Source organism: Pongo pygmaeus, chromosome 19 (assembly GCF_028885625.2).
Source record: "Pongo pygmaeus isolate AG05252 chromosome 19, NHGRI_mPonPyg2-v2.0_pri, whole genome shotgun sequence".
Taxonomy (NCBI): domain Eukaryota; kingdom Metazoa; phylum Chordata; class Mammalia; order Primates; family Hominidae; genus Pongo; species Pongo pygmaeus.
This window is the reverse complement of record NC_072392.2, coordinates 22,454,490-22,517,792: the sequence shown is the minus strand read 5'-3', so window position 1 is coordinate 22,517,792 and position 63,303 is coordinate 22,454,490. Positions and strand designations below refer to the sequence as shown.

Sequence of the window (63,303 nt, the reverse complement as noted above, 5' to 3'; positions counted from 1 at the left end):
CATGAGTCCAGAGAAGCAGGTGATGCAACCTCCCACACCTGACTCTTTTACAAAGCAGCAGGCCACTGGGAGGCTGCTCTCCTTGCCTCTGGGGCGGCAGCAGGGGAAGCAGGAGAATGAACAGCCTCCAAAACATTCCTCAGACGGAGCTGCCATGGGGGAACAAAGAGCCACCATCAACAAAGCCCATTTAGCCCAATAAGCCTCCTGCCCAGCAAACCAGGAAGGCATGCTCTTCCCTCAGCCAGTGTCCCAGGGCCCTGGCTCAGCTTGCAGGGAGCTGCTCTCCAGGTGAGGCTCAGGTTTGGGGGCTCTCTTTGTGCCCCATCTGCTCCCACATGCTCTCCTCAGATGGGCCTCCTCTGTTCTTTGCTCTGCACTCCCTGCAAGGAGTCCAGTCCTCGAAGGTGGGAGGGTCCGGAGAAGAAAAGAGCCAAATAGAAGAGGACCCTGGGAACTCTTGGGTGCCACAGAGCTGGGGAGGTGACGCATCCAGCCTAGCTCTGCTCCTCTCTGCCAGTTCCCAAAGCCAGAAGGAGGCAGCCCACTTTTCCCATCTTTTCAGAGGAAGTGTTGAGTCCAACAGGCTGGTGTTCGAATCCCAGCCTCATTACTTTCCTGTAACCCTGGACAACTTTATTCTCCTTTCTTAGCCTCTGTTTTCTCATCTGGAAAGTGGGGCTGTCTGAGAACTAAACCTGAGAAGGCACAGGAAGGGCATCCCATGGCTTCTGCAAAGAGCTCCACGAACACTTGCTCTCCTTCATCCGAGCAGCAATCCTCGCTGGGCCTCAGGTCCAGGGGGTAGCAGGAACAAAACTCTGTCCTTGCATTTTTGCAGCTTACAATCTAGTGATTCTCATCATCAGTACATGTGGCCAAAGGCCCCTTGCTGACTTGTAGGCTGTGGCGTCGAAAATGAGCCTCTGGGTGGTGTGGAAAATTTGGGAAACAGGTGGAAAGGGCAGCTATTTGGGCCCTGTGAGGGTGCCGAGGCCATCAGGTTACAAGTGGCAGCGCAGGTGAACTCAGGTCTTCTGATCTGGGGCTTGTCAGATAGTCGGGACAGGAGGCACCCAGATTCCTCCGAGGAGCCACAGGGCTGGCCAGGCCTCAAGGAGAACAGAGTATCAAAGTTCAGGGGACCCTGTCTCTTGCCCCTTTGGGAGCTGATGTCCCTGCAGGGCCCCCACAAAGCACAGCTGTGTTTCTCCCACTTTCTCTGCATCTCCTTCTACCTTCAGCTTCCTCTGTGGTGGCCTTTGTTTTTCCTGCCCATCTTTGGTGGCTCTCAAATGTCATCCCTGCCCCACAGAGAAAAGGGTGCCAAGTGGCTGGCCATCCAGCATGAGGGTCCCCTGCAGCAGCTCTCTCAGGCCAGGGCCCTCCCAGGATGCTGGTCCCATGAATGGACAGAGGCTCTTGCCTGCCTGGTCACCATGGCCCTGGTGGGGAGGGATGGTCAAGGAGCACAGGCAGGATTTGTGCAAAAGATCTGGCCCATGTCTTCTTCCACAATAGGGGCTGTGGGCTTCCAACTTTCCCAAGGTTCCCCATGTAGAGCCAGGGCCTAAGCCTTGGACCCCTTGGTCATCCAGGCCCCTCCAAGGCCCTGGGCCGGCCAAGACCTCTAGCCTTGAAGCACATGGTCCCCAGCTTATGTAAAACTTGGCATGAGTGAGAAACTCAACCACAGCGGGTGAAGACTGCCGCCTCTTTCTGGCCTGTCTTTCCTTCACCACACTTCGGGGAGGTGAGGGGGCTCAGGCTTGATCATCAGGGTGTGCTCGGGTACCTCCTTGCACAGGAAAGTTGTTTCTTGCCACCCCAGCATGGACTTGGCTTCCGGGAGCCCTTCCTCCTCCTGGGCTGGCTCACCTGCTTGGTGCCAGGACACAGGAGATTCAGGGCCAGGGGCAGGATCCTATGGTTGGGAGCTGCATGTAGATGGTGAAGGTGAATCGGAGTTGAAATGTATAGAGGCTCTCTAGGACACAGTGCAAATGTACCAGCAATCCACCCACCAATTCCAACACCTGACCAAGATCCCCGGATGCAGAGCAGGCAGGCTTTGCCCGTAGCCGTGGAGAAACCAAAACCAGTGGGAGGGTCCCTTCCCATCTCTGCAAACGTGCTGTTCCCAGGAGCTCTGCCTATCTTAAATGCCCCATTTCTAGCTCTAGGATTTGCATCTGACAGTGGGATGTGTGTTTATGAAGGGAAGACCACAGAATAGAATATTTAGGGAAAATAAATGATCTTCCCTGCTTGGCCTGCTTTGACAATGCAGATTTTCCTCGCACTTGGAGCTTTCCTTCTCTAGGCTATTTGCTTTTTTTTTTTTTTTTTTTTTTGAGATGGAGTCTCACTCTATCACCCAGGCTGGAGTGCAGTGGCATGATCTCAGCTCACTGCAAACTCTGCCTCCCAGGTTCACACCATTCTCCTGCCTCAGCCTCCCAAGTAGCTGAGACTACAGGCACCTGCCACCGCGCCTGGCTAATTTTTTGTGTTTTTGGTAGACACGGGGTTTCACCTTGTTAGCCAGATGGTCTTGATCTCCTGACCTCATGTTCTGCCCACCTCAGCCTTCCAAAGTGCTGGGATTACAGGCGTGAGCCACCGTGCCCAGCTGGCTATTTTCAATATAACAGTGGATGTGAGTTTGGCCTTGGAGCCAGACTACCTGGCTTCAAAGTCACTTGCCACTTCCTACCTGGGACCTAAGGGGAGCTGTGGAGCTCTACGTCCCTCACCTGTGAAATGGGAAGAACCACAGTGCCCATGTTGCATCATACACTTGCATACGCAGGCACACCCCACCTGCAAAAAGCAAGGAGCAGGGTAAGGGAGCAGCTATCTTGGTCATGTTCCCCAGAAGTAGATCCTGATTTGTATGGCAGTGACTGATGAAGGACAGGCACCCAATGAGAGCAGTAAGGGAATGGGGGTAGCAGACAGACAGGGGAGAAGCCATGCAAGGCTGTGGCCCCAGGCAAAATCCTACAGAAACAGGTCCCTCTGGGGACTGTGGAGTGGAGTCACATCTCCATTTCCCAGCCTGAGCTAAGGGTACACGTCAGTCATTAGCGAAGGGCCATCCTGCAGCAGGGGGACACTTCCAGCTCTCTGCAGAAAGGACCAAGGGGCTCCAATAGCCTGATGACAGTCTTGCTGCAAAGAGTCATAGGTGTGGACAGTTGGAAACCAAGGCCATTGAGGCCAGGAAAGGGACGCATGGGAAGGTGCGAGGGGTCACGCTTCTGTGACCACTGGTGGAGAGTGGACCATAGCCACACAAGACAAAGGTGAGCGTTCTGAATTCAGAGACCAGAAATGGAGGCTTTCACAAATATGCATGCACCATGCTTTTTCATGGGACAGTCTATCTGGAAGATCATTCCAGGCTGCAGTACGTAAAGCTACCTCATTCTTCTTTTTCACAGTTGCAGAGTTCACTGAGTGGCTACATTATTATGGAGCTCACCAACCTCTGCTGATGAATATTTAGATTGTTTCCAATCTTGCCATTACAAGAAAAACATACCCCAATAAATATCCTTGTACTTGGGCCATCAGCACATTTGCAAGTGTCCCTGTAAATTTGTAGGATTAAGTTTTCAGGCATGTGCATTAAAAAAAATGTTGATAGTGGCCTTACCAGTTTATACTCCCACCAGTAATGTAGGAGAGAGCTTGTCTCCCACACCCACGGTGACACAGTGTTATCACAGTTTTGGATAATTGCCAATGTGATAAGTGAAAAATGGTCTTGAACTATGGTTTCCATTTGCACTTCTCTGGTTATAAATAAGACTTAACATTGTTTATAAGCTCAAGGGCCATTTCTACTTCCTGTTCTGTGAACTATCTGTTCGTGTCTATGCTCGTGGACATTTTTTCCATTTCACTTTTTCTATTGCAGTTTCATTTGTTTTATTGACTGATAGCAACTCTTTATATATTAAGGAAATGTGGATCTTGAGTAGAGTGATAAGGATGGAAGCAGAGGGAATTCATTCATGCAAGGGCTTCCCATTAGTTTGGCTACCTAAATTTCATATCCAAACCAGTCCTTTCCAGTATGTGGGTTTTTTTTACTTCTTCTTTTGGTTCTGTGAACTAACCTATAACCTCCCGGCACATTCCTTGCTTGCTTTGCCTGGGCTGGACTTAGCCAGAGTTGATTTTGGTGGTGTAAGAAATCTTGATGTATCCACTCTCCCTCACCAGGTTGAGTTTCCAAAGAGGAGGGTCTGAGTTGATGTCATCCCCATCTTCCAGCTGAGATTCCCTGCTTTTCTCTGTGGGTTCCTCAACTTCCAGGTGCAGGCAACTAGTGACTCTTCCTAACCAGCTCGCTCAGGGGCATTTGCAGCCTCCTCTGCCCTGTCCTTGTGTCTAGGCCAGAGGTCATGCTTTCTTCACTTGGAAGGTGATGCTGCTGATTGATTTAAGAGCTTGTTGGCCAGGTGCGGTGGCTTACGCCTGTAATCTCAGCACTTTGGGAGACTGAGGTGGGCGGATCATGAGGTGAGGAGATCGAGACCATCCTGGCTAACGTGGTGAAACCCTGTCTCTACTAAAAATACAAAAGAATTAGCCAGGTGTGGTGGTGGGAGCCTGTAGTCCCAGCTACTTGGGAGGCTGAGGCAGGAGAATGGCCTGAACCTGGGAGGCAGAGCTTGCAGTGAGCTGAGATCACGCCACTGCACTCCAGCCAGGGTGACAGAGCGAGGCTCCTTCTCAAAAAATAAAAAGACCTTGTTTGGTCTCTCAGCTCTGGGAGTGTAGGCAGCGGGTCTCCCTTGATAATTGTGTCCCAGAGCTTCAAAGGTGAGGGCCAACAGGGCCCTTGGGAGTCTTGGGGACCAACCACCACAGTGGACAGAGAAGATGTGGTGCAGAGAGGGAGCTGGCCCAGGTCATACACTGTGTTGGGGGACACAGGTGGGCCCAGGACCATTTCTGAATCACAGTGCTTGTTCATTCTTTTGGCAAGCACTCCTCAATGGCTGGATTCCCCAGCTTACAGGCAGGGCCATGCCGTAGTGAGCACCAACTCCATATGCAAAGCAACCATAACTGCCCTGCAGGCCAAGGACAGAGGAGCCTGTTTGGGGAAGTGGGGAGGTGGCTCGGAGGGGGTGGCCTGGAAAGACTAGCTTGGGTTGGGTCATGGCAAGTGCAAAGGCCTTGAGGCAGGTGAGAATGAGCATTCTGAGCATGGAGGCCACAGGGAGAGGGTCTCACTGGCAGGGGTGTCGGTCAGAGAGACTGTCCTCCAACCAAGACCACATAACCAAGACCTGGCAGAAATGGAAACAATGGGCAAAGAACCTTCTAGGCAGGGGAAGTGGCCCAGGGAAGGCCATGCAGTTGGAAGAAGCCACAGCACTGCAAGGAAGCGTGGCTCCAGACTGGCTGGGACAGAGACAGTGAGCCAAAGCAGTGAGGCAGGATGGGGTGGACACAGGTAGGGTCCATCACAGGATGGAGGGGTCAGCCTTCCTCAGGCCCCTCACTCGGCTGCCCTTGTCGGTCTGGACAGATCCCCCCTGGGTGTGGCCATTGGGAAGGAATCCTGCCCCATCGCTGACAATGAGCTGCGTTCTTTGGAGAGGCGGCCCCAGTCCCCACAGCTGGTGCAAGCCCAGGGTGTAGCAGGTGCACTCAGGAGGCAGGGCTGCCGGCCCAGTGATGGGTGGAGCCACATGCCTGCCCAAGTCTGGGTCTACCCAGTGTGGCCCGGCTGAGGCCACCATATGCACGGTTTTCAGCTATGCCTCATTCACTTGCTGTGTGAATCTGGGCTGCAGGGCCCGCTGCTGTGTGCCATAGGCCAGTGCCCTGCAGTGCAATCGTACCTGAGGACCTAGGGTGGCCAGGGAAGCCCCAGATGGGACTTGGCAGGGGAAGCAGGGCCTGTGGATGGATGGAGAGCTGTCATGTGGAAAGGCAGTGTGTCCACAGGCCCTGGCCCAGCCTCCAACCTTCCCAAGTCCCCTCCAGGCCTCTCCAGACCAGGGCCACCACATACTGGCTGTGCTATTTGGGTGAGTGACCTCACCTCTCCAAGCCTCAAAGTCCTGATCCCCATTGGGAGGGTGCAGTGAGAGGGTGAGTCTGAGCCCACTGGTGCCTGGCATGCTCTGTATGCATGGCATCCACCTGCCCACACTCACCTGAGACATCTGCTCATTCCAGAAACCTCCTGGGAACATCCACCATGTGCCAGACACAGTGTCAGACAGGAGAGAACAGAGAGAAACAAGATCAACAACCGCCCTGCGCTTGTGGAGGTGACATTCTAGTACAGGAGACAGACAAGGTGCTTCCGAGGAGGGAGCCGTGCTCATCAGGCAATCCGCATCACCGCTCAGGAGGAGACTTTGGAGCGAGATGGAGGAGCCACCTGGGGTCTTGGCAGAGGGAACTGCAGCTTCAAAGGTTCTGAGGGGGAATGAGTGCCCAGCGTTTGAGGAGCAGAGCTGGCCTCTCAGTGTCCACCCTAGGGAGCAGGTTTTCCACCTTATTCTTAGGGCCCTAGGAAATCCCCTCCACTGCGAATGCATGAGGATGGCATTGGCCCTTTTATAGAGGGGAAGTTCTTCCTAAGAGAAAACCAAAGTCCCTCCGGTTGCAACTGAAGCTGAGCCTTCTCTTTTAGTCACCCCCAACCCCCGGACCCAGAGCCAGCTGGTTCCTCCTGCCTCCTGCTCACAGCTCCAGGAAAGCATCCTGGTGGGGAAAGTCAGTGAAACACCAGGTGGCCTAAGGTATCTTCCCAGGACTCCAAGGTGACTAGACAGGGCTATCTTATCAGCCCTGGGATGTGGTCAGAGGGGCAAAGTTCTGCAAAAGAAACTGGACCCAGGGCACTGAGGGAAGCCTAGGTCCCATCTGAGTGCTCTGCACAGGGACAGGAGGAGAGACAGTCAGGTGTTTTGTGAGGGAGGGGATAGGTGGATGGTAGTAATGAGGAGTGTTCAAGTTGGTGCCCAGTAACCAAGAGGAGAAAGGAGGGAGAGGGGGGATCAACTTCAGGCACAGCTGGATCCAGAACCCTGAGGCTTGGGCTATGGTTGTTCCCCATCCCCCGTATCACCCAGGTCTCAGTCACCTTCCTCTCTGTGACACAATAGCCACCTCCCTAGGGCTCCTTCCTTCCACTCTTGCCACAAATCTATTCTCCATATATTGTTAAAACTGTGCCACTCCCCTGCTTAACCTGTTTCCCCATGGCTTCCTGACGCTCTCCACATAAAGCAGAAACTCCTTATCCATGCCCCAGAGACCCCCCACTGACCTCCCCAACCCCACCTCACTCTCTTCTCCCCTTGCTCCCTCTGTCCTTTGAACACACCAAGCACATCCCCGTCTGGCCAACATTGCACCTGCTGTCCCCTCCTCCTGGTGTGTCACCATGTGGCCACCCCTTCTCAGTAGGACAGCCCAGATGTTGCTGTCCTCGGCCATCGAGCCCCCAGCCGTCTGTCCACTCCCCACACCAGCCCTGTCTGGTAGTTCCTTCTGTGATGGAAATGCTCCCCGTTCGCTATGAAACACAGCAGCCACCCCGGGTGGCTAACGAGTCCCTGAAATGTGGCTATTGTGATGGAAGAACTGAACTCTTAATTGTCTTCTTTTTTATTTTTTTGAAAAACAATTTTTTTTTCTGTAAACTGTTCGAGTGCAGAGATGTTCTTCGCAATCCCAATACAGTACAGATTTCTTCTCCAAAATGAAATGAGCAAGGAAAAAAAGAAAAAGAGCTATTATAAAATGTTCTCATGAAGAACCAGGACAATCTCATCTTTCTTTAAAAACGAAACAGGCCAGGCACGGTGGCTCACGCCTATAATCCCAGCACTTTGGGAGGCTGAGGTGGGTGGATCACAAGGTCAGGAGTTTGAGACTAGCCTGACCAACATGGAGAAACCTTGTTGCTACTAAAAATACAAAAATTAGCTGGGCATGGTGGCGCATGCCTGCAACTCGGGAGGCTGAGGCAGAAGAATGGCTTGAACCCAGGAGGCGGAGGTTGCAGTGAGCTGAGATAGCACCATTGCACTCCAGCCTGGGCAACAAGAGCAAAACTCTGTCTCAAAAAACAAAAACAAAAACAAACAACAAAAACCAAAACGATCCTTTTGAATGTGTGGTGCAGGTGTAGGATTGAAGCCATGGGCTTTAGCGGGGCTGTGATCTCAGGGATTTGCTCACAGCTAGCACCACAGGTGGAGTAGCCCTCTGGCTCGAGCCATCCTTGCTGCTTGTGCAGAAGCTTCCTGAACCTAAGTGATCAGTTCCCAGCTCTCCTTAAATTCCCAGTCCCCACCCTGGGCCTCTCTCCCTAACCCTCATTGCTTTGGGAGCCCCTGAAGTGAACCGTGAAATACTCCCTCTGTCAACTCTGGGCTCAGACCTTTGCCCTTCTCTGTGTCACACTAGGAAATTTCAGTCAAGAGGGTGGGAATGGGTGGTTTCAGACCCTGCAGCAAAGCCACTGCCAGGCAAGTTTTTTTTTTTTTTCAGACGGAGTCTCTCCCTGTCCCCCAGGCTGGAGTGCAATGGCACAATCTCAGCTCACTACAACATCTGCATCCTGGGTTCTAGCAATTCTCCTGCCTCAGCCTCCCGAGTAGCTGGGATTACAGGCACCCACCACCACGTCCAGCTAATTTTTGTATTTTTAGTAGAGACGGGGTTTCACCATGTTGGTCAGGCTGGTCTTGAACTCCTGACCTCAGGTGATCCACCCGGCCAGGCAAGTTTTAAGGCAAATTTTATGTCTTATTCCATCAGAGCCAGACCTAACCTCACCACTGAGCAATCCTGCATTTGCTGGAGATGCAACTTAGGCAACTCTGGATGAAGGTGGGAAGAGGGAGCCCGGGGCAGATTCCAGGAGGTCTCTGCCTGACTACAGGAATGGACTTGTGTGCTTATGAAGGCTGCAGTCACCGGGCGCCGCTCCTGCCCCAGCTGCCCCTCAGTGGTAAACAGGAAGGGGAGCCCAAGAAAACTGAGATGGCAAAACAAACCCAGGCTTCGGAAGCAACATGAGGTCATGCAGATCCCACTAGGCAGCCTCATCACATGTAAGAGAAATGCTAGGAAAAAGGGTTACCGCAGGAGGCACCTCGGATCTGATGACAGGCAGGACCTTGCATCAAAATGATTTTTCTTTAGAACAAAAGAGATGGGGAGAAAAGAAAAAGATCAAAGAAAGAAGTTCCATGAGCTTCATGAGATAGGACACAGCAGTGTTCTAAGGGAAGCAGGAAGGTGGAAGCTGTGGACACAGGGTGGCGGATGCTGCCTCTCATGGCTTCTTTTCTCCCTGGTGGGCTGGTGGGTTGGTAGCTAAGGCCAGAGGTCCCCTCCACCAGGGAGCAGACAGATGACTTTGACAAGGGGCGGTGGGGAAGCTGAGGTTACTCCGCCTGGGCATCGCAATTGGCTCCTCCAGTCTTCTTCAGTTCACTCTCCATTAAATCTCCCTTCAGCTCCTTCTGATCACTGATCACAAACTCCTTAGCAAAATCCTGTACGACCTCCTTCACCGGGGTCTTGACATTCTCACCAACCCACCTGATGAGGGCGAACTTGGACCTCCTGCTCATGGCATCCCCCGTGGTGACGCACACAAAGGCAAGCCACCGGACCTCGTCTGCGCACTGTGGGATGAAGTGCCGGTATTCCACTCCTTGCCCGACAGGGACGATGATGGAGCCATCATATTTAAAAGCCACCCAGATGACGGCCAAGCCGTCATCTCACGCCAGGTTGTAGGCCTCCTGGCAAGCCTCTTTGTCAGTCTTGGTGGCCACTGCCATGGCACCACAGCGGGGACACAGCCCAGGGTGACCAAGCACCCCCCTGGCTGTGGCAGGGATGGGAGCAAGGTAGTGGTGACAGTGATGCGGCATCTGCAAGTTGCAAGCATGGCTGCAGCTCTGCTAAACTCTTAATTTTCGACTACTCCAATTGCTTGAAACTCAAATAGCTACATAGGGCTAGTGGCCACCATTTGGACACAGTGACTCCAACCTTCCATGTAGTGTAATTTTATTTGCTAGCCTTTAGCGTCATGTGATGTGATCTTCTTCACTTGTTTTCTGCCTCTGTGACTGCAGCATCAGCTCCTTGAGGTGGGAATTGGTTTGTCTTGTCCACTGCTGTATGCTGGGGCTAGAAGTGGGCCTGGCATACAGTAGATGCTCAATATGTAATTGCTGAATGAATGCATGAGTAAATGAGTGATTCCTGGGACCATGAACTCTGAATTTCTCCAAAAGGAATGCTAGTTCTGCCAGGGATTGCTGCTCTGTGACCTCAAGTCAGGATCTTGCCCTCTCTGGGCTCAGCATCCTGACCAAGAGGTACCGGAGTCCCTCTAGTCCTAAGGCTCTGAGACCTCCTGCTGCTTACTCTGCCCTGTTGGAAGAAAAGCTGAGTGTGGGGAGAAAAGCTGAGGCAGGGCTTGCATGTCTGCTAGACTTGCTGGCTTCTTGCTTCTGGCACTCCCATTATCTCAAGTAGCCATATATTTCAAAGAAAATGCTACACCATCACAGTTGCAGCTCATTCACTTGATACATTGCTTCCTTTAAATCCCCACATCCTCACCATGTGTTTCTTTGTTTGAGCACCAATAAATAACCTGGGTTCCCAGAGCTCAGGGCCTTCACAGCCTCCATAGTAGCGTTGGCCCCCGGTCCCACTTTCTTGTCTTTTCTCATTCCTTTGACTCCGCTAGACTTCGTAGCCCCCACAGCCTGGTGTTGAGCCTGATCACCCCAACATGCCCAAACTGCGCCGATCTATCCTTCATCCCCAATGCCCACCACCAGTCTCCCCAGCCACCTCATGGGAAGAGGGCCAGATGGGCTTCCTGTCCCCAGAGACTGTCTAGGAAGCCATCAGAGCAGGCTGCCTGTGCCTCTCTCCTAGCAACAAATGGCCTTAGGAAGTATTTGGGGGTGGGATAACATGGTGATCGCTGTGGGGCTGTGTCCCAAATCAACACCTCTCCAGCTGGCCAAGGGCAAGTGTTTCCCAGGAGCCAGGCCAGGGCAGGCTGGTGGTTGTGCCACGTGCACCAGGAGTCGGCTCCAGGGTCCTCCAAGCCTGGGCCCTGCAGTCGGCAACCCTCACCCTCTCGTGCCTGTGCTTGGGGTTCAGAGGTGGCAAGAGGTGTTTGGGCCCTACATGCTTCTTGAGGGGAACTGTAGGAACCAGGCATGAGGAAGTGAGGAGTGGGTGCTGACTGTGAGTGATTCAAACCCTGACTGCCCCAGCATCCAACACTCACATGCATGCACATGTGCCTACTCAGCCAGACACAACACACAACTATGCATGCTGACATGCACTTGCTCGGAGGCATGGGCACAGACATGCATTTATTTGTTTTTGTTTTTATTTTTTTGAGACAGAGTCTTGCCCTGTTGCCAGGCTGGAGTGCAGTGGTGTGATCTCAGCTCACTGCAACCTCTGCCTCCTGGGTTCAAGCCATTCTCCTACCTGAGCCTCCTTGAGTAACTAGGACTACAGGTGTGAGCCACCACACCCAGCTAATTTTTGTATTTTTAGTAGAGACAGAGTTTCAGCATGTTGGCCAGGATGGTCTCGATCTATTGGCCTCGTCATCCACCCGCCTCGGCCTCCCAAAGTGCTGGGATTAAAGGTGTGAGCCACTGTGCCCAGCCATTTTAAGTGTTCTTTTTATAATTTTTATGTTTAGAGAGGGATCTTTCTCTCTTCCCCATGTTGGATTGCAGTGGTGGTATCCTAGCTCACTGCTGCCTCAACCTCCTGAGCCCAAGCGAGACTCCCTCCACAGCCCTGCCAGTAGCTGAGAATACAGGCCCACATCACCATGCCCAGCATTTAAACAATTTTTTTGTACAGATGGGGTCTTGCTATGTTGCCCAGGCTGATCTCAAACTGCTGGGCTCAAGTGATCCTCCTACCTCAGCCTCCCAAAGTCCTGGCATTACAGGCATGAGCCACGATGCTCAGCCCTGTTTATTCATTAGATTTGAGTTGCAAATCTTCAAAGTTCATCCATATTTGTAGGCTGTATAAATATTCCATTCATTTTAATAACTGAATAGTATCCCCCCATGCACATATAATACATGTTGCTCATTTATTCATCTGTTGATGAACAATTGGGCTGTTTCTAGCTTTTGGCTATTGTGAATATGCTGCTCTGAATGTTAGGACACTAGTATCTGGTTTTTTAAAAATTGTATTTTATTTTTTGATAAGTTATTGGGGTACAGGTGGTATTTGGTTACATGAGTAGGTTCTTTAGTGGTGATTTCTGAGATTTTGGTCCACCCATCACCCAAGCAGTATACACCACACCATATTTGTTGTCTTTTATCCCTCGCCCTCCTCCCACTCTTCCCCCCAAGTCCCCAACATCCATTGTATGATTCTTATGCCTTTGCATCCTCATAGTTTAGCTCCCACATATCAGTGAGAACATATGATGTTTGGTTTTCCATTCCTGAGTTCAAGTATCTGTTTGCAACCCTGCTGCCAGGGTTGCACATCTACTTAGAAGTGGAATTACTGGGTCATATGGTAGTTTTATGTTTGACTTTTTGAGGAACTGCCAAACTTATCCACATTATACATTATATATTCCCTTGAGCAATGTGTGAGAGTTCCAATTCCTTCACGTCTCCAACACTGGCTATTTTCCATTTGTTTTATAATAGCATCCTAATGAGTGTAAAATGATGTCTCATTGTGGTTTTGATTTGCATTTCCCTAATGACTATGAAGTTGAGCATCTTTTCATGTGTGGATGCTGGAAGTGGGGACACCGTGACAGGACGGTAGCCTTGGCATTACCTTAGCAGCAGCCTAGGATGGGGGCCAGGGAGCATGAACGAGGGTGAGGAGGGAGAGGAAGGGGGAGAGAGAAAGAGATAGATGGGGAGAGGGAAGAGAGAGAGGTGGAAAGCGAAAGATGGGTACAGAGAGATGGGGGAGAGACAGAGGAGGCTGAGAAGGAGAAGAGGATGGAGAGAGCAGAGAAAGAGAGATGGGGAAAGGGCAAGAGATGAGAAGAGAGACAGAGAAGCCAGAGAGGCAGAGGGGGAGAAAGGGAGAGAGGGAGAGAGAGACAGAGCAGGAGGTTGCCCTGTGCTCAGGTCCTCAGGAAGGAGCCCACCCCAGGTGGAATGCAAGGACTCCAGAGACTGGGGAAGGGGTGGGGTCACTGGGTCTGGCCCCTGTCACTTGGAAGGGGTGGTAGAATGGGGCTCCTCGGGCCGGAGGGCATCTTGGGGTGTGGCAGGACTGGTTTGGGTGTTTTCTGGAGCACTCAGGTACAGCAGAACCATTGGATGACTTTGTCTTGTGGGATGGTGGTGGATGAGGTCATGGATACCCTGCATGTGCATGGGTGAGGGGATATTATTGACAAGTATGAGCAGGTACAGGTGGGGCTGCTCCCTCAAGGGAGGTGGGGGGCCCCACCTCCTTCACTGTGCCTGGTCAAAGGCCCCTGGGCTCCCTAAGATCACAGGACCGGGACAGGCTGTCCATGCCCTTGGGACCCCAAGTGCCTCAACTTGCCCCACTCTCCCTGGCCCCCTCTGGGTCACAGGGACGCCAAGCTGGGGCAGCAGTGGACACGGAGCATGAGCATGTTGACATGTGGAAATTCATTGATCGCCTCGGGATTGTGTGGTGAGTCCTCAGTCCCCTGACACATCAGTCTCCCCTCAGGGACAGGTTTTATTTTTAGAAAGATCTCTCTGAGGCAGGACATGTCTCTCCAGCTCGGGCCAACCTCCTCTCCAGGGTTGGAACTCCTCCCTGCGTCTCCTGCAGGTCCAGCCCATGGTCAGGATTAGGGCAGAGCCCAGAGGCTCTGCAGATGCTGAAGCCAGCATGATCAAGTGTTCCACCGATGCCTCTGGAATCTACAGTCAAGAGACCAAACCAGCTGTGCAACTTGGAGCAAGTATCTCATCTATAAAAAGAGGGGGTTTTGGCCTGGAGAGGTGGCTCACACCTATAATCCCAGCACTTTGAGGAGCCAAGGCAGGAGGATTGCTTGAGCCCAGGAGTTCGAGACCAGCCTGGGGAGTACAGCAATACCCCCATCTCTACAAAAAATTTCAAAAATTAGCCAGGTGTTGTGGTGTGTGCCCATAGTCCCAGCTACTTGGGAGGCTGAGGAGGGAAGATTCACTTGGGCCCAGGAGGTAAAGGCTGCAGTGAGTTGTAATCACGCCACTGGACTCCAGCCTGGACCCTGTCTCAAAAAAAAAAAAAAAAAAAGAAAGAAAAAAAAAAAAAAGGAAAGAAATCCTATCACATGCTATTAATACAACAGGGATGAGCCTGAGAACATTATGCTAAGTGAAACAAACCAGTCACCAAAAGACAAGCACTGTATGATTCAACTTTTATGAGGTCCCTAAAGTAGTCAAGTTTAGGCCGGGCATGGTGGCTCACACCTGTAATCCCAGCACTTTGGGAGGCCGAGGTGGGAGGATCATCTGAGGTCAAGAGTTCCAGACCAGCCTGGCCAATATGGTGAAGCCCTGTCTCTACTAAAAATACAAAAATTAGCCAGGAGTGGTGGCGGGCGACTGTAATCTCAGCTGCTCAGGAGGCTGAGGCAGGAGAATCGCTTGAACCAGGAGGTGGAGGTTGCAGTGAGCCGAGATCGCCCCACTGCACTCCAGCCTGGGCATCCCAGCAAGACTCAGTCTCAAAAAAAATTTTAAAGTAACTACATGCAGTGGCTCATGTCTGTAATCTCAGAGATTTGGAAGGCTGAGGTGGGAGAACTGCTTGAGGCCAGGAGTTCAAGACCAGCTAGGCAACATAGTGAGATCTCAGCTCTACAAAAAATTTTAAAAATGATCTAAGTATAGTGGCTTGCACCTATAGTCCTAGCTACTTGGAAGGCTGAGGTGGGAGGATCACTTGAACTCAGGAGTTGGAGATTGCAGTGAGCTTTGATTGTACCACTGCACTTCAGCTGGAGCAATAGAGTGAGACCCTATCTCTAAAAAAAAATAAATAGGCCAGGCCCGGCGTGGTGGCTCACATTTGTAATCTCAGCACTTTGGGAGGCCGAGGTGGGCGGATCACCTGAGGTCAGGAGTTCGAGACCAGCCTGACCAACATGGAAAAACCCCATCTCTACTAAAAATACAAAATTAGCCAGGCATGGTGGTGCATGCCTGTATTCCCAGCTATTGAGGAGGCTGAGGCAGGAGAACTGCTTGAACCTGGGAGGCGGAGGTTGCGGTGAGCTGAGATTGCACCATTGCACTCCACCCTGGGCAACAAGAGCAAAACTCATTCTCAAAAAAATAAAAATAAATAAAAAATAAATAGGCCAGATGTGGTGGCTCACACCTGTAAGCCTAGTAATATGGAAGGCTAAGGTGGGAAGACTGCTTGAGGCCAGGAGTTTGAAACCAGCCTCGGCAACATAGCAAGATCTCGTGTCTATTAAAAATTAGCCTGGTGTGGTGGTACGCACCTGTAGTCCTAGCTACACAGAGGCTGAGGCAGGAGGATTACTTGAGCCCAGGAGTTTGAGGCTGCAATGAGTTGAGATTGCACCACTGCACTCCAGCCTGGGCAAGACGAGACCTTGTCATTCATTTATTCATACATACATAACATTTTGTTTTAAACCCAGAACTTTGTTTTTAGGTTTGCATCAAGCAAAGTCGTTAATGTTAGGTCAACATTGTTTTCTTTTTTTTTCTGAGATGGAGTCTTGCTGGAGTGCAGTGGTGTGATCTCAGCTCACTGCAACCTCTGCCTCCCAAGTTCAAGCGATTCTTCTACCTCAGCCTCCACAGTAGCTGGGATTACAGGCATGCACCTCCACACCCAGCTAATTTTTGTATTTTTAGTACAGACGGGGTTTCGACATGTTGGCCAGGCTGGTCTTGAATTCCTGACCTCAGGTGATCCACCTGCCTCAGCCTTCTGAAGTGCTGGGATTACAGGTGTGAACCACCATGCCTTGCCTATTGTTTTCAAATATTGCCTTTGATTATAAATAATGTTCCAAAGATAGATTAATATTAAATTATATTAGCAAAATGTGATAATGAAAACGTGTAATAATTACCTTTTATTTTTATTATTTTTTTTGAGATGGATTCTCGCTCTGTCACCCAGGCTGGAGTGCAGTGGCGCGATCTCAGCTCACTGCAAACTCCACCTCCCAGCTTCACACCATTCTGCTGCCTCAGCCTCCCGAGTAGCTGGGACTACAGGCACCAGCCACCAGGCCCAGCTAATTTTTTTGTATTTCTTTTTAGTAGAAACGGGGTTTCACCATGTTAGCCAGGATGGTCTCCATCTCCTGACCTTGTGATCCACCCAACTGGGCCTCCCAAAGTGCTGGGATTACAGGCATGAGCCACTGCACCCGGCCAATAATTACCTTTTAAAAGAGCCCTTTAACTGGCTGGGCACAGTGGCTCACACCTGTAATCCCAACACTTCAGGAGACCAAGGCGGGTGGATCATGAGGTCAGGAGATCGAGATCAGCCTGGCTAATGTGGTGAAACCCCATCTCTACTAAACAAAAAACAAACAAACAAACAAAAAAGTTAGTCAGGCATGGTAGCGCACGCCTATAGTCCCAGCTACTTGGGAGGCTGAGGCAGGAGAATTGCCTGAACCTGGGAGGCGGAGGTTGCTGTGAGCTGAGATTGTGCCACTGCACTCCAGCCTCGTGACAGAGCGATACTCCGTGTAATTGAAAAAAGAAAAAAAAAAAAAAGTCCTTTAACATGAATAAACGATGTAATTACACTTCTATTTAAGTTGTGGTTTTTTGGTTTTTTTTAAATTTAGAAACAGGGTCTCATTCTGTCACCCCAGCTGGAGTGCACTGGCAAAATCATAGCTCACTGCAGCCTTTGATTTCCTGGGTTCATGCAATACTCCACCTCAGTCTCTTGAGTAGCTGAGACTACAGACGCATGCCACCATACCTGGCTAATTTTTAAATTTTGTTTTGGAGACAGCATCTCACTATATTGCCCAGGCTGGTCTCAAATTCCTAGCCTCAAATGATCCTCTGCCCTGGCCTCTTAAAGCACCGGGATTAAAGGGGTGAGCCACCACACTCAGTCCCCTTCTTAAAAATGTAGAAAACATCACCCCTTGCTCGATACATTGCTGTGAGAATTGAATGAAATATTAGTTTTGAAAACACCTGGTGTGGACCGGGTGCAGTGGCTCACAGCTCTAATCCTAGCACTCTGGGAGGCCAAGGCAGGTGGATTGCTTGAGCTCAGGAGATGGAGATCAGCCTGGCCAACATGGTGAAACTCTGTCTCTACAAAAAATTAGCTGGGTGCGGTGGTGTGTGCCTGTAGTCCCAGTGACTCAGAAGGCTGAGGTGGGAGGATGGCTTGGGTCCAGGAGGCCAAGGCTGCAGTGAACCTTGATCACACCACTGCACTTCAGCCTGGGTGAGAGACAGACCATGTCTCAAAAAGGAAAAAAAAAAAAAAAAGAAAACACCTGATGTTAACAAAATACCTTAGCCTGAAAGAAGAAAGAAAGGAAGGAAAAAGAAAAAGAAAGGAGAGAGAGAAAGAAAGAAAACAGCTGGTGAATTCTTCAAGGCACAGTGCAAAAGTTAGTTATTCACAATAGGAGAAAGACAATGCCTTCAACTTGATTCTCAGTCTGCCACATAGAGCTTCAGGGCCATCTCAGGACAGAATGGCAATTCCTTCTCCAAGGGTGACCTTTCTTTCTGTTTCCTTTGGGACAAAAATGCACACATTTGCAAAAGCCATGTCGAATTCTGTAATTTATTTTCTTTGCCTGATGATGACTGTAAAAAACAAAAATGAACATAACACTGTAATTCTGAGGGTGAAAGAGTCAACTGATAGCCACTGCATGTGTAAATCCAACATTTATAATGCAGAAACGGTTTTTGGTAATCCAGATTCAGCCTCTACTTCCACACCATTTCCAATACAGACTCGATGACTCACATGGCAACGGCCACCTTCTGCAGCATCCCTCAGATGACACTGACCTTTTCTAGACAGAGGCCACACACCAGTCCAGTGGCTCAATACTCCTTGCAAACCAGCCTATTTTTTAGAAAGCCCCCAAAGAACTGTGAAATGTGCCCCTGAGTACACCTGTGCTGAGCTCTTCAGTGTGATCACATGCTGGGAGTAAAAGAGTTCTGTCAGAGAGCAGGTGTGGAACAGAAATCCTACAGTTGGGAAGCTTGTTGTTTTCTGAAATTTCCAAATTGTTTAGGTCCTAGGCTGATTGAGTACTCCCTATGACTGTGTCAGAACCAGGCCTTTGAAGAGATTCACATACCTCTGGCCCGGGTACCCCTCAGAGTATTTGTTATTTAAGCAAGAGCCTAGGGCCTCCAAAACTGCTTGGCTGGCAAAATTCTCCATGGCAATCAGCTCCAATCCAACCCTCTGCCGGTTACTCTCCTCCTTAATGATTTTGTAAACCTTATGAGAAGAACACAGATGCTTGATATTCGGAAATTTTAGTTTAAAATAGACACTCTTTCACATTAATATTGATTGTGCCTTCAGAAGCTGACCTTAACCCAAATAACATCAAGGACTCTCATAACACTTAAGGAATAGAATGAATCCTTCTCAAAGGTTTTAGTATCTGAGAAAGCACTAATCAATGAATTAAGAAAAACAAAATGATGGCCAGGCACGGTGGCTCACGACTGTAATCCCAGCACTTTGGGAGGCAGAGGCTGGTGGATCACCCGAGGTCAGGAGTTCTCTACCAGCCAACATGGTAAAACCCCATCTCTACTAAAAATACAAAACTTGGCTGGGCACAGTGGCTCATGCCTGTAATCCCAGCACTTTGGGAGGCCAAGGTGGGAGGATCACCTGAGGTCGGGAGTTCGAGACCAGCCTGACCAACATGGAGAAACCCTGTCTCTACTAAAAAATACAAAATTAGCTGGGTGTGGTGGCACATGTCTGTAATCTCACCTATTCGGGAGGCTGAGGCAGGAGAATCGCTTGAACTCAGGAGGCAGAGGTGGTGGTGAGCCGAGATCGCGCCATTGCACTCCAGCCTGGGCGACAAGAATGAAACCCTGTCTCAAAAAAAAAAAACCTTAGACGGGTGTGGTAGCAGGCACCTATAATCTCAGCTACTCGGGGGGCCGAGGCAGGAGAATCCATTGAACCTGGGAGGTGGAGGATGCAGTGAGCCGAGATTGCACCACAGCACTCCAGCCTGGGAAACAAGAGCGAGACTTCATCTCAAAAAAGAAAAACAAAATGATTGAAGAGAAAGTTATTTTTAAGTGTCCCACCTAATTTTTAACACCACCATCCTGTTATTTTTATCCCTACATTTCACCAAGTTTCTCCCTCCCTGAAACTTATTCCTCGTTCCTCTTCCTTAAAAGAAAAGATGCTTTAGGCCAGGCGCAGTGGCTCACACCTGTACTCCCAGCACTTTGGGAGGCCGAGGTGGATGGATCACGAGGTTAGGAGATCGAGACCATCCTGACTAACACGGTGAAACCCCGTCTCTACTAAAAAATACAAAAAATTAGCCGGGTGTGGTGGCAGGCACCTGTAGTCCCAGCTACTCGGGGTGCTGAGGCAGGAGAATGGCATGAACCCGGGAGGTGGAGCTTGCAGTGAGCCGAGATCACGCCACTGCACTCCAGCCTGGGCAACAGAGCGAGACTCCGTCTCAAAAAAAAAAAAAAAAAAATTAGCTGGCTATGGTGGTGGGTGCCTGTAATCCCAGCTACTCAGGAGGCTGAGGCTGGAGAATCCCTTGAACCCAGGAGGTAGAGGTTACAGTGAGCCAAGATCACGCCATTGCATTCCAGCCTGGGCAACAAGAGTGAAACTCTGTCTCAAAAAATAAACAAACAAGTAAAATAAAATAAAATAAAGGTGCTTCCAGATGTCTACATAGATCTATATTCCCTGTGAACTGTCAGGAAAGGGTCAACTGTCAGTGACCTCTCCCCCTTCTCTGCTTTCCTCCAGAGCACCCTGCACAGTGGTCCACACTTTGAAGAAACCCAGCAATCTTTAAATTTACCCTCAAAGGATTTGTAGCCATTTTGTCTGCCACCACCTCTAAATCCAGCAGGATAATACTCATTTCAAGGCTATCCCTAATTAATCTGTAATTAGAACTAGAGATTTAAATGAAGGCCTCCAACATAAAAACATCTGTGAAGACCCCACAAATCTCACCTCAACATCACTGTCTTTGAGGGGTTGTGCCAGCATCTTGTCATGTGAGGACCACAGGTCAGCCTCCTTGTGGGCCCCGTTGACTGGCATCGTCATTGCACTGGTTCGAAGCTGACTAAAAAAATGGGAAAAACATGTGTAGCTTCCAGAATTAAATTTATTTTTTTATTTTATTTATTTTTTATTTATTTTTGAGATGTAGTCTTTGTTGCCCAGGCTGGAGTGCAGTGGCGTGATCTCGGCTCACTGCAACCTCTGCCTCCCAGGTTCAAGAGATTCTCCTGCCTCTGTCTTCCAACTACAGGCGCATGCCACCACGCCCGGCTAAGTTTCTGTATTTTTAGTTGAGATGAGGTTTCACTGTGTTAGCCAGGATGGTCTCAATCTCCTGACCTTGTCATCCTCCCACGTCAGCTTCCCAAAGTGCTGGGATTACAGGCGTCAGCCACCGTGCCCCACCTATTTATTTTTATTTTTTTGAGACAAGAGTCTCACTCTGTCACCCAGGCTGGAGTGCAATGCCGTGATCTTGGCTCACTGCAACCTCCGCCTCCTGGGTTCAAGTGATTCTCCTGCCTCAGCCTCCCGAGTAGCTGGGACTATAGGCGTGCACCACTGTGCCTGGCTAATTTGTGTATTTTTCATAGAGATGGAGTTTTACCATGCTGGTCAGGCTGGTCTTGAACTCCTCTCAAGAGATCCACCTGCCTCGGCCTCCCAAAGGGCTGGGATTACAGGCGTGAGCCACCATGCCCAGCCCAAGCATTACACTGAATGAAAGCTCATCACAACCTGTTAGTTCTATCAAGTTGCTAAACTAACACTTTTTTTAGCCTTTCCCTCAGAATTGCTTGGTAAACACGAGCATGTTCTACTGCAAAACCACTGTGTGGAACTTCGGGTTCCTTTCTGAACTGCAGACATCAGTTCATCTCCCTCAGAAATGAGAACTGACCCTCCTCCCCACCTGCAGGGAGCCCAACTCCGCCTCCTCTCAGCCAAACTTCTCATGGGTATAGCTTATGTCTCACAACTAAACTAAGTTCCTTGAAGGTAAGGACTGAGTGTTACTTTTTAAAAAAATCTCCTGTGGTACCCAACACTGCTATACATGAAGAATATTTTCTGGTCAGGCACGGTGGCTCATACCTGTAATCCCAGCACTTTGGGAGGCTGAGGTGGGCAGATCACAAGGTCTGGAGTTCGAGACCATCCTGGCCAATCTGGTGAAACCCTGTCTCTACTAAAAATACAAAAAATGAGCTGGACGTTGTGGCACGCGCCTGTAGTCCCAGCTACTCGGGAGGCTGAGGCAGGAGAATCGCTTGAATCTGGGAGGCAGAGCTTGCAGTGAGCCGAGATCACACCACTGCACTCCAGCCTGGCCACAGAGCAAGACTCCACCTCAAAAAAAAAAAAAAAGAGTATTTTCCAAATGACTGAACAGATGAATCATTGACTTCAAACAATTCCACTGGCAGGGAACTGGCAGGCTCTCATAAAATAGTAAGTATTCACTATTTAGCAACTTTTCAAAAGATTTTTTGGGACACACAAGTTAATGATGAACAGGACATAGGCAGTTGGGATCATCTTTCCAGGATGACCACCAGTAATATTTTATAAATGATAATGTAAGTACAGCAAATAGCACGTATTCACTCAGTCTGGACACACTTCTGCAGGCTCCAGAAAAATGTAAATGGGAGTTTTGCTATAAGAAGGGCCTCAAAAATCTTTATATGATTTTTGAATATATAAGGGCCTCATTTTAATCCTAGCAACACTTTGATGTGTTAATTTATTTCATACTTCAAGTAATGAAATTGAGGCTCAGGGCCAGGCATGGCAACTCACACCTGTAATCCCAGCACTTTGGGAGGCCAGGAGTTCCAGACCAGCCTGGGCATTGCTACAAAAAAAAAATTAGCTGGGCATGGTGGGATGGGCCTATAGTCCTAGCTACTGGGCTAGGACTCTTTTTTTTTTTTTTGAGACGGAGTCTCACTCTGTCACCCGGGCTGGAGTACAGCGGCGCAATCTCGGCTCACTGCAAGCTCCGCCTCCTGAGTTCACGCCATTCTCCTGCCTCAGCCTCCTGAGTAGCCAGGATTACAGGCGCCCACCACCATGCCCGGCTAATTTTTTTTTTTATCTTTTCAGTAGAGACAGGGTTTCACCGGTCAGCCAGGATGGTCTCGATCTCCTGACCTCATGATCCACATGTCTCGGCCTCCCAAAGTGCTGGGATTACAGGCATGAGCCACCGTGCCCGGCCTAGGCTAGGACTCAAAACAAACAAACAAACAAACAAACAAAACTAAAGAAAGAAAAATAAATGACGTTAGAAAAGTGAAATACCATGGCCGGGCGCGGTGGGTCATGCCTGTAATCCCAGCACTTTGGGAGGCCGAGGTGGGCAGATCATGAGGTCAGGCAATCCAGACCATCCTGGCCTACACGGTGAAACCCCATCTCTACTAAAAATACAAAAATTAGCCGGGTGTAATGACTCACACCTGTAATCCCAGCTACTCGGGAGGCTGAGGCAGGAGAATCGCTTGAACCTGGGAGTCGGAGGTTGCAGTGAGCCAAGATCACCACTGCACTCCAGGCTGGCAACAGAGCAAGACTCTGTCTCAAAGAAAAGTAAAATATCTTAGCCCAGGGCTGCACAGAAAGTTAGCCACAGAGGTAGGACTCGAAACCCCAAAGCACATGTTCTAAGTACTCCACAGAGTTCCTGTGAAGCTGTTAGTTCAAATATGTACTTGGGCTGGGTGTGGTGGCTCATGCCTGTAATTCCAGCACTTTGGGAGGCTGAGGCAGGAGGATCACTTGAGCCCAGGAGTTCAAGACCAGCCTGACCAACATGGCAAAACCCCGTCTCTACTAAAAATACAAATATTAGCCAGGTGTGGTGGCATATGCCTGTAATCCCAGCTACTCTGGAGGCTGAGGCATGAGAATCACTTGAACCCAGGAGGCAGAGGTTGCAGTGAGCCCAGATCATGCCACTGCACTCCAGCCTGGGTGACTAAGTGAGACTCTGTCAAAAAAAAAAAGTATATATATATATATATATATAAATATTCACTCACGGTTCAGGAGGCTCAAAGTCAGGAATCAAACTGTTGGCAAGGTCATTTGAAGCCTCGAAGGGGGATCCTTCCTTGACTCCTCCAGCGTCTGGAGGCTACTGGCCATCCTGGTGTTACTAAAACACCAGGGGTTCCGTCTAGGGCCTGCCACTCACCTCACAGAAAGCCAATCAGTGAGACAACGATTATTGCCGAGAAAGAAGGCTTTAATAAGGTGCTGCAGCTGAGGGGATGGGAGGGATTTATCCCAGGAATGCAGGGGGTGGTTCAACATAAGAAAATCAATTAATGTAATATACCACATTAGTAGAACAAAGGGAAAAAAACAGTCACTCCAGCTGACACAGAAAAAGCATCTAATAAATTCTAACATTTCATCATTAAAACATACATAAAACTATGAAACGAGAGGAATTGCCTCAACATTATAAAAGATATTTGTGAAAAACCCACAGTTATCATCATACTTAATGGCAAAAGACTAAAAGCTTTCCCCCTAAGATCAGGAACAAGACACAGAGGTTCACTTTTACCACTGCTAGTCAACATTTTACTAGAAGTTGTAGCCAAAGCCTTTAGGTAAGAAAAAGCAATAAGAGGCACCAAACTGGGAAAGAAAAAATAAAACTATCTCTCTAAATATAGAAAATGCCAAGGAATACTCACACAAAAATTACTAGAGCTAATAAGCAAATTCAGCAAAGTTTCAGAACACAAGATCAACTCACGAAAACCAGTTGTATTTTTTTGTTGTTGACTTTTTTTTTTTTTTAGGAGTTTTTCTTTTGTTGCCCAGGCTAGACTGCAATGGCTGGATCTTGGCTCACTGCAACCTCGGCCTCCCGGGTTCAAGTGATTCTCCAGCCTCAGCCTCCCAAGTAGCTGGGATTACAGGTGCCCACCACCACGCTTAGCTAATTTTTGTATTTTTAGTAGAGATGAAGTTTCACCATGTTGGCCAGGCTGGTCTCAAATTCCTGACCTCAGGTGTTCCGCCCGCCTCGGCCTCCCAAAATGCTGATGATAGACATGAGTCACCGCTCCCGGTCCAGTTGTGTTTTTATACACTAGCAAGGAACAGTTCAAAAATGTAATTAAGAAATCCGTGGCTGGGCGCAGTGGCTCACGCCTATAATCCCAGCAATTTGGGAGGCTGAGGCGGGCGGATCATGAGATCAGGAGATCGAGACCATCCTGGCTAACATGGTGAAACCCCGTCTCTACTAAAAAATACAAAAAAAAAAAAAAATTAGCTGGGCATGGTGGTGAGCGCCTGTAATCCCAGCTACTCGGGAGGCTGAGGCAGGAGAATGGCATGAACCCAGGAGGCGGAGCTTGCAGTGAGCTGAGATGGCACCACTGCACTCCAGCCTGGGTGACTGAGTGAGACTCCATCTCAAAAAAAAAAAAAAAAAAAAGAAAAAAGAAAACCGCTGGGTGTGGTGGCTCACGCCTGTAGTCCCACTACTTTGAGAGACTTAGGCGGGTGGATCCCTTGAGCCCAGGAGTTCAAGATCAGCCTGGGCAATGTGGTGAAACCCCTTCCCTACAAAAAAACATAAAAAATTAGCCGGGTGTGATGGCATGTGCCTGTGGTCCCAGCTATTCAGGAAGCTGACGTGGGAGGATCACCTGAGCCCTGGAGGTCAAGGCTGCAGTGAGCCGTCATGCATCATTGCACTCCAGCCTAAAAAAGGAGTGAAATTCTGCAATATGTTACAACATGAATGAACCTTGAAAACAAATATAAGTGAAATAAGCCAGATACTAAAAGACAATATTGCAAGTTTCCACTTATAGAGGTACCTACAAGAATCAAATTCATAGAGACAGAAAGTAGAATAGTGGTTAAAGGCTCTGGGCAGAGGGAGGAAAGGGAAGTTTGTTTTCTGGGTACAGAGTTTCAGTTTGGGATATCGAAAGAGTTCTGGAGATAAATAATGGTGATGGTTACATACCAATGGCTACATGAATGTACTTAATGCCACTGAATTGTATATGTGAAAAATGGTTAAGATGGTACATTTTATGTCTATTGTATACCATCTCCCCTAAAAAAATTGTTTTTAAGAGTCAAGATCTCACTGTCTCCCACGCTGGGGTGCAGTGGGGCGATCAAAGCTCACTGCAGCTTCGGACTCAGCCAGCTTCCCTGGCTCAAGCGATCATCCTGTTCACCCTCCCCAGTAGCTGGGACTACAGGCTGTGCCCCCACGCCCAGCTCATTTTTTATTTTTTATTTTTCCCCCCTTGGTAGAGACGGGATTCTGCTATATTGCCTAGGCTAGTCTTGAACTCATAGAACAAAGTATCCTCTTGCCTGGACCGCGGCGTGGGGTCTCAAAACACCGGGATCACCGGATTACAGGCGGCGCAACACACCAGGAGAAACGCTTCCCGTTTTAAAAATTCAGGTTGTGATTGGCTGTCATTCCGTATTATGCTAATTTAGCATGCCTGCTTTTAAACTTTTTAAATTAAAACAATTTTTTAAAATTACGTTTCCACTTAAAACGTTAAAATGTGTTGTTAAGTGATAGTAGTCGAAAAGATGTTATTGCTAATATATTTTCCTATTTATTTCCCAATGGAATCAGAAATAGTGAAACTGTCTCGCCATCACTTAAAAGTGTACGGCGGATGTGGACCTAGCATAGGCTAGGGCAATTGTGTTAAGACTATACTTTCAGGGATCATTTCTATAGTTCGTTACTAGAGAAGTTTCTCTGAATGTGTGGAGTACCGAAAACCACGAGGAAGAACTACCGCGTCCTGTCCTGAGCGTGAAACCGGCTTTCAGTGTTGCTTTTCTGCAACTACTATTTGCCTCTGATGATCGTTCTTACTGTTCCTTTCGGAGAGTAAGAGGGAGAGAACGCAGTCTGAGTGGGTTTCGTATTTTCCAATGGTTTAAGGAGAGAAAGTGGTTTGATTGTTTTGGTTTCGCTTTCTTGTATCCATCCCACGATGGAGTGCAGTGGCGCGATCTCGGCTCAGTGCAGGCTCCGCCTCCCGGGTTCATGCCGTTTTCCTACCTCAGCCTCCCAAGTAGTACGAGGCACTATAGGCGCGTTCCACCACGGCCGGCTAATGTTTGTTTTGTTCGTATTTTTAGTAGAAACGGGGTTTCACCGTGTTAGCCAGGATGGTCTCCATCTCCTGACCTCGTGATCCGCCAGCCTCGGCCTTGCTAAATGCTGGGATTACAGGCGAGAGTCACCTCGCCCGGCCTCGATTCAATCTTTATCTTTACAGACGGGATGCTATGATGTGTTCTACCTTTTTTTTTCCGTATTTTTCTCTTTTCCCCTCCTTACTATCTCCTCCTGCCCCCGCTTTTTCTTACCTTAACCATTTTTGGATACGGTAGCTGTCTGAGTTTCCCCAATTCGAAATGTTTTCTGTTCCTGCGTTTTGAGCCATGGGAGACAGCCAGCGGTGTAGGTGGCTCTCTTTAAAGAGAGTTACAAAGGAAAGCAATTTAGTATTCACCTAACTACTCTTGGGTGCTATGCTTATTTCTATGTTTCTTTAGTAAAGTAAAATCTTACATCAGCTTTTTTCTTTTCTTTTTGAGACAGAGTCTCGCTCGGTCACCCAGGCTGGAGTGCAATGGCGCGATCTCGGCTCATTGTAACCTCTGCCTCCCTGGTTCAAGCAATTCTCATGCCTCAGCCTCCCTGGTAGCTGGGACCACAGGCACCCTGCCACCACGCCCGGCTAATTTTTTTGTATTTTTAGTAGAGATGGGGTTTCACCATGTTGGCCAGGCTGGTCTGGAACTCCTGACCTCAGGTGATCCGCCTGCCGTGCAGGTCCCCCAAATATATATCTTTTTAAACTTTGCTAATCTGCCTTTACAAAAGGGATATATAGGCCGGGCGTGGTGGGTCACGCCCATAATCCCAGCACTTTGGGAGGCAGAGGCGTCATTGCACTCAGCCTGGGCTACAGAGTAAGACTCCATCTCAAAAACAAACAAACAAAAAAAACCCGGATATATAATAACTTGCTTTTCCCATTTAACAGTGTATGTCTGTCTCTAGGCCAACTGATAAGAGATCCAAGTTATTCATTTGAACGGTGCTTAACACTTTGTCATTTGTATGTAACCATAATTTCTTCATCCATACCTGTACAGAAGGATAATATTTATTATTACTTTGCAGTTTTTGCCACTAGAAACAAGGCTTTGATAAAATACCTTGTAATATATATTTACATAACGAGTTTTGTGTCGTTTTGTTTTTTTGAGATGGAGTCTCCTGTCACCCAGGCTGGAGTGCAATGGCACGATCTTGGCTCACTGCAACTTCCTTCTCCTGGGTTCAAGTGATTCTCCTGCTTCAACCTCCTGAGTAGCTAGGATTACAGGCACACGCCACCACGTCTGGCTAATTTTTTTTTTTTTTCTTTTTGAGACGGAATCTCGCTTTGTTGCCCAGGCTGGAGTGCTGTGGCGTGATCTGGGCTCACTGCAAGTTCCGCCTCCTGGGTTCATGCCATTCTCCTGTCTCAGCCTACCGAGTAGCTGGGACTACAGGCACCCACCACCACGCCCAGCTAATTTTTTGTATTTTTAGTAGAGACGGGGTTTCACCGTGTTAGCCAGGATGGTCTCGATCTCCTGACCTTGTGATCCACCTGCCTCAGCCTGCCAAAGTTCTAGGATTACAGGCGTGAGCCACCGCGCCTGGCCACATCCGGCTAATTTTTGTATGTTTAGTAGAGATAGGGTTTCACCATATTGGCTAGGCTGGTCTTGAACTCCTTTTTTTTTTTTTTTTTTTGACGGAGTCGCTATTCATTTTAATAAGTCACCACAGAAAGAAATGCCCAAACTGAACACCACTTGTCTCTCCAGCCCAAAATGTGGGGAATTCTTTTTGGTGGCCAGAATTCATTGCCTAACCAGACATCTCCTCAACACCAGTACCATCCACTGGCTGTTATTTTAAAATTCTGGGCTGTTATGCTATCTATCAGTACCATTCTTACCCACTGAGGGTTTAATGTAAAACATACAGACAAAAATCACTGTCTTCAGGAAGCTCCTATTTTAGTAGGAGAGAAAGAAAATTTAAAAAATATAAGTTTTTAGAAAACGCTCTAGGCTGGGCACAGAGACTCATGCCTATAATCTCAGCACTTTGGGAGGCGAGATGGGAGGATCACTTGAGGCCAGAAGTTCAAGACCAGCCTAGGCAACATAGGGAGACCCTCATCTCTACAAAAAATAAAAACAAAAAAATCCCTTTTGTAATTAGCCAGGCATGGTGGTGAGCACCTGTAGTCCCAGCTACTCAGGAGGCTGAGGCAGAAGGATTGCTACAGCCCAGGGGCTCAAGGCTGCAGTGAGTTATGATTGCACTACTGCACTCCAGCCTGGGTGACAGAGTGAGACCCTATCTCTAAAAACTAATAATTAATATTTTGTATTAATATGAAACTCTATGAAGAAATTGAAGCAGGGTAAGTAGATACAGAGTAATAGCGTGGAGGCTGGTGATGGCAGTTGAGCAGGCACCTGAACAACGATGGAGAAGCCATATGTTGACAGTGTCCCAGGAGGTGTGAACTGCAGATGGAAAAGTCTGGAGGCTGGAAAAACTTTGACCCATTTAAGGAACTGCAAGAAGGCCAGGGAGACAGCTGAAGCTTAATGGGAAAGGAAGAGAGCAGGGGGAGATGAATTAGAAGTAGGCAGGGGCCAGATGACATGTCCTATGGTGAGGAACTTGGATTCCATTCTAACTTTAATGGAAACTCACTGGAGAGTTTTGAGCTGGTGCTGACATGTTCTCAAATGCATTTTTTTTTTTTTTTTTTTTTTGTATTTTACTTTTTTTTTTTATTTTTTCTGAAGTATTTATTGATCATTCTTGGGTGTTTCTCGGAGAGGGGGATATAGCAGGGTCATAGGATAATAGTGGAGAGAAGGTCAGGAGATAAACACATGAACAAAGGTCTCTGGTTTTCCTAGGCAGAGGACCCTGCGGCCTTCTGCAGTGTTTGTGCCCCTGAGTACTTGAGATTAGGGAGTGGTGATGACTCTTAAAGAGCATGCTGCCTTCAAGCATCTGTTTAACAAAGCACATCTTGCACCACCCTTAATCCATTTAACCCTGAGTTGACACAGCACATGTTTCAGAGAGCAGGGGGCTGGGGGAAAGGCCATAGATCAACAGCATCCCAAGGCAGAAGAATTTCTCCTAGTCAGAACAAAATGGAGTCTCCTATGCCCACCTCTTTCTACACAGACACAGCAACAATCTGATCTCTCCTTCCTTTCCCCACACTTCCTCCCCTTCTCTTCAACAAAACCGCCATCGTCCTCATGGCCCGCTCCCGATGGTCGCTGTCTCTTCGGAGCTGTTGGGTACACCTCCCAGATAGGGCAGCCGGGCAGAGGCGCTCCTCACCTCCCAGACAGGGCGGCTGGGCAGAGGCGCCCCTCGCTTCCCAGACGGGGCCGCCCGGGCAGAGGCGCTCCTCTCCTCCCAGATGGGGCGGCCGGGCAGAGGCGCTCCTCACTTCCCCGACGGGGCCGCCCGGGCAGAGGCGCTCCTCGCTTCCCAGACGGGGCCGCCCGGGCAGAGGCGCTCCTCAGTTCCTCCCAGACCGGGTGGCAGCCGGGCAGAGGCGCTCCTCACCTCCCAGACGGGGCGGCCGGGCAGAGGCGCTCCTCACTTCCCAGAGGGGGCGGCCGGGCAGAGGCGCTCCTCACTTCCCAGACGGGGCGGCCGGGCAGAGACGCTCCTCACTTCCTCCCAGATGGGGTGGCGGCCAGGCAGAGGCGCTCCTCACTTCCCAGACTGGGCAGCCGGGCAGAGGCGCTCCTCACCTCCTAGACGGGGCGACCAGGCAGAGGCGCTCCTCACTTCCCAGACAGTGTGGCGGCTGGGCAGAGGTGCTCCTCCCTTCCCAGATGGGGCAGCCAGGCAGAGGCGCTCCTCACTTCCCAGATGGTGTGGCGGCCGGGCAGAGGTGCTCCTCCCTTCCCAGATGGGGCAGCCAGGCAGAGGCGCTCCTCACTTTCTCCCAGACGGGGTGGCAGCCAGGCAGAGGCGCTCCTCACTTCCCAGAGGGGGCGGCCGGGCAGAGGTGCTCCTCACTTCCTCCCAGATGGGGTGGCAGCCGGGCAGAGGCACTCCTCACCTCCCAGACGGGGCGGCCGGGCAGAGGTGCCCCTCATCTCCCAGACGGGGCGGCCGGGCAGAGGTGCTCCTCATCTCCCAGACGGGGCAGCCGGGCAGAGGTGCTCCTCACTTCCTCCCAGACGGGGTGACGGCCGGGCAGAGGCGCTCCTCACCTCCCAGACGGGGCGGCCGGGCAGAGGCGCTCCTCACCTCCCAGACGGAGTGGTCAGGCAGAGGCGCTCCTCACTTCCCATATGGGGTGGCGGCCGGGCAGAGGCGCTCCTCACTTCCCAGATGGGGCAGCCGGGCAGAGGTGCTCCTCACTTCCTCCCAGACGGGGTGGCAGCCGGGCAGAGGCGCTCCTCACCTCCCAGACGGGGTGGCCGGGCAGAGGCGCTCCTCCCTTCCCAGACGGAGTGGCCAGGCAGAGGCGCTCCTCACCTCCCAGAGTGGGCGGCCAGGCAGAGGCGCTCCTCACCTCCCAGACGGGGCGGCCGGGCAGAGGCACTCCTCACCTCCCAGAGTGGGCGGCCGGGCAGAGGCGCTCCTCACTTCCCAGAATGGGCGGCCGGGCAGAGGCGCTCCTCACTTCCCATAGGGGGTGGCAGCCGGGCAGAGGCGCTCCTCACTTCCCAGATGGGGCAGCTGGGCAGAGGTGCTCCTCACTTCCTCCCAGACGGGGTGGCGGCCAGGCAGAGGCGCTCCTCACCTCCCAGACGGGGCGGCCGGGCAGAGGCACTCCTCACCTCCCAGACGGGGCGGCTGGGCAGAGGCGCTCCTCACCTCCCAGAAGGGGCGGCTGGGCAGAGGCGCTCCTCACTTCCCATATGGGGTGGCAGCCGGGCAGAGGCGCTCCTCACTTCCCAGACGGGGTGGCGGCCAGGCAGAGGCGCTCCTCACTTCCCAGATAGGGCAACAGGGCAGAGGCGCTCCTCACTTCCTCCCAGACGGGGCGGCCGGGCAGAGGTGCTCCTCATCTCCCAGACGGGGCAGCCGGGCAGAGGCGCTCCTCACTTGCTCCCAGACGGGGTGGCAGCCGGGCAGAGGCGCTCCTCACATCCCAGATGATGGGCGGCCGGGCAGAGACACTCCTCACTTCCTAGACGGGGTGGCGGTGGGGCAGAGGCTGTAATCTTAGCACTTTAAGAGGCCAAGGCAGGAGGCTGGTAGGTGGAGGTTGCAGAGAGCCGAGATCACACCACTGCACTCCAGCCTGAGCACCATTGAGCATTGAGTGAGCGAGACTCCGTCTGCAATCCCAGCACCTCGGGAGGCCGAGGCAGGCAGATCACTCGAGGCCAGGAGCTGGAGACCAGCCCGGTCAACACGGCGAAACCCCGTCTCCACCAAAAATACAAAAGCCATTCAGGCGTGGCGGCGCGCGACTGCAATCCCAGGCACTCGGCAGGCCGAGGCAGGAGAGTCACAGGAGCCCGAGGCAGGGAGGTTGCAGCGAGCCGAGATCCCGGCAGTACAGTCCAGCTTCGGCAACAGAGGGAGACCGAAAAAAGAAGGAGAGGGAGACCGAAAAAGGGAGAGGGAGAGGGAGAGGGAGAGGGAGAGGGAGAGGGAGAGGGAGATGGAGAGGGAGAGGGAGAGGGAGAGGGCTGAACTCCTTATCTCAAGTGATCCATCCTCCTCAGCCTCCCAAAATGCTGGGATAACAGGCAAGAGCCACTGCACCTGGCCAACATAGTGAGGGTGTTTTTTTTTTTCGTTTTTGTTTTGTTTTATTTATTTATTTATTTATTTGAGATGGTGTCTCGCTCTGTCACCCAGGCTGGAGTGCAGTGATGCGATCTTGGCTCACTGCAACCTCTGCCTCTCGGGTTCAAGTGATTCTCCTGCGTCGGCTTCCTGAGTAGCTGAGATTACAGGTGTGCACCACCATGCCCAGCCAATTTTTTTTTTTTTTTTGAGACAGAGTCTCACTCTGTCGCCCAGGCGTGAGTGCAATAGCTCGATCTTGGGTCACTGCAGTCTCCACCTCCCGGGTTTCCTGCCTCAGCCTCCTGAGTAGCTGGGACTACAGGCACCTACCACCACGTCTGGCTAGTTTTTATATTTTTAGTAGAGACGGGGTTTCACCGTGTTAGCCAGGATGGTCTCCATCTCCTGACCTCATGATCTGCCCGCCTCGGCCTCCCAAAGTGCTGGGATTACAGGCGTGACCCACCGTGCCCGGCCATGCCCAGCTAATTTTTGTATTTTTCGTACAGACAGGGTTTCCCCATGTCAGCCAGGCTGGTGTTGAACTCCTGACCTCAGGTGATTCACCTGCCTCGGCCTCCCAAAGTGCTGGGATTACAGGCATGAGCCACAGCTCCTGGCCTGTTTTTTGTTTTTTTTGAGACGGAGTCTCACTCTGTTGCCCAGGCTGAAGTGCAATAGTGTGATCTCGGCTCACTGCAACTTCCGCCTCCCGGGTTCAAGCAGTTCTCCCACCTCAGCCTCCCAAGTAGCCGGGACTACAGGCATGTGCCACTACGCCCTGCTAATTTTTGTATTTTTAGTAGAGATGAGGTTTCACTATGTTGGTCAGGCTGGTCTCGAACTCTTGACCTCAGATGATCTGCTTGCTTCAGCCTCCCAAAGTGGTGGGATTACAGGCGTAAGCCACTGTGCCCAACCCGTGAGTTTTTAATATCCAAAGTAAGATTTCTGGGTCAAGCTTTTAGTAAATATTGCCATATTGCTTTCTACAAGCATTGTAACAATTCACACTCCCAGCAGCAATTTAGGGAAATACCCATTTCCCATCTCTTCTCCAGCACTGAATGCTTTATTTTTTATTTTTTTATTTTTTTAGATGGAGTCTCTATTGCCCAGGCTGGAGTGCAGTGGCGTGATCTTGCCTCACTGAAATCTCTGCTTCCTGGGTTCAAGTGATTCTCCTTCATCAGCCTCCCGAGTAGCTGGGTTACAGGCATGCACCATGACGCCTGGCTATTTTTTTTTTTTTTTGTATTTTTAGTAGAGATGGGGTTTTCCCATGTTGGCCAGGCTGGTCTCAATCTCCTGACCTCAAGTGATCCACCTGCCTCAGCTTCCCAAAGTGCTGGGATTACAGGCATGAGCCACTGTGCCCAGCCTACTGATACTTAGATTTTTTTTTTTTTTTTGAGATAGAATCTCGCTCTGTCTCCAGGCTGGAGTGCAGTGGCACAATCTCGGCTCACTGCAACCTCTGCCTCCCAGGTTCAAGCAATTTTCCTGCCTCAGCCTCCCGAGTAGCTGGGACTACAGGCACCCGCCACCATGCCCGGCTACTTTTTGTATTTTTAGTAGAGACGAGGTTTCACCATTTCGGCCAGGATGGTCTTGATCTCTTGACCTCGTGACCCGCCAGACTTGGCCTCCCAAAGTGCTGGGATTACAGACGTGAGCCACCACGCCCAGCTAAAAAATGTTTTATTTGTGGCTGGGCATGGTGACTCAGGCTGACATCTGTAATCTTAGAACTTTGGGAGGCCGAGGTAGGAGGATTGCTTGAGGCCAGGAGTTCAAGAGTAGCCTGGGCAACATAGCAAGATCCCATCTCTATGAAAAATTAAAATTAAAAAAATTATGACATTTTGTGCTACATGATGAAAAAAATTAAAAAGAAAGAAAATTGGCCAGGTGTGTTAGTGCACACCTGTAGTCCCAACTAGTCAGAGTGCTGAGGGGGGAGGATCTCCTGAGCCCAGGAGTTCAAGGCTGCAATGAGCTGTGATCGTGCCATTGCTCTCCAGCCTAAGTTATGGGAAAAACCAAAGTGTTTTTCTTTTCTTTTTTTCTGCTGTCATTGTATGAAATCGTCTATAGGTTTCCATTATATCCAGTTATAGAGGGTGTTACTGAGTTACAGATTTTCTGCCTGCTGGATCTGTCTGTTTCTAATAGAGGGACACTGAAGTCGCCAACTAAAATAGTTTCTCCTTGCAGTGTTATCACTTTTTGCCTCACATGTTTTGATGTTCTGTTGTTAGGATCACACATGTTAAGGATTGTTAGGTTTTCTTTGAGCATTGACTCCTTAATCATTATGTAATGCCCTGTCTTTATCCCTGACAACTTTCTTTTTTTTCCCTTCCTTCCTTCCCTCCTCTTTTTCTTTTTTTCTTTTTTTTTTTTGAGACAGAGCCTCTGTCAACTGGGCTGGAGTGCAGTGGCATAATCTTGGCTCACTGCAGCCTCTGCCTCCCAGGCTCAAGTGATTCTCGTGCCTCAGCCTGAGGAGTAGCTGGGATTACAGTGGAGCGCAACCATGCCCAGCTAATTTTTGTATTTTGAGTAAAGACAGGGTTTCATCATGTTGGCCAGGCTTGTCTCGAATTCCTGGCCTCAAGTAATCTGCCCGCCTTGGCTTCCCAAAGTGCTGGGAAGCCACCCAGCACCTGTCCTGTTCCTGATGACTTTCCTTGCCCTGAAGCCTGTACTGTCTGAAATTAATACAGAGACTCCTGCTTCCTTTTGATTAGTGTTGGCATAGTAGATCTTTCTTTATCCATTTACTTTTAATATATACATCTTTAAAGTGTAGTTCTTATAAGGAGCATATAGTTGCATCTTGTTTTTTGCTCTACTCTGACAATCTCTCTTTTTCTTTTTTTTTTTTTTTTTTTGAGATGGAATATTGCTCTGTTGCCCAGGCTGTAGCGCAGTGGCACGATCTCGGCTCACTGCAACCTCTGCCTCCTGGGTTTCACGCCTTTCTCCTGCCTCACCCTCCCAAGTAGCTGGAACTACAGGCACCCGCCACCACACCCAGCTAATTTTTTGTATTTTTAGTAGAGACAGGGTTTCACCATGTTAGACAGGATGGTCTCAATCTCCTGACCTCGTGATCTGCCCACCTTGGCCTCCCAAAGTGCTGGGATTACAGGAGTGAGCCACTTCGCCCAGCCCAATCTCTCTTTTTTAATCGGTTAATTTGGACCATTGATATGCAAAGAGATTGTTGATATAATTGGATTAATATCTGCCTTTTTTTTTTTTACTGTTTTCTAATTGTTGCCTTTATTTGTATGTTTGTATTTTTGTCTTCCATTCTTTTTCTGCCTCTTGTAGTGTTTTGTCTCTGTGTTTTTCTTTTTCTTTCTTTCTTTCTTTTTTTTTTTTTGAGACAAAGTCTTGCTCTGTCACCCAGGCTGGAGTGCAGTGGCGCAATCATGGTTTATCGCAGCCTCAAGCTGCTGGGCTCAAGCAATCCTACCATCTTGGCCTCCCGAGTAGCTGGGACCACAGGCAGGTACCACTGTGCCTGGCTAATTTTTTTTAATTTAATTTTTTGTAGAGACAGAGTCTACGATGTTGCCCAGGCTGGTCTCAAACTCCTGGGCTCAAGTGATCCTTCTGCCTCAGCCTCTCAAGTAGCTGGGACTACAGTCACATGCCACCATGCCTGGCTAATTTTTTATTTTTTTGTAGAGATAGAGATGGGATTTTGCAGTGTTGCTCAGGCTGGTCTCAAGCTCCTGGCCTCAAGCAATCCTCCCATCTCAGCCTCCCAAAGCACTGGGATAACAGGCATGAGCCACTATGCCCAGCCATAAATAAAATATGTTTTAGAGTATCTGTGTCCACTGCTAAGGGTGTAGTCATTTCTACACCCTTATCATCCTTATAGGAGCAGGGATTGCCTGCTCCTATAAGTGCTGAGGATTCCACTGCACTGACCTAGGTTGTGCCCTCAGGGAATGTTGAGTCCTAGCAGATGTTAAACAACATATGACACACCTACATATTTCACTGGACTTACAGTACACAGGTGGCTGTTAGTTTGATTTTCTTTCTTTCTTTCTTTTTTTCTTTTTGAGACACAGTCTCGATCTGTCACCCGGGCTGGAGTGCAGTGGCATGATCTCAGCTCACTGTAACCTCTGCCCCCCAGGTTCAAGCAATTCTCATGCCTCAGCCTCCCGAGTAGCTGGGATTACAGGCGCCCACCACCACGCCCGGCTAATTTTTTTGTATTTTTAGTAGAGACGGGGTTTCACCATGTTGGCCAGGCTGGTCTTGAACTCCTGATCTCGTGATCCACCTGCCTCAGCCTCCCAAAGTGCTGAGATTACAGGTGTGAGCCACTGTGCCTGGCCAATTTTCTTCTGACTTTATTTCTCTCACCCCTGCCTCTCAGAGCAAAAGATTTTCTGCTTACCTTTGCTGCCCATGAGCTTTGGGCTGCTGGGATAAAAGAAGGCGCCACTTAAAAGGAAAGTTTTCCTGCTCTTATAAAAATTCTAATATAACCCACTTAAGGTGAAGAGGTTGATGATGATGAGAGTAAGGGGAGCAGGCAAAGCTTTCTCAGGATGGAGAGAAGATGGGGTACCAGGATTAGATTCTCAACCTATTAGGAAAAAAGAAAACCCAAAAAAACCCAGCAATTTCTAAAACAGAAGAGTTTATTTCTCTCTCCCATAACACAATCTGGGGGTAGACACTCCAAGACTGGTCTTGGAACTTGACCTTCCCCCCATCAAAAGGTGGACTCCAATGCCACACTCGGTAAGGGCTGGTTTGGTGACAGGCTCCTAAGACATGGAATGAGGCTGATGGGCACAGTGGTTCATGCCTGTAGTCCCAGCACTTTGGGAGGCCGAGGCAGGCAGATCACTTGAGGTCAGGAGTTCAAAACCAGCTTGGCCAACAAGGCGAAACCCTGTCTCTACCAAAAATACAAAAATTAGCCAGGTGTGGTGGCACACGGCTGTAGTCCTAGCTACTCAGGAGCCTGAGGCACAAGAATCGCTTGAACCCAGGAGGCAGAGGTTGCAGTGAGCTGAGATCATGCCACTGCACTCCAGCCTAGGCAATAGAGTGAGACCCTGTCTCAAACACACAAACAAACAAACAAACAAACAAAAAACAAAGAAATGGAATGCGGCCGGGTGTGATGATGCATGCCTGTAATCCCAGGAGGCTGAGGCACGTGTTTCCTTTGTGCTCAGGACTTTCAGACCAGCCTGGGCAACATGGTGAGACTCTGTCTCTACAAAAAATACAAAAAATCAGCCAGGCATGATGGAGCATGCCTACATTTTCAGCTACTTGGGAGGCTGAGGTGGGAGGACCGCTTGAATCTGGGAAGTTGAGGCTGCAGTGAGCCAAGATTGCACCCCTGCATTTCAGCCTGGGCAACAGAGTGAGACCCTGTCTTTTAAAATAAATTTTAAAATAAAAATTTTAAATAAACAAGGAAGTTGATTTTTGTACACTGTGTAAGATAAGGATCCAATTTCTTCTGCATGTGGGTATACAATTTTACCAATACCATTGATTAAAGAGGCTGTTTTTTTCCCTCTTTGTACTTGAAGAGACTGTCCTTGTCCCCTTTGTCAGAAATCAGTTGGCCATAATTGTGTGGGTTTATTTCTGGGAGAGTGAGTCCCAGTCTTGAAAGAAAGAGAGAAAGAAAGAGAAAGAAAAAAAGAAAGAAAGAGAAAGACAGGAAGAAAGGAAGGAAGGAAGGAGAAGGGGAAGGAAGGAAGGAGAAGGGGAAAGAAGGAAAAGGAAGGGAGGCAGGGAGGGAGCCGAGCACGGTGGCTGATGCCTGTAATCCCAGCACTTTGAGAGGCTGAGGCGGGTGGATCATGAGGTCAGGAGTTTGAGACCAGCCTGACCAATATGGTGAAACCTCGTCTCTACTGAAAATACAAAAATTAGCTGGGCATCGTGTTGCACGCCTGTAATCCCATGTACTCAGGAGGCTGAGGCAGGAGAATCGTTTGAACCCAGGAGGCGGAGGTTGCAGTGAGCTGAGATCATGCCATTGCACTCCAGCCTGGGTGACAGAGTGAGACTCCATCTCAAAAAAGAGAGAGAGAGAGAGAAAGGAAGAAGGAGGAGGAAGAGGAGAAGAAAGAGAAAGAGAAGAGAAAAGGAAAAGAAAGAAATGGAACGCAACAGAAGTGATGCTGCATGAACTTCAAGGCTAGGTCATGAGCAGTGTCCACCCTCTCTCTGGAAAACTCACTCTTGGAACGCTGCCACCATCCTGTGAGGAGGGCCAGGCCACATGCAGAGGCTACCTGAAAGCCCCACTGAGGTCTCAGCTGACAGACAGACAGCACCCGCCATCAGACATGAGAGTGGCCTTCACTTGTGGTCTCTGTCCCCACCCTCCATCTGACAGTAACCACAAGAAAGACCCAAGGCAGGCGCCATTTAGCTGAGCCGAGGCAATCACCAGAACCAAGAGACGTAATAAACAATTAATGAGAGTTTTATACCATAAGTTATGACTCAGAAACATTTCTAAAGAAAAAAAATCCGTAAGTTTGGGGTGGTTCATTAAGCATCAACAGATAACACATGTGTTCTACCCTGTATCCCAGAATTCCTCGACAGGATTAAGACCCAGTTACCTGTAGCAGTAATTTACTTGATAACAATGTTCTTGGTGACTACTTTCCCCATCCTACTCCCTTGTCACTGTTTCTTAAGATCATCTCTCAAGGCCACAGGCAGTGGCTCATGCCTGTAATCCCAGCACTTTGGGAGGCCAAGGTGGGTGGATCACCTGAGGCCAGGAGTTGGAGACCAGCTTGGCCAACATGGCAAAACCCCATCTCTACTAAAAATACAAAAATTAGCCAAACGTGGTGGTGCATGCCTATAATCCCAACTACTCAAGAGGCTGAGGTAGGAGAATCTCTGAAATTCAGGAGGCAGAGGTTACAGTGAGCTGAGATCGCACCACTGAACTCCAGCCTGGGCGACAGAGTGAGACTCCTTCTCAAAAAAACAAAAAACAAAAAACAACAACAACAAAAAAGATCATCTCCCAAATAAACTACTTGTATCAAATTACTAAATCAGGGTATGCCACTGGAGAACCCACTTAAAGCAGTGTGATAAGAGCAGGAACTCAGTGGCCAAGGTGAGTCAGTTCAGAACCCAATTCTAACCTACATAAGCTATCGATGGTGGTAAGTTGCTTCATGTCCCTCCATTTCAGTTTGCTCATGTGTAAAATATGAATAAATGGACCTACCTCACTGGGTTCTTGTAAGTTTAAATGAATTAATGTGTAAAGTGTTTAAAACAGTTTCAGACACATAGCAGAGTAAATGTGTTCTGTAAATATACAAACAAACAAACCTGTTTTAAATAATGAGAATTTATTGCCTCAGGTAACTGGAAAATTCTAGTTGTTATCACTGGAATTCAGGAATGGCTTGATGAGGGCTTCAACTCCATTTTGGAACTGTTCTTTCAACTCTGCCCTCCCCCATGGGTTGGCTTCATACTTGGACTGGATTCTTTCTGGTAAGAAAAAGTAGGGGCTGGGTGTGCACAGTGGCTCACACCTGTAATCCCAGCACTTTGGGAGGCGGAGACAGGTGGATCACCTGAGGTCAGAAATTTGAGACTAGCTTGACCAACATGGTGAAACCCCATCTCTCCTAAATATACAAAAATTAGCCAGTGTGGTGGCAGATGCCTGTAATCACAGCTACTCAGGAGGCTGAGGCAGGAGAATCGCTTAAACCCAGGAGGCAGAGGTTGCAGTGAGCCAAGATTGTACCATTGCACTCCAGCCTGGGTGACAAGAGCGACTCCATTTCAAAAAAAAAAAAAAGAAAGAAAAAGTAGGGGCAGGGCTGGCCTGGTTGCTCACACCTGTAATCCCAGCACTTTGGGACGTTGAGATGGGCAGATCACGTGAGATCAGGAGTTCGAGACCAGCATGGCCAAGATGGCGAAAACCTGTTTCTACTGAAAACACAAAAATTAGCTGGGCAGTGGCTGGTGTCTGTAATCCCAGCTACTTGGGAGGCCCAGGCAGGAGAATTGCTTGAACCCAGAAGGTGGAGACTGCAGTGAGCCGAGACAGCACCACTGCACTCCAGCATGGGCAACAGATACTCCATCTCAAAAAAAAAAAAAAAAAAGGCCGGGCATAGTGGCTCATGCCTGTAATCTCAGCACTTTGGGAGACAGAGGCGGGTGGATCATTTGAGGTCAGGAGTTTGAGACCAGCCTGGCCAACATGGTGAATCCCCATCTCAACTAAAAAATACAAAAATTGGCCAGGCGTGGTGGCTCATGCCTGTAACCCCAGCACTTTGGGAGGCCGAGGTGGGCAGATCACAAGGTCAGGAGATCGAGACTATCGTGTCTAACACGGTGAAACCCTGTCTCTACTAAAAATACAGAAAATTAGCCAGGTGTGGTGGCAGGTGCCTGTAGTCCCAGGAACTCAGGAGGCTGAGGCAGGAGAATGGTGCGAACCCGGGAGGCAGAGGTTGCAGTGAGCCGAGATTGCGCCACTGCACTCCAGCCTGGGTGACAGAGCAAGACTCCATCTCAAAAAAAAAAAAATTTAGCCAGGCGTGGTAGGGTGTACTTGTAATCCTAGCTACTCAGGAGGTTGAGGCAGGAGAATTGCTTGAACCCAGGAGGCAGAGGTTGCAGTGAGCTGACATTGTACCACTGCACTCCAGCCTGGGGAACAGAGCAAGACTCTATCTCAAAAAAAAAGTAGTACTATTAAACCCACACACACGCACACACATACACACATCCTCCAATGGAACAGGGTGGAAACCCCAGACCCAAACAATTACAGCCAATTGATTTTTGACAAAGGGTCCAAGGACAGTCTCTTCATGGACAAAGGGGAAAAGAACAGGCTCTTTAATAATCAGTGGTATTGACTGCATACCCACATGCAGAAGAAATTGGATCAGGCCGGGCGCGGTGGCTCACGCCTGTAATCCCAACACTTTGGGAGGCCGAGGCAGGTGGATCACCTGAGGTCGGGAGTTGGAGGCTAGCCTGACCAACATGGAGAAACCCCATCTCTGCTAAAAATACAAAAAAAATCAGCTGGATGTGGTGGTGCATGCCTGTAATCCCAGCTACTCGGGAGGCTGAGGCAGGAGAATCACTTGAACCCAGGAGGCCGAGGTTGTGGTGAGCCGAGATGGTGCCATTGCACTCCAGCCTGGGCAACAAGAGTGAAACTCCGTCTCCAAAAAAAAAAGGAAATTGGATCTTTATCTTACACAGTATACAAAATTCAACTAGAAATTGATTAGATACTTAAATTTAAGACCTGAAACTATATATATATATATATTTGAGTCGGAGTCTTGCTCTGTCACCCAGGCTGGAGTGCAGTGGCATGATCTTGGCTCACTGCAACCTCTGTCTCCTGGGTTCAAGCAATTCTCCTGCCTCAGTCTCCCAAGGAGGTGGGACTATAGGCATGCGCCACCACGCCCGGCTAATTTTTTTTTTTTTTTTGAGATACAGTCTTGCTCCTGTCATGATCTCAGCTCGCTGCAACCTCGACCTCCTGGGTTCAAGAGATTCTCCTTCCTTAGCCTCCTCAATAACTGGGATTATAGGCGTGCACCACCATACCTGGCTAATTTTTTTTTTTTTTTTTTTTTTTTGGTATTTTTAGGAGAGACGGGGTTTTGCAGTGTTGGCCAGGCTGGTCTCAAACTCCTGACCTCAGGTGATCCACCTGACTCAGGCTCCCAAAGTGCTAGGATGACAGGCGTGAGCTGCCACACCCTGCCCAATTTTTGTATTTTTAGTAGAGACAGGGTTTCACCATGTTGGCCAGACTGGTCTTGAACTCCTGACTTCAGGTGATCCACCGGCCTAGGCATCCCAAAGTCCTGGGATTACAGGCATGAGCTACTGTGCCCGGCCAAGACCTGAAACTATGAAACTTCTAGAAGAAAACATGAGGGGAAAGCTGCTTGATGCTGGTCTGGACAATTATTTTTTGGGTATGACCTAGAAAGCACAGGGTACAAAAGCAAAAATAGACAAATAAGGCCGGGCGCAGTGGCTCATGCCTGTAATCCCATCACTTTGGGAGGCCAAGGCAGGAGGATCACCTGAGGTCAGGAGTTCAAGACCAGCCTGGCCAACATGGTGAAACCCCCGTGGGGCACATGTCACCACGCCTGGCTAATTTTTTTGTATTTTTAATAGAGACGGGGTTTCACCATGTTGTCCAGGAGAGTCTCGATCTCCTGACCTCATGATCCTCCCGCCTTGGCCTCCCAAAGTGCTCGGATTACAGGCATAAGCCACCGTGCCTGGCCACAAAGTAAATCTTATGAATGCTAATTTTAAAAATTAACCAGGCTGTGCCGGGTGCGGTGGCTAAGGCCTGTAATCCCAGCACTTTGGGAGGCCGAGACAGGAGGATCTGAGGTCAGGAGATCGAGACCATCCTGGACAACATGGTGAAACCCCGTCTCTATTAATAATACAAAAAAATTAGCCAGGCATGGTGGCAGATGCCTGTAGTCCCAGCTACTTGGGAGGCTGAGGCAGAAGAATGGCATGAACCCAGGAGTCTGAGCTTGTAGTGAGCCGAGACAGTGCCACTGCGCTCCAGCCAGGGCGACAGAGCTCCATCTCAAAAAAAAAAAATTAACCCATCTGGTCAGGTGCAGTGGCTCACACCTGTAATCCCAGCACTTTGGGAGGCCGAGGAAGGTAGATCATGAGGTCAGGAGTTCAAGACCAGCCCGGCCAAGATGGTAAAACCCCGTCTCTACTAAAAATACAAAAAACATTAGCTGGGAGTGGTGGCAGGCGCCTGTAATCCCAGCCACTTGGGAGGCTGAGGCAGAGAATTGCTTGAACCCAGGAGGCGGAGGTTGCAGTGAGCCAAGATCACACCACTGCACTCTAGCTTGGGCAACAGAGTGAAACTCCATCTCTAAGTAAATAAATAAATAAATAAAACAAAAAATTAGCTGGATGTGGTGGCAGGTGCCTGTAATCCCAGCTACTCAGGAGGCTGAGGCAGGAGAATCTTTGAACCCGGGAGGCGGAGGCTGCAGTGAGCGGAGATCATACCACTACATTCTAGCCTGGCGTCAGTGCAAGACTCTGTCTCAAAAAAAAAAAAAAAAAAAAAAAAAAAAAAATTAACCAGGCTGTGGAGGAATCTCAAAATAGAAGGCTGACTGTGACAAATACAACTGTATTACAAATGAATCACATAACCATGCTGAAGACAAGGGGGAAGAAAGGAGCTGACCTAATTAAATTGGAAATCATTGGCCAGGCGCATTGGCTCACGCCTGTAATCCCAGCACTTTGGGAGGCCTAGGTGGGCAGATCACCAGGTCAAGAGATCGAGACCATCCTGGCTAACATGGTCAAACCCTGTCTGTACTAAAAATACAAATATTAGCTGGGTGCGGTGGCGTGTGCCTGTAGTCCCAGCTACTTGGGAGGCTGAGGCAGGAGAATCACTTGAACCGGGTAGGTGGAGGCTGCAGTGAGCCAAGATCATGCCACTGCACTCCAGCCTCATGACAGACCGAGACTCTGTCTCAAAAAAAAAAAAAAAATTAATTAATAAAATAAATAAATAAATTGGAAACATTGTCTTGATTAGATACTGTTTGCAAAAAGAACTGTATACAAACATTGTATTCTACTGGCAAATTTGTTTCTCACAGGGTGATGGTATAAATGTTCACTTATTCAAGGACATCTAGGCCATTTCCAATTTTTTTAGACAGGTTCTCTCTCTGTCATGCATGCTGGAGTGCAGTGGTGGGATCACGACTCACTGCAACCTGGACCTCCCGGGCTCAAGTGATCGTCCCACATCAGCCTCCTAAGTAGCTGGGATCATGTCCCTGGCTAATGATTATTTGTAGAGACAGCGTTCTTGCTATATTACCCAGGCTGGATTTTTTTTTTTTTTTGAGACAGACTCTCGCCCTGTTGCCCAGGCTGGAGTGCAATGGCGTGATCTCGGATCACTGCAACCTCCGCCTCCCAGGTTCCAGTGATTCTCCTGCCTCAGACTTCTGAGTAGCTGGGATTACAGGCACGCTCCTCCATGCCCAGCTAATTTTTGTGTTTTTAGTACAGACAGGGTTTCACCATGTTGGCCAGGCTGGTCTCAGAACTCCTGACCTCATGATCCACCCGCCTCGGTCTCCCAAAGTGCTGGGATTACAGGCTTGAGCCACTGCACCCAGCCCCAGGCTGATCTTAAACTCCTGGATTCAAGCAATGCTCCCAAGTCAGCTTCCTAAAGTGCTGGGATTACAGGCATGAGCCACCATGCCTGGCCTAGTTCCAATTTTTGACCACAATAATATAGTCAAGTAATATTTGACAAAGATGCAAAGGCAATAATATGAAAAAAGGATAGTCTTTCAACAAATGGAACACATGGGCATTCATATGCAAAAAAACTTTTAAATAAACTTTGGGCCAGGTGCGGTGGCTCACATCTGTAATCCCAGCACTTTGGGAGGCTGAGGCGGGTGGATCACCTGAGGTCAGGAGTTTGAGACCAGCCTGGCCAACATGGTGAAACCCCATCTCCACTAAAAATACAAAAAATTAGCCAAGCGTGGTGGTGGGTGCCTGTAATCCTAGCTATTCGGGAGGCTGAGGCAAGAGAATCTCTTGAACCTGGGAGGCAGAGGCTGCAGTGAGCCGAGATTGCGCCATTGCACTCCAGCCTGGGCAATAAGAACGAGACTCCATTTCAAAAAAAAAAAACTTTGACACATAGAGGAAACTTATTCAAAACTTAGCATAGATCATTTCTTGAAGAAAAGAAGATTAAAAAAACTACATTACCTTAATGCTGAGCAAAGAGATTTTATTTATTTATCATTTTTATTATTATTTTTTGAGATGGAGTCTCACTCTGTCGTCAAGGCTGGAATGCAGTGGTGCAATCTCGGCCCACTGCAACCTCCACCTCCTGGGTTGAAGTGATCCTCCTGCCTCAGCCTCCTTAGTAGCTGGGACTACAGGTGTGAGCCACTTCACCTGACTAATTTTTGTATTTTTAGTAGAGACGGGGTTTCACCATGTTGGCAAGGCTGGTCTTGAACTCTTGATCTCAAGTGATCCATCTTGGCCTCCCAAAGTGCTAGGATTACAGGTGTGAGCCACAGTGCCTAGAGATTTTAGATACAACATCAGAAGCATGGTCAACAGAGGAAAAATTGGACTGTATGTAAATTAAAAGCTTTTTATCTGCTAGAGACACTGTTAAGAGAATGAAAAGACAAGTTGCATACTGGGAGAAAATATTTGTAAGTGATGATAAATGACTTGTATCTAGAATACATAAAGAATTCTTGGCCAGATGCGGTGGCTTATGCCTGTAATCCCAGCACTTTGGGAGGCCAAGGTGAGCGGATCATGAGGTCAGGAGATCGAGACCATCCTGGCTAACGTGGTGAAACCCCGACTCAACTAAAAATACAAAAAATTAGCCGGGCATGGTGGCAGGCACCTGTATTCCCAGATACTTGGGAGGCTGAGGCAGGAGAATGATGTGAACCCAGGAGGCGGAGCTTGCAGTGAGCTGAGATTGTGCCACTGCACTCCAGCCTGGGAGACAGAGTGAGATTCCGTCTCAAAAAAAAAAAAAAAAAAAAATTCTTAAAAGCTCAATATGGGGATAACAAAAAAACAAACCTTAAAAAACTCATGTAGTAGTTGAATAATGGCCTCCCAAAGATGTCCACCCAATAATGGCCTCCCAAAGGTGTTTCTAATCCCTGGAACCTGTTAATATGTTACCTTATATGGCAAAAGGGGTTGTGCAGATGTGATTCAATTACAGATCTTAAAATAAGGGGAGTATCGTGGATGATTCAGGTGGGCTCAATGTTAAGAACAGTGTTCCTGAACAGATGAAGAGGAAGGAGAGGAGTCAGAGGGGGAGATGGGATGATGGAACCGCAGATTAGAGTGATACGATAGCTGGTCTTGAAGGCTGAGGACGTCACCACAAGCCAGAGAGTATAAGTGGCCTCTAAAGGCTGGAAAAGGCAAAGAAATGATTTCCCTCTAGAGCTTCAAAAGGAATGCAGTCCTACCGACACACCTTCATTTTAGCTCAGTGAAATTCATTTTGCACTTCCAATCACCAGAATGATAAAACGATAATTTGTGTTGTTTGTGTGTGTGTGTTGCTTGTTTGTTTTGAGACAAGATCTCACTCTGTCACCTAGCTGGAGTGCAGTGGTGTGATCATGACTCACTGCGGCCTCAACCCCCTAGGCTCAGACAATCCTCCCACCTCAGCCTCCTAAGTAGCTGAGATTACAGGTATGTACCACCATGCCCAGGTAATTTTGAAAATCTTTTGTGGAGATGGGGTCTTGCTATGTTTCCCAGACTGGTCTTGAACTTCTGGACTCAAGTGATCCTCCCACCTCAGCCTCGTTTGTATTTTAAAGATTAGGCCGGGTGTGGTGGCTCACACCGGTAATCCCAGCACTTTGGGAGGCTGAGGTGGGTGGATCACTTGAGGTCAAGAGTTAAAGACCAGCCTGGCCAACATGGTGAAACCCCATCTCTACTAAAATACAAAAAACACATTGGGAAGCTGAGGTGGGTGGATTACCTGAGGTCAGGAGTTCAAGACCAAGACCGGGTGTGGTGGCTCACGCCTGTAATCTCAGCACTTTGGGAGGCCCAGGCAGGTGGATCACAAGGTCAGGAGATTGAGACCATCCTGGCTAACATGGTGAAACCCCGTCTCTACTAAAAAAAAAATACAAAAAATTAGCCGGGCGTGGTGGCGGGCACCTGTAGTCCCAGCTACTTGGGAGGCTGAGGCAGGAGAATGACGCGAACCCAGGAGGCACAGCTTGCAGTGAGCCAAGATGACGCCACTGCACTCCAGCCTGGGTGAGAGTGCGAGACTCTGTCTCAAAAAAAAAAAAAAAAAAGGAGTTCAAGACCAGCCTGGCCAACATAGTGAAACCTCATCTCTACTAAAAATACAAAAATTAGCCAGGTGTGGTGGCATGTGCCTGTAATCCCAGCTACTCGGGAGACTGAGGCAGGAGAACCCATGAGGCAGAGGTTGCAGTGAGCCGAGATGGTGCCACTGCACTCAACCTGGGCCACACAGTGAGACTCTGTCTCCAAAAAAAAAAAAAAAGATTACAAAGATTATTTTAATTTTTTACATCTACTAAATTTAATACCTGTTACACAAAATATACAACACAATATTTTGGAGTGTTTTATAAAATAAGTATAATTGTTAGAATGGCATTCCAGCTCACAATACCCTACAGGTGTGGTGATCCAGCAACAGAATACTGCCTCGATTGGAATGACTGCTGTAACCTCTTTCATTAACCTGAAGCCTAGCCAGATAATCCGACTTCCCTCTCCTCTAGTTCACACCCCAGGCTCCATGACCCACTGTATACATTTCCCATTGCTGGTGTAAGAAGTTACCATGAACTTGGTGGCTTAAAATAATGCAGTTTACATTACTTCCAGTTTTTGATGTCAGAAATCGGAAATGGGTCTCACTGGACTAAAATCGAGGTGTAAGCTAGGCAGCATTTATTCTGGAGGCTCTAGGGAAGAATCCTTTCTTTTTTTTTTTTTTTTTTTTTTGCCTATTACAGCTTCTAGAGGCCACCGGCATTCCTTGGCTTGTGGGCCCTTCCTCCCACTTCAGACTCAGCAAAGGCAAGTATTGTCCTCCTCATGTTGCCTCGCTCTGACCTCCTCTTCTCCCTCTCCCTTCCACTTTTATTTTTATTTATTTATTTGAGATGGAACCTTGCTCTGTTGCCCAGGCTGGAGTGCAATGATGTGATCTCAGCTCACTGCAACCTCCGCCTCCTGGGTTTGAGCGATTCTCCTACCTCAGCCTACTGAGTAGCTGGGACTACAGGTGCCCGCCACCACCTGGCTAATTTTTTGTATTTTTAGTAGAGATGGGGTTTCACCATGTTAGCCAGGATGGCCTTGATCTTCTGACTTCATGATCCACCCACCTAGGCCTCCCAAAGTGGTGGGATTACAGGTGTGAGCCACCGAGCCCGGCCCTCCCTTCCACTTTTAAGAAATCTTATGATTGCATTGGGTCTACCCAGATAATGCGATGTATTCCCTATCATTTAAAAGTCAGTTGAGGTTGGGCGCACTGGCTCACGCCTGTAATCTCAACACTTTGGGAGGCCGAGGTGGGTGGATCACTTGAGCCCAGGAGTTTGAGACCACCAGCCTGGGCAACATGGGAAAACCTCGACTCTACAAAAAATACAAAAATTAGTTGGGTGTGGTGGCACACATCTGTAGTTCTAGCTACTCAGGAGGTTAAGGCAGGAGGGGAAGGTAGAGGCTACAATGAGCCAAGGTTGTGCCACTGCACTCCAGCCTGGGAGATACAGCAAGACTCTGTCAAGAAAAAGGAAAGGGAAGGGGAGGGGAGCGGAGGGGAGGGGGAGAAAGAGAAAGAAAAGAAAAGAAAAGAGAAAAGAGAGAAAGGAAGGGGTCAGTTGATTAATAAACTTAATTTTTTTTTTTCGAGACAGAGTGGCAAGATCTCAGCTCACTGCAACCTCTGCCTCCTGGGTTTAAGCAATTCTCATGCCTCAGCCTCCCAAGTAGCTGGGATTACAGGTGCCCACCACCACATCTGGTTAATTTCTGTATTTTTAGTAAAGATGGGGTTTCACCATGTTGGCCAGGCTGGTCTTGAACTCCTGACCTCAGGTGATCTGCCTGTCTCAGCCTCCCAAAGTGCTGGGATTACAGGCGTGAGCCACCACGTCCAGTCCAAACTTAATTCTATTTCCAACTTTAATTCCTCTTTGCATATGAGGTGACATATTTACAATTTCCAGGGATTCAGATGTGGACAGCACAGGGGGCCCATTTCTCTGCCCACCGCATCCACATACGTTGATTTCTCTGGAGTCATTTTACTTGGACAAAGGAATGACAATTAGTATATTCTACTCATTGAATACATTTGTCTTTTGGGACACTGCTAGCTTTCTCTTTAAGAAAGTGCAGAGTAGCAAACACAAAAGTGAGCTGCGGGATGGCAGAAAAAATGGATTTATTCACCCATGTAGCAGAAGATTCTGGCTCCAAAGAGATTTCAACTCAGTTTGCTAATGCAATGCTTAATAATACTTCAGAGCAGCTGGGCATGGTGGCTCATGCCCATAATCCCAGCACTTTGGGAGGCCGAGGTGGGCGGATCACCTGAGGTCAGGAGTTCACGACCAGCCTGGCCAACATGGTGAAACCTCATCTCTACTAAAAATACAAAAATCAGCCGGGCATGGTGGTAGGTGCCTGTAATCCCAGCTACTTGGGAGGAGGAGGCAGGAAAATTGCTTGACCCTGGGAGTCGGATGTTAGAGTGAGCTGAGGTTGCAAGAGCGAGACTCCGTCTCAAAAAAAAAAAAAGAGAAAAACCCCATAGGCATCTGATATGCAAAATTAAAATGTTCACGTCAAATATGTGTGAGTGTTTCATATGAACTGATCTTAGCACATTGTAATTATCTATTTTAGAAATTTCAATTGCTGCATGTGGGTAGCTCACACTGGCTGTCTTAATCGGTCAATTCAATATCACATCACAATGCAAGATACCAACCGTTGTCTTCTCTTTCTCCTTGGTTATGTGAGTGACTGATAATTTCCCACAGGTTCTGTGTATCATCCGAACATTACGGGACCATAACATTAACCTATATTTAATTAACACTTCTAAACTCAAACCAATAATTTATCATTGTAGTAAAAATATACAACCAAAATGATGAGATGGCTTTCCCAGGGAAAAGTGCTGCGCGCACAATCATTCTCTAGGCGACTTCATATTTCTTTAGTGCAATTCTCTGGGAACAATGAGAGTGCTCTCTCTTCGCTCTTCCTCTAGTACCTACTTTTCACGTGCAAAGGTATAGACCCTATTGGGAAATAATGCCTAAGACCACCAACCCCTTTATGGTTTGCTCATAACATTATAAATGAAACTGTTTTCCAGATAATATTAACATCCATCTTTGTCTATCACCATTGCATTAATGTTTGTGTTATCCTATAAAATTTAGAAGGCCTAGAAGGATGTTTTTGCTTTTTGCAATATAAAAAATGGCCTAGGCCAGGCGCAGTGGCTCACACCTGTAATCCCAGCACTTTGGGAGGCCGAGGCGGGCAGATCACGAGGTCAGATCGAGACCATCCTGGCTAACACGGTGAAACCCCATCTCTCCTAAAAATACAAAAAAAATTAGCCAGGCGTGGTGGCGGGTGCCTGTAGTCCCAGCTACTTGGGAGGCTGAGGCAAGAAAATGGCGTGAACCCGGGAGGCGGAGCTTGCGGTGAGCAGAGATCGCGCCACTGCACTCCAGCCTGGGTGACAGAGCAAGACTCCGTTTCCAAAAAAAAAAAAAAAAAATGGCGTAACACAGACATAGATGATATAGATATGGATAGATGGGGGGTTGTATTTTGAAATTTGTTTCTCTAAGGGACTTATTTCCCTTCAAATTTGAAATTATACTGGTTTTATTTATTTTTTATTTATTTATTTTTTTGAGACAGAGTCTCGCTCTGTAGCCCAGGCTGCAGTGCAGTGGCGCGATCTCTGCTCACAGCAAGCTCTGCCTCCTGGGTTCACGCCATTCTGCCTCAGCCTCCCGAGTAGCTGGGACTACAGGCACCCGCCACCACGCCCAGCTAATTTTTGTATTTTTAGTAGAGACGGGGTTTCATCGTGTTAGCCAGGATGGTCTCGATCTGCTGACCTCGTGATCCGCCCACCTTGGCCTCCCGAAGTGCTGGGATTACAGGCGTGAGCCAGCGCGCCCGGCCTATACTGGTTTTAAATGTAACAAATGATAGACCTTATAGAATGACAACACTATTGAACATGTTATAAAGGCACAGGGTATATCAAATGATGAACCAGTCATTTCGTGTTGAGGTTAGTAGTGTTTTTTTTTGTTTTTGTTTTTTTCCCTGAGACATCAATTCTCAGTAATGAGAACAGTTTTTATACAGAGGGGCCCTAACACCACCACATACTGGGGCTGTTCTCAGACTGTGAGGTTCTGCCCACACTAACCCAGGATGAGAATTTTATTCCTCATACTGTTCTTGGTACTTGTTTGTATCCCATAATATCCCCCCAAAAGATCATTTTTATGCTGTTTGTTCTCTTACATTTAATACATGTATCAAAAAGTTATCTTCGTTTTTAAAATACAATTGCATGCTATCTTTTAATCTATGTCCCTATAGAATTATCTTGATCCATTTACTTTTGTTGTTACAGGCAGATCAGGCTAAACTTCCTCTCTCTGGAATAAATGCCATGACCACTGCTCTTTGAGCATTATTTTTCTTAAATTATTTTTTAAACAGAAATTTATCTAACTTACATTAACCAAATTTCTTTTCAAAGTAATCACATTACATTTTTTTTTTTTTTTTTTTTTTTGAGACAGAGTCTCACTCTTTCGCCCAGGCTCGAGTGCAGTGATGCGATCTCGGCTCACTGCAAGCTCCGCCTCCCGGGTTCACGCCATTCTCCTGCCTCAGCCTTCGGAGTAACCGGGTCGACAGGCGCCCGTCACCATGCCCGGCTAATTTTTTGTATTTTTAGTAGAGACGGGGTTTCACCATGTTAGCCAGGATGGTCTCAATCTGCTGACCTCGTGATCTGCCCACCTTGGCCTCCCAAAGTGCTGGGATTACAGGCGTGAGCCACCGCACCCGGCCATCACATTTCTTTCAAGTGAAAAATGTTTACCTTCTGTTATCAATAATTCTCTGAATACAAAATATTTTTTAAAAAACTTTAGAAGAAATTGAAAATATCTACATGTTACTAATCTAAAAATGCAGGCTCTGGATTTATATGGTGTTAACATGTCTTCCAGATTTTAAGGAAAATGTATTTAAATGCCATGCACTTTTCTTTTCGAATTTAGAAAATGTGTCAACCTTTTGGTTGGGCATGGTGGCTCATGCCTATAATCCCAGCACTTTGGGAGGCAGAGGTGGGAGGATCACCTAAGTCCAGGACCAGCCTGGGAAACACGGTGAACTCCATCTCTACAAAAAATTACAAAAATTGGCCAGGCATGGTGGAACCGCCTGTAGTCCCAGATACTTGAGAGGCTGAGATGGGAAGATTGCTAGAGCCAGAAAACTTGAGGCTGCAGAAGGTAAAGTGTCAAGGCTAACAGATGGTAAACATTTAATTTTTTCACTTAAAAGAAATATTGGTTACATTGAAAAGAAATTTGGTTAATGTAAAATAGATAAATTTATGTTTAAAAAAATGTAGGCTGGGCACAGTGGCTCACACCTGTAATCCCAGCACTTTGGGAGGCCATGGTGGGCGGTTCGTGAGGTCAGGAGTTTGAGACCAGCATGACCAACATGGTGAAACTCCATCTCTACTAAAAAATACAAAAGTTAGCCGGGCGTGGTGGCGCACACCTGTAATCCTAGCTACTCAGGAGGCTAAGGCAGGAGAATCACTTGAACTTGGGAGGCGGAGGTTGCAGCAAGCTGAGATTGTGCCATTGCACTCCAGCCTGGGCGACAGAGTACTGAAGTAGATTTTTAAAAATGAGGAGATGAATAACTTGAAAAAGTATTCAGGGATAAAGAGAGAAAAATAAATTTAGATTGTTTACATATATAAAATATATTTTAAAAGATAACGCTTGTCTTTTTTTGTTTCTTAAATACAAGGAATGGATATTTAAATCCCATGCCTTTTGTTTTAAAATTTAAGAAATGCTTACAGCTTCCCACACTGAAATCTATACTAACACAGCTATTATAATCTATGGATAACAAAATCAAAACAAACGGAGTTCTCTTGACCAATCCATTTTCTTGATTTTTAAAAGTCTGAATGTTTACTCAAAGAAAGAAAACTATTAATAATGGATTCTGTTATTTGAAAATATTTACTGATTATTTACTGTACACTAAGTAATCTCCAGCTCATGGAGATAAATCAGTGGAAAAGTATGTGAAGTTACCCAGGTTTGTTAAGCTTAAATTCTAATGAGGGAGAAAAGAAGTAATTGAGCAGGTACTTTAAAACAGGAGTGTTGGCCGGGTGCGGTGGCTCACGCCTGTAATCCCAGCACTTTGGGAAGCTGAGGCTAGTGGATCACCTGAGGTTGGGAGTTTGAGACCAGCCTGACCAACATGGAGAAACCCTGTCTCCACTAAAAATACAAAAAATTAGCCAGGCGTGGTGGCAGATGCCTGTAATCCCGGCTCCTTGAGAGGCTGAGGCAGGAGAATCACTTGAACCCAGGAGGTGGAGGTTGCAGTGAGCCGAGATGGTGCCATTGCACTCCAGCCTGGTTAAAAAGAATGAAACCCCATCCAAAAAAAAAAAAGAGTGTTATGATATGGCTTGGAATTCTAAAAATTACGTACTGTGGTTGCTGTGTAGAGACTGGATTGAAAAAAAGGCAATGATAAAAGCTTAAATTCGGCCTGGCATGGTGGCTCATGCCTGTAATCCCAGTACTTTGGCAGGCCGAGGTGGGCAGATCACAAGGTCAGGAGATCAAGACCATCCTGGTTAACACGCGTGAAAACCCGACTCTACTAAAAATACAAAAAATTAGCCAGGCGCAGTGGTGGGCGCCTGTAGTCCCAGCTACTCGGGAGGCAGAGGCAGGAGAATGGTGTGAACCCAGGAGGTGGAGCTTGCAGTGAGCCGAGATTGCGCCACTGCACTCCAGCTTGGGCAACAGAGTGAGAAGCCATCTCAAAAAAAAAAAAAAAAAAAAAAAAAAGCTTAAATTCGTATAGAATATGGCTAGCCTATAATTTTGAGGGTGCCTGAAATAAGAATGTATAATAGTTCTCATTATTTCCCCCAAGAAATCTTGCAGTAGAGCCCTGACCATGTGAGGAAAGTAGTGTAGTTACCAAGTGGTGAGGGTGGGAAGGTGATTTTAAAAACACCATTTGGAATTACTGCACTTTAAAGGCAAAGCTGGCAGGTTTTCCATACACAACAGATCTGAAAATGTGTGTGTGTGTGATGGAGATATGTATCACCGTGACAGGACAGTAGCCTTGACATTGCCTTAGCAGCAGCCTAGGATGGGGGCCAGGGAGCATGAACGAGGGTGAGGAGGGAGAGGAAGGGGGAGAGAGAAAGAGACAGATGGGGAGAGGGAAGAGAGAGAGATGGAAAGCGAAAGACGGGTACAGAGAGATGGGGGAGAGACAGAGGAGGCTGAGAAGGAGAGGAGGATGGAGAGAGCAGAGAGAGAGAAAGAGAGATGGGGAAAGGGGCAAGAGATGACAAGAGAGACAGAAAAGCCAGAGAGGCAGAGGGGGAGAAAGGGAGAGAGGGAGAGAGACAGAGCGGGAGGTCGGCGCACCCTGGGTCCCAGTTTCCAGTGCAGCTGTAGGTCACCATCACCTAACTGCATGTGCAATAAAGTCCTCGTGCCTGCTGCTCACAGCCCCCGAGAGCCCCTCCTCTTGGAGAATAAAGCCTTTGTTGGCTACCCTTCCTCACTGGATTTTGGTTGTGTCTAATGAACCCAGTCGTCCCGTCTATCACCTTCCTGGCTCATGGCTCCACGAAACGCTGCCCCCTTGGTTTGGGATGACCAGTGGTGCCCCCATCTCACCAGGCTCCTGAGGAAGCTTGTGACCTTGGCTTGGGCCCAAAGTAGCCGGGTACCTGCTGGGGCTCTGCTTCTCCTTTCAGTAAGAGAAGAAAGAGACCAAAGAATGGTCTGCACAGAGGGCACCTGTGCAAACATCCAGGGAACCAGGGAGTTGAGCCGTCTTCGTTTCCTAACAGACATATTCCCTTCCATGCCTCCTTAATGAGGGCATGAAGCACAGTATGCGTGTGTCCAGCTGTGTGCAAAGGTATGTGTGTGTGCATATGTGTTGTGGGGGCATGCAGTAGGCAGCAAGGAGAGGGCAGCCCCTGCTCAAAGCTGCAAGTCTCTCTGAAAGAAAGATCGAGATTCCCAGGACCACAGCAGGACAGTGTTTTCATTTGCATCCATTTTTATTAGCATTTAAACCTGTATCTTGAGTAGCATATAAACCTTAAGTTGGTTATTTTTACAAGCATTTACACAGTAAGATAAACACATGATAATGTACACTGAAATTATGCACCCTCACCCACCCCCCGCCCCCCAGCCAAAACCATCTTGCGAACCTACACTCAGCAAAGGATCCCATAGTGCACTTTGGGAGGTATAGACAGGAAGCCTGGGTCTCCATCACTCATCCCATCTTTTCATCAGCTGTGGGCCACCACACTGCACTGGTTTGCTAGGGCTTCCTTAAAGTACCACAGACTGGGAAGCTTCAGCAACAGAATCTCACTGTCTCACAGTCCTGCAGGCTGTAGGTCCAAGATCAAGGTGTCAGCAGTGTAGGTCCCTTTCCAGAGTGGTCCAGGAAGGCTCTGTTCCAGGCCTCTCTCCTGGCATGCAGGTGGCCTTCCCTGTGTCTCTTCACCTCGTCTTCCCTCTATGCGTGTCTCCGTGTCCAAATTTGCCCTTTTTGTAAGGACATCAGTCATATTGAATTGGGCACCCCCTACTGACTTCATTTTTGATTTTAACTTGTTTCTATAAGATGCTATCTCCAAATAAGATCACATTTTCAGGAACTGGGGCTAAGGACATCAACAAAGGAATTTCAGGGGACAAATTCAACCCATCACACAGGCGCTCCCCGAGGCCACCTCTGTGTCATCTTTGTCTACAGGCAAGTTGGCATCTAAAAACTGTCTGCCCAAGACATGCGTCTGGCCCATGGTACAGCCAGTCCACACGGCTGATGGTGAGATCCAGGTGGCATTGTTTCCTCACCGCCATGCCTCACGCAATCAGCTGCCTTCTTATAACAAGGTGGACACAAATCCCAGTACTGGCGAAGACGCCTGCTGGCTGTGTGTGAAGTAGCCTCACGTCAGTGTGCTGCAAAGATGCGGCTTAGAATGTTACAGCTTGTGTGAAAGACATGCAGATTTCTATTCCTTCTGATCTGTGGTTTCAAGTTCTGCTCATCTGAACCCAAGGGGCTCTGTAGGATGCCTCTGGAACAGCCAGGGTGTCAGGGGTGCTGAAAACACAAGGTATCCAGGCTCGACCCCAGCTTCAATCACACAAATAATCTTGTTGACTTTTTTTTGGTCTTTTTTTTTTTTGAGACAGAGTCTCGCTTGTCGCCCAGGCTGGAGTGCAGTGGCCCGATCTCTGCTCACTGCAAGCTCCGTCTCCTGGGTTCATGCCATTCTCCTGCCTCAGCCTCCTGAGTAGCTGGGACTACAGGTGCCCGCCACCACGCCCAGCTAATTTTTTTTTTTTTTGTATTTTTAGTAGAGACGGGGTTTTGCCATGTTAGCCAGGGTGGTCTCGATCTCCTGACCTCGTGATCTGCCCACCTCGGCCTCCCAAAGTGCTGGGATTACAGGTGTGAGCCACCGCGCCCGGCCTTGTCAGTTTTTTAATTGATCTTTGTATAATTTTTTTGTTTAAGAAAGGAATCCTTTGGCAGAAAGAAAATCTGAAACTCTAAATACTGTCCATTTTATCCATGTATTGTTGGTCATACCCCCAAAATATATCCTGATTCCAGCCATTTGTCATGACTGCTTTAATCTGAGCTCCCATCATTTTTCTCCTGGAAAATCCAGCCTCACCCAATGGCCTCCCGGCTGCCACCTGGCCCCTCCCCAGGGCTCAGCAAGATTTTTCTGCAAGGGACCTGGTAGTAGCATCTTGGGCTTCGTGGACCCTGTGGTCTTTGTTGCACCTACTCAACAGTTACTCAGCTTCACCACTGCAGCCCCAAAGCAGCCCCAGACAAGAAGGGAACACCAGAGGAACTGTGGCTCCAATAAACCTTTATTCACAATAGGAGGAGGGCTTCATCTGGATTGTGGGCCATAGTTTGCCAACCCCTGCCTGACTTCATGGCAACACTGACCTTCATATTTACGCCTCTTAAAAACATGTGTAAGCTGAGTGCAGTGGCTCATGCCTGTAATCCCAATACTTTGAAAGGCCAAGACTGGATGATTGCTTGGGGGCAGGAGGTCCAGACCAGCCCGGATAACACAGCGAGATCCCGTCTCTACAAGAAATCATTTCAAAAGCAGTCAGCCATGGGGGCCCACACATATAGTCCCAGCTATTCAGGAGGCTGAGGTGGGAGGATCGCTTGAGCCTGGGAAGTCAAGGCTGTAGTGAGCTGTGTTTGGGCCACTGCACTTCGGCCTGGGTGATGGAGCAAGATCTTCTCTCTCTCTCCCCATATATATATATATATATATATATATAAAATATATATTTATTTATTTATATATAATTTATTTATAGTGTGTGTAATGGTTGTCTACAAGATACACCTTTAATTAATCACAGCCAACCCTCAAATAATACGCATAGTGTAGGACCCTTACAATGCTACACTCCCAACTCTCTCTCCATATATATATAATTTATTTATAGTGTGAGTAATGGTTGTCTACAAGATACACCTTTAATTAATCACAGCCAACCCTCAAATAATACACATAGTGTAGGACCCTTACAATGTTAAACTCCCAACTCTTCTCCCCACCCATCTTTTGTTTTCTTTCTTTCCACAGATTCTATGACCGTCTTCCTCTCCTGATTGACTCTGCATGAAGGGGATTTCTGGTGGGGGAAGGGCAGCAGGTGAGAAATGAAGTACCAAGAAACTAGCAAAGGATCTTCTGGTTGTCTGGGGACAGTCCTCCCATCATCCCCAGCCTAGTCTCAAGGGTTCTGGGCCGGTCACCCTGTGGCCTCTGTGCTGTGTCTCTGGATCTGGCCTCCATGGGAAGGACCCTGGAAGACCCAGCAGAGTGGGGTGCCAGGGTTGACAAACATCTTCCTGTTCCTCTGGCTGTGTGGCTCAGGAATAGGCCCAGACAGTGTGTCCAGGTGTGCGAGGCCACATCACTGCCTCCTTTGAGATGGCCCAGAGGACCTTGTGGCGCAAGCGTGAAGCTCGGCACCCAGAACCTGGGACCAACTGTCCCTCCCTGTGTCCTGGAGTTGGGGTCCAGTCCTGAGAAGACTCTCAGTCACCTGTGGGTGCTGATGAGGGGAGGGAGAGGTCTGTGGACTGAGAGGGGCCATTGGTAGGGGACTCTGAGCACCACCGCTCAGGGGTCTGATCAGTGGGGGCCTGGTCAGCAGAGATTCAACTCTGGGGCTCAGACACAGAAACCCTGGTCAGTGACCCTTTCTCCTTTTTCAGCTCTTGCCGCACGTGCAGAAAGAGAGGAACTTCCAGTGCCCGCTATGGAGCCACAGCCCACAGCATGGGGAAGGCCCCATCCAGAGGCAGTGCTGCAGCTAGAGGTAGCTCCAGAGTCCTCTGGGCCCTGCACCGATACAGCCAAAGACCAGCAAAGCGAGGAGCTGCCAGACCTCATGCTACCTGCAGTAGCCACTGGCCTTAGCCCTGGAGCTGAGAACGTCATTGGAGATAGACGTGGCAGAGAGGAGTTTGTGAGCATGGCCCCAGCCAGCAGCTCCCAGGCTGCCCCTAGTCCTGGGCATGGAGTGAGCCTTGGTGTCGGAGACCAGGGTGTGCAGTCTGAACTCCTCTACCTCCCTGAAGAGAGGCCTCTTTTATTTACCAGAGCCACAGCCCTGCTGCAACAGGACCTCTTCATTCTGCTGATGCTGGGGCTGTCTATCTGCAAGCTGGAGGTGTTGAGAGCAGGAAAAGGAGCCTGTGAGGAAGGGTTCCAGCAGCTACTCCTGCTCCCAGAGGTGGCCTCCTCCTCCAGGCATGGAGGTCTGTTCACTACTGGGCTTCTGGGCTATTTGCCCCTGATTTGCTTCCTGGTATGGGCTCTTCTTAACAGGCAGGCAATGGGTGTGAGGACCAGGCAGGGGCTTCAAAGGGTACAGCACCAAATCTTCCAAACTCAGCACTTGTGCCCTGGGGTCTCCAATCTGTCTTCTGCCCTAGGATTTATTCATACTGTTAAATTACAAGTTTATGCATATGATATGTAAATACAGCTCGACTTTTTGAAACTTCATGCCTTTTTGAACTCCCTAATGTTAGATGGTGTTTTTGAGGCGATCTGAAAATCTCTGATAGTTGTGTCTTTTGTTGTGATTGGTTGTGTGATTGAGTTACCACCACCAAATCAACTGTTATTGGAAACCTTTCAGGTATGGCTTTTAGAAGACCCAGACCTACTCTTGCCTGTTTTGACCCTCCAGTTTATTGTGGAAGGAAGGATCATGGGGTTTCATGTCTCTGGCAGATCAATCACTTTCCTCCATCCATAGCAGGGAGGAGTCATGGCACCCCAGATGGTCACTGGGAGGAGGAGGTGAGGAGGTGTATGGAATCCAGCCCTGTCACACAGACCTAGCACATTACACCCTAGCTGAGTCCCCTGCTAAGGAAGGGCATGCCCTCTGCCCTCAACTCTCAGCCACCCATCCCCCATCTGCATCCCCAGGACTGACCCAGATGGGGAGATCTGAGACTGGGGAGCACACATAGATGTTCTGATGCTAGCTACAGGTCTTGGGGTGGTGACAGTAACAAGGACCTGGGTGCACATGTGAGTTGGGCAGCCAGGCCTGGCCAGAGCAGTGACACATGCATCCACACATTAGTGCACTCACATACACGTTCACAATCACCTGCACAAACACGCTGCACACACGCATGTTGAGACTTCAGGGAGGGGAGGACGCTGACTCTGGGCCCTGCTGACCCAGGCAGGGGCCCACTGTAATGGGTGCCATGACCCCACAATGTCACTGTTGTTGAGTACCCTCCCACCTACCCACCTGCCCTCTCTGTGTCTGGAGCTCTTGGAGACAAGACACAGAGCGATGTCTGGTTCTGTGCAGAGGAGGCTTTCCTAAGTGAGAGGTACAGCTGGATCAGCAGACTCAGGTGAATGTGATCTGCTGTGTTCCCTCCCTGCTGAGCTGGGACAGTCACTACCTGGTGGGCAGTGCTGGCCTCTGGGCAAGTGCCGAGGAGGGTAATCCCTGGGCATTCACCAGATGCCCGTTCTGCACTGACTGTGTAGATGGTTGTTTCCTGCATCCTCACAGCAACTCTGTGGGGTGGGTGCTGTCCCCAAATGTACCCATTTGACAAGTGAGCTGTCTAGGGTCAGAGGAGCTGATAGTGGCCCAGGGACCCAGATGTGAGCCTGGGATGTGCCCTCAGCCCTGCCCTGTGCTGTGCTGGACTCAAGCCCTGACCTCTGTGGCCTCCCTGCCCTGGATTCCAAATCTCCGTGGGGTTCCAGACTTCAGTGGGGCAGAGCCTGGCCCTGGAAGAGGCACTATAATGGAGGCCCTGTGGGTGGCAGGGAGGCGGGGGTTCTCAGTCCAGTTCTGTGCCTTAAGCTGGGAGGAGGTCTCACCAACTCAGACTTCAGGTGTGGTCACTGATGGTCCCTGTGGGACCCAGGGGACACATGGGGTCCTGGGGGAGTGCATCTCTCTTGGCCAGAGTGCATGAGAATTGGAGTAGAACGGAGCAGTCACCAGATGTCTTGCTTCCTACAGAAAACTGGGCATCTTCGTGGAGACTGATCCTATACAGATGTCCAGTCCTAACCCCATCTGCCTCCAGGTGCCCGGAACAGCTCATCGTGAGCCCTTCAGGCTCGGCAGGTGGACACCGTTTGCCCTGCCGGGGCAGGTGTGTGTCCATCTGAGAGCATTTGAGGACAACAGGCCTGTCTTTCCAGGTTGCCCTGTGCTCAGGTCCTCAGGAAGGAGCCCACCCCAGGTGGAATGCAAGGACTCCAGAGACTGGGGAAGGGGTGGGGTCACTGGGTCTGGCCCCTGTCACTTGGAAGGGGTGGTAGAATGGGGCTCCTCAGGCCGGAGGGCATCTAGGGGTGTGGCAGGACTGGTTTGGGTGTTTTCTGGAGCACTCGGGTACAGCAGAACCATTGGATGACTTTGTCTTGTGGGATGGTGGTGGATGAGATCATGGACGCCCTGCATGTGATGAGTGAGGAGATATTATTGACAAGTATGAGCAGGCACAGGTGGGGCCACTCCCTCGAGGGAGGTGGGGCCTCACCTCCTTCACTGTGCCTGGTCAAAGGCTCCTGGGCTCCCTAAGATCACAGGACCGGGACAGGCTGTCCATGCCCTTGGGACCCCAAGTGCCTCACCTTGCCCCCTCTCCCTGGCCCCCTCTGGGTCACAGGGATGCCAAGCTGGGGCAGCAGTGGACACGGAGCATGAGCATGTTGACATGTGGAAATTCATTGATCGCCTCGGGATTGTGTGGTGAGTCCTCTGTCCCCTGACACATCGGTCTCCCCTCAGGGACAGGTTTTATTTTTAGAAAGATCTCTCTGAGGCAGGACATGTCTCTCCAGCTCGGGCCAACCTCCTCTCCAGGGTCAGAACTCCTCCCTGCGTCTCCTGCAGGTCTAGCCCATGGTCAGGATTAGGGCAGAGCCCAGAGGCTCTGCAGATGCTGAAGCCAGCATGATCAAGTGTTCCACCGATGCCTCTGGAATCTACAGTCAAGAGACCAAACCAGCTGTGCAACTTGGAGCAAGTATCTCATCTATAAAAAGAGCGGGTTTTGGCCTGGAGAGGTGGCTCACACCTATAATCCCAGCACTTTGAGGAGCGAAGGCAGGAGGATTGCTTGAGCCCAGGAGTTCGAGACCAGCCTGGGCAATAGAGCAATACCCCCATCTCTACAAAAAATTTCAAAAATTAGCCAGGTGTTGTGGTGTGTGCCCATAGTCCCAGCTACTTGGGAGGCTGAGGAGGGATGATTCACTTGGGCCCAGGAGGTAAAGGCTGCAGTGAGTTGTAATCATGCCACTGGACTCCAGCCTGGACCCTGTCTCCAAAAAAAAAAAAAAAAAAGAAAGAAAAAAAAAAAAAAGGAAAGAAATCCTATCACATGCTATTAATACAACAGGGATGAGCCTGAGAACATTATGCTAAGTGAAACAAACCAGTCACCAAAAGACAAGCACTGTATGATTCAACTTTTATGAGGACCCTAAAGTAGTCAAGTTTAGGCTGGGCGTGGTGGCTCATGCCTGTAATCCCAGCACTTTGGGAGGCCGAGGTGGGAGGATCATCTGAGGTCAAGAGTTCCAGACCAGCCTGGCCAATATGGTGAAACCCCGTCTCTACTAAAAATACAAAAATTAGCCAGGAGTGGTGGCGGGCGACTGTAATCTCAGCTGCTCAGGAGGCTGAGGCAGGAGAATCGCTTGAAGCCAGGAGGTGGAGGTTGCAGTGAGCCAAGATCGCCCCACTGCACTCCAGCCTGGGCATTCCAGCAAGACTCAGTCTCAAAAAAAATTTTAAAGTAACTACATGCAGTGGCTCATGTCTGTAATCTCAGAGATTTGGAAGGCTGAGGTGGGAGAACTGCTTGAGGCCAGGAGTTCAAGACCAGCTAGGCAACACAGTGAGATCTCAGCTCTACAAAAAATTTTAAAAATGATCTAAGTATAGTGGCTTGCACCTATAGTCCTAGCTACTTGGAAGGCTGAGGTGGGAGGATCACTTGAACTCAGGAGTTGGAGATTGCAGTGAGCTTTGATTGTACCACTGCACTTCAGCTGGAGCAATAGAGTGAGACCCTATCTCTAAAAAAAATAAATAGGCCAGGCCCGGCGTGGTGGCTCACATTTGTAATCTCAGCACTTTGGGAGGCCGAGGTGGGTGGATCACCTGAGGTCAGGAGTTCAAGACCAGCCTGACCAACATGGAAAAACCCCATCTCTACTAAAAATACAAAATTAACCAAGCATGGTGGTGCATGCCTGTATTCCCAGCTATTGAGGAGGCTGAGGCAGGAGAACTGCTTGAACCTGGGAGGCGGAGGTTGTGGTGAGTGGAGATTGCACCACTGCACTCCACCCTGGGCAACAAGAGCAAAACTCCATCTCAAAAAAATAAAAATAAATAAAAAATAAATAGGCCAGATGTGGTGGCTCACACCTGTAAGCCTAGTAATAT

At 48.9% G+C, this 63,303-nt stretch overlaps 1 protein-coding gene, 1 non-coding gene and 1 pseudogene across 2 annotated transcripts; 1 reads left to right on the top strand and 2 right to left on the bottom strand.

Moving 5' to 3' along the window:
- Window positions 1-9,440: 9,440 nt before the first annotated feature.
- On the bottom strand, window positions 9,441-9,935 carry LOC134737532 (coactosin-like protein; annotated as a pseudogene).
- An 8,398-nt stretch (window positions 9,936-18,333) lies between these two features.
- LOC129017533 (serine hydroxymethyltransferase, cytosolic-like) lies at window positions 18,334-20,373 on the bottom strand. Its single transcript, XM_063657035.1, has 2 exons — window positions 20,269-20,373; window positions 18,334-18,522 (listed from the first exon to the last, which is right to left on the bottom strand). Exons 1-2 carry the CDS (start codon window positions 20,362-20,364, stop codon window positions 18,334-18,336), a joined length of 285 nt encoding a protein of 94 aa, XP_063513105.1. The 5' UTR covers window positions 20,365-20,373.
- A 5,670-nt stretch (window positions 20,374-26,043) lies between these two features.
- Window positions 26,044-26,260, top strand: LOC129018575 (small nucleolar RNA U3). The gene has a single exon (XR_008495382.2). It is a non-coding gene; the product is annotated as a small nucleolar RNA U3 (small nucleolar RNA).
- Window positions 26,261-63,303: the final 37,043 nt, after the last annotated feature.

Coding starts and splice junctions, on each gene's coding strand:
- LOC129017533 (XM_063657035.1), bottom strand. CDS start 20,364: ATGACGATGCCAGTCAACGGGGCCCACAAGGAGGCTGACCTGTGGTCC. Junction 18,523..20,268: donor TCAAAGACAGTGATGTTGAG/GTGAGATTTGTG, acceptor TCTTCTCATAAG/GTTTACAAAATCATTAAGGA.